Source organism: Sorex araneus, chromosome 3, assembly GCF_027595985.1.
Source record: "Sorex araneus isolate mSorAra2 chromosome 3, mSorAra2.pri, whole genome shotgun sequence".
Taxonomy (NCBI): domain Eukaryota; kingdom Metazoa; phylum Chordata; class Mammalia; order Eulipotyphla; family Soricidae; genus Sorex; species Sorex araneus.
The window spans coordinates 59,614,717-59,686,805 of NC_073304.1; the positions used below are offsets into that span (position 1 = coordinate 59,614,717).

At 38.7% G+C, this 72,089-nt stretch overlaps 1 protein-coding gene across 4 annotated transcripts; it reads right to left on the minus strand.

Annotated features, from left to right (window-relative positions):
* Nucleotides 1-17,170: 17,170 nt before the first annotated feature.
* On the minus strand, nt 17,171-22,744 carry SSTR1 (somatostatin receptor 1). 4 transcript variants are annotated; one of them, XM_055132681.1, is made up of 4 exons: nt 22,345-22,744; nt 22,036-22,221; nt 21,433-21,608; nt 17,171-21,003 (listed from the first exon to the last, which is right to left on the minus strand). In XM_055132681.1, exon 4 carries the CDS (start codon nt 20,703-20,705, stop codon nt 19,533-19,535), a length of 1,173 nt encoding a protein of 390 aa, XP_054988656.1. In that variant the 5' UTR covers nt 20,706-21,003; nt 21,433-21,608; nt 22,036-22,221; nt 22,345-22,744; the 3' UTR covers nt 17,171-19,532. The 4 variants fall into 4 exon arrangements, with proteins under 4 accessions (XP_054988656.1, XP_054988655.1, XP_054988657.1 ...); XM_055132680.1 differs by having other exon boundaries at nt 22,036-22,744; XM_055132682.1 differs by lacking the exons at nt 22,036-22,221; nt 22,345-22,744 and having other exon boundaries at nt 17,171-20,716; nt 21,433-21,983.
* Nucleotides 22,745-72,089: the final 49,345 nt, after the last annotated feature.

Genomic DNA, 72,089 nt, shown 5'->3' on the forward strand with positions numbered 1-72,089 from the left:
CATCGCTGGGTGTGATAAAAAAAAATATCCTTTATGTGGGCCAGTCATAATCTACAATCTATTATATTTAATGGTTACATGATTGCCTGTAATTTAATATACATTTAGCACCAAAGACCACTCCTTTTAATAGAAACACTTTACTCTCTTAATTTTTCTTATTTTTCACTAGCTACTCTTTTCTGCTCATCCATTTTGGCTCAAATCTCCAGTTTGTTACAGAAATATATCATTACCAGATTAGGTTCTCAGTTGGGAACAACCTTTGCCACTATCTTTCTACAACAGTTCCCTCAGGTCATTCAAGTCTTATTATAAACAACAGCCCTTTAAAAGGGCATTTTCAGACATCTCAATCTTAGTCTCCCAGAAAATCATTTCTTATCATTTGTTTTATCTTCACTAAAGCTCTTAATATTTCTCTTTATTGTATATGTGCTTTTTAGATCTCGTGAAGATAGGAGATGTGTTCCTCTTGTTCTAGGTATAAGTATGCAGTTAAACATATTTCTTGTGTGAATGAGAAAATTAACATCATTTTACATTGACAGCTATTATTTTTTAGCAACACCTGTAGCTCATTTTATATCTATGCTTATCAAAACATTTGATGCTATGTGAATGGAATCTTTTCTACTCAGGTAAAAAATAAGATTGATTTTATTTTAAATTTTAAAAAGGTCTAGAATTCAATAAAGCTTTGAAAACTGCACTTTCTTACATCTACAAACTTTCAAGTCTTTAGTCTTCAAAACTGCATTTACTTCAATCTTTATTCTTAGATACTAACCTAGGAACTATAATATGAATATTTTACATATAAAGATTCACTCTTATAGGACAGAGAAATAGTACAGTTGGGAAAGCACTTGCCTTGTATGATGTTGATCTGTGTTCAGTCCTTGGCATCAAATATGGTCCCCTGAGCCCCACTAGGAGAGATTTCTGAGCACAGAGTCCAGAGTAAGCCTTGAGTATCGCCAGGTGTGGCCCAACATCTGCCCCTCCCCCAAAATTCACTCTTAAATAAAAATTCTTCTAAAGGCACTTGAATAGCTTGGTTTTAACAGGGAGAGGGAATATAGTTAAATCATAGACATATATTACATGAAAAATTTTGTCTAACTAGGGTTAAAGATTAAAAGCTAAGATGTAAACAAATCAACTTGGATGGTGTTAAATGCAATTATAGATTATTTTCTAATTATCAGATATAAAAGTAATTATTTTTCATAACATGTGCTTATACTTTCTTTTATTTATATTTTTAATAAATTATTTTCTTTAACTCTGGATAGAAAACTGAGGTGAAACATAAATCATGAAAAAGGGAATCTAGAAAACTGGACAGGTTGTTTTTTTTTTTTTTCCCCAAAACAAAGGGTTTTTTGTTTGTTTTTTTGATTGGCTTTGTTTTGTTTGGGGAGCCACACACAGCAGTTCTCAGTGCTTACTCCTGGCTCTGCATTCAGGAATTACTCCAAGCGGGCTTGGTGGACATCTGGAGTTTTGGGAATTGCACTCAGGTCAGATGCATGCAAGGCAAATGTCCTACCACTGTACTATCACTCTGTTCCCAAAACAAAGTATTTTTAGTGTGCAACTGCAAGCATGTATTTACGCAACTCTCAAATCCCTCTTGCTAATGTTCCTTTTTCATTTGATTTATATATATATATAAATATATATAGTATATATATATATAGTAAGGAGCCTAGTCTGCAAAGATGCCCCTGCCTTTCATTTCCTTCCTTCCTTCCTTCCTTCCTTCCTTCCTTCCTTCCTTCCTTCCTTCCTTCCTTCCTTCCTTCCTTCCTTCCTTCCTTCCTTCCTTCCTTCTCTTCCTTTCATTCTTTCTTTCTTTCTTTTTTTCCCCATTCTTTCCTTCTTCCTTTCTTCCTCTTCCTTCCTTCTTCTTTCTTTCTTTCTTTCTTTCTTTCTTTCTTTCTTTCTTTCTTTCTTTCTTTCTTTCTTTCTTTCTTTCTTTCTTTCTTTCTTTCTTTCTTTCTTTCTTTCTTTCTCTCTCTCTCTTTCTTTCTTTCTTTCTTTCTTTCTTTCTTTCTTTCTTTCTTTCTTTCTTTCTTTCTTTCTCTCTTTCTTTTTCTTTCTTTCTTTCTCTCTTTCTTTCTTTCTTTCTTTCTTTCTTTCTTTCTTTCTTTCTTTCTTTCTTTCTTTCTTTCTTTCTTTCTTTCTTTCTTTCTTTCTTTCTTTCTTTCTTTCTTTCTTTCTTTCTTTCTTTCTTTCTTCTCTTTCTCTCTCTCCACCACAGTCAATGTACTGAGGAATGACAGAGTTGAAGCTACTACTCCTGATGGTATTGGGGTGCTCCTGTGATGCTGGGAGTCTGACCTGAGTCTTCCACAGGAAAACCAAATGTTCTACCTTTCTAGCCATGTCCTGGTCTCTGTCCTTGTTTGTGACAAGGCCTCTAACAAAAAGGCCTGACTAACTTGTGGGGATCAGTGACATTTTTAAGGCCTGCTGGAATCGGTGGACCTTACTTTAAGGATCACCTCTTCTTCCTTCTGTGTTCCCTGGAGTGAACAGGGCAAAGTTCTGGCACAATTCTCACAGACACCTACTCGCTATCCTCCTCAGGAGATACTGGTGTGAACAACCAGTCCAGACCAAGGTGTTATGCCAGAGAGTCCTGTGAGAAGTCTGGAGAGGAAAGGCACCTCATGGACTCCCTCAAATGCCAGCCATCCTTCCTCCACAGGGCCAAGGTAGCCCAGACCCTGTGACCCAACTGTTGCCTCAGCTATAGTGACACTGAGTTCCTAACAGCTAGTGAGATGTTCTCCACATCCTGTTTTCTCTTAAAAATTGTTCCTATTATTCATAACACAGAAGGTCAGTTCTCCCAAGCAGCCCAATATTTATTTTCCAATTCTAAGGACTGGTCAAGGTAAAGTTGAGGGAGTCCATCTAGTGTTTAAAACAGCTGCTGTAAATCTCAGGTTTCTAAAGCTTTTATGTATGTGTGAGTGTGTGTTTTTGTGTGTGTTTGTGTGTATTTGTGCGTGTATGTGCACAGAGGTTAACTATCTTTCAGGTTATTTCTCCAACCACAATTAGCAACACTCATTGCCTAGCCCCCAAATGGGTTTTCTAAGCATTTAAAGCTATATTCTGATGCTGAGACTCCGAACAGCTCTCATTTCTGACTGCTATAATTTCTCAGGACTGTGGAAGAAAAATTCCTATTCTTCCTGAAAGTGCAACAGGACTCATTGTAAGAGCACATGGTCCACCTGTGGGGGAGCAAACGTCTCTTTTGATACTAATCTCACTGTCCAAGGGGAAACATCTCATAAATGTAAAGACCTTTTTTCGAAGAGGAAATGAGCACACCAGGAAAGTGTGGATGCATGCTAGCACAGGGCCCTGCTTGTTTCCTGAGAAATCCTGTGCTCTAGAAGCACTTGAGCTCTGCTCAGAAGGCTCTTTCCAGGGGTTGTGAGATGTCCTACTTTACATAGCCACACATCTCCATGCCCATGCATGTGTCCATGTACACCTTGTGTCTGTGTACCAGAAATCCGCACATTCATGCATTCTCATGTCCATATGTCTATGTGCCTTTATGTCCAGTACTTTCACATATTACCATGTCTATGAATCTGGTATGTTTACACACCCCATGTTCATTATGTGTCTATTCAACCAGTCATCAGTGCATCTGTGTCCATATGTGCATGTGTCCACATCAACATACACATTCCCATGTCCATGTACCCACACACCCATGTGTCCACAGAGCTATGTGTCTGTGTCACCAGACAGTCACACACCCATGCATTATGTATATATTCATGAACTTACATGTTTATGTGATTATATATATGAATATATATATTGAATATATATTGAATATATATATGAACACACACACATATATATATATACATACATGGATCTGCCTCTCCAGACGCTTTGTCCATGCATCCATTCCACATGTCCATGAATTCAGGCTTCTATGTGATCATCTATCCATGCATATATGTCTATGTATCCACACATCCCTATTTTCACACAACAACCACATATCCATGTGTCTCCATAGTCATACAAACACACATGCATGCATCGATATATGTGTTTGCACACCCATACATCCACACATTATGCACTTATGTGTCCATTCATCCATGCATTCATGCACCCATGCCTGTTCTGTGCTGGATGCTAATACCTCCTTAACCTTCATGATTCTGTTTCTGTGTCTTTGAAGACTCCTTCTGTGGACATCTGGAAAGCAGCCTTATAAAACCAGCCTTATATTGAAGATGACTTAGACACATTCTAAGCACACTGGACCCAGCCTCAGAGGCTTGTGAGGAAATGGCTGGAGATTTAATGCTGCACTTTGCAGAGAAGAGGTGTGCTCAGCCAGTTTTGCATACGAAATGGAAAAATTAACTTTTACTCTGTAGGAAGTTTGGAAGATGTATCCATAGCATAACCAGCTTCTCTTACCCCGATGTTCTCCTTCAAACACAGGTACTGGACTTGATGCTTCACCGTGCTTTCCTTCAAGTCTCAGGCCTCCCTTGTCTTGTTGGATTTTATGCAGTGAATGCAGTGAAGGGTATATTTCTTCAGGGTGCTCTCAAGGTCATTGACTTGTTTCTGACTCTCTTGGTCCATCATTATCCGGACCCTGCTCCATCCACTCTGCCAGCTCTGAGCTCCTTTCCATTTCCACTGAGCAGCTCTTGGGCTTTTATTTCAATGTTTTCTGTGTTTTCACAAAATAGGGTAGTGGGGCTCTATCTCTCCTGCTGTCCATGTTTGGTAATCTCATGCCTCTTCCCCCACCCTGGGAAGGCTGATGAAGATGGGCAGGCAAAGGAAGGAACGAGTGCCAGGCTGGTCAGTATCAGTTGCAGATTATTCCAATCTCCGTTCCCTTTCTGCTTCTCTCTGTCCCTTCTGCTTCTCTCTCTCTCCCAAGCCCCTCTCACTCTCACTTCTTTTGCCTTGTGCTCTGCTTCTGTGTTTTCCCTGCTTCTGTGTCCTCTCTCGTGCTTTTGTGTGTTCTCCTGTGTTTCTGTGTGTTCCTCCGTGCTTCTGTGTGTTCTTCCCTACTTCTCCTACAGTCTTAATTTATATAGAAATCACATAGGGTGGTAACACAAAGGTGGGTCAGAACATTAACACATCAACAAAGAGAGGTAAGACCACTCCTCAAGGACAAAATCTCATCTAAGAAGATTACTAGGAGATCTGCTCAAGGGTGGGATCCAAACAAGGGTGTGTCGCTTTCTTCTTTCCTCAACTAGTAATCCACTTAAATAGTTGTAGTAAATCTACTTCTAATGTTTCTAGCAATGTCATTCTGTATGAGCACAGTAAGAGATATAAACTTAAAGTTTGGTTCTTCCTGAGGACATCTCACTCTACATTGCAGACCACAGTTCTCAGGCCAGGTTAGTCTTTCTAACCCCAGCAGGGTCCTAGTCTCATCATTACTTTTGGGACCCTGCCTTTAGGGTACTAGGAACTAAGGGCAACTGAGTTGAGAAGACAGATGCCCGGGAGTAAATAATATTGGAATCAATCAGCTCCCAGATTACAAAGCATAACATTAACTGTCTTCCTGTGTCCATACAGAAAGGACATTGTGTTGAGGTAAACTAAGTTCCTTCGTCAAGTCTGAAAGGACAAACCCCATGTTATCCTATAGTTATCCCCTCCTAGCCACAACAGAGAATTTAGGAGGCCTCAATATTCAGTTTGGGCAGGTTTTTTAATTTAATTATTTTCAACCAGAGTGAATCAGCTAAAAAGTTTGTCTATCAATAGTTTAAAAAATTATAGCAATTTTTCACAGTAATCCAAAGAACTCATACCCTTGTAAAATCAGATGCTGTAAGGAACTTGGATAATATCAGGTATTGCCAAATATATCTCTTAATATGTGAAATAAATGTATGTTTTGCAATCTCATTTTTATACCTCAAACTACTGATTGTGAAATTATTTATTTATACTACAAGCATCCTATAATGTATATTACATATATAAAATATATGCTATATTATAGACAGGTTAAAATTATTTTATACTCTAGAAAGCAAGGCTCCACCTTCTTGGAAAATATGGGTATATTATGCTGATTTTATAAAAAGGTTAGTTCCACAGTTAAAGAAAAGTACAATCTGGTTGAACTTTTTCTCTTAACAGTACTGTTACAAAAAGTATTCTAGTATTATTCTAAATAGCTAATATTATGTGTCTGCGGATACGAATTCATATAAAATACTTTAGTGACAAAGTAAATGAAGTCATTTCAAGCAATACACTCATTAATTTGAAGAATTCAAAATTGATCATTTGTTTTTAAAATTTGTCATTTTGTAGAAAAAATAAAGTATCAGTGTATCAGTGGGAGCAAAAATTGAAACAATGATTCCCAGCCAAGCTATTTATAGAAACAAATGTATTTTTAAGATTTTCTTTTGTTTTGGAGGCCACATCCAGTGGTGCTCAGGCTTACTCCTGGCTCTATGGTCAGGGGTCACTCTGGCAGACTCAAAGGACCATAGTAGATACCAGGTTGGCCAGGAATAAAAGGCTAGCATTCTACCTGATGTACTTTCATTCCAGCCCCATCAAAGAGTAGCAGTGTAGCACAATCATCCCATTTTTCATCAATTTGCTACAGCGGGCACCAGTAATGTCTCCATTGTGAGACTTGTTGTTATTTGTTTTTGGCATATTGAATATGCCATGGGTAGCTTGCCAGGCTCTGCCGTGTGGGAGGGATACTCTTGGTAGCTTGCTGGGGTCTCTGAGAGGGACGGAGGAATTGAACCCGTGTAAGCCGCATGTAAGGCAAACGCCCTACTCGCTGTGAGATCACTCCAGTCCTTTCAAAGAGTATCTTAACATTTTTTGTTTTTGTTTTTATAGGCAACAACACCCAACAGTGCTTAGGAATTACTCCTGACTATGCTCAGGAATTGAGCAAAAACTGGCAAGCTTCTGAGAGTTTCCTGCCTACATGGGACAGCCTTGCAAGCTTCCCATGGTGTATTCATATGCTAAATCCAATAACAAGCTGGATCTCATTCCCCTGACCCTGAAAGAGCCCCCAGTGCGACATCATTGGGAGGGCCAAGTTGAGAGAGACTTCTAAGATCTCAGGGAAAGGACGAATGGAGAAGTTACTGAGCCTGCTCGAGAAATTGACGATTAACGGGATTTCTTGATTGTCATCGTGATGCTCAGGAATTACTACTGATGATACTCAGGGAACATATGTGGTCCCAGGGATCAAACTAATGTCTACTGGTGCAAAATGAGCACCTGAACCCCTCTACTGCTCAATGATATTTGAACTTTAACTTTTAAATTACTTGATTTTTATTAAAATATATGTCTTATAACTCAGAAACAACTTCAACGTGGTAATTAATTTGATTTAATGTTGTAAAACTCAAAAAGCACCTGACACTAAAGAACTTACTATGTTTTACTAAAGACTACAGAAATAAATGAAATTGAAATTAATGCACTATTCTTCTCTAATATTTATGACCACCCCACACAAATATAGCTTTTCTATCCTTAGAGTTGTTTGTAAAATGTCTTGCATGCATATTATCAGTCATTGTTTATATTTTCTGCTTTATTCAAGTTATGGGAGTAAATAAAACTATATTTATTTGAGTTATTCTTGGAGGCTGAGATACTATACTTTTTAGTCAAAGTTACATATTATTCTGATATGTTAAACGTGAACTCCAGGACTGAATGATAGCATAGCAGTAGAGCAATTGTCTTTCACATGGTTGAACAGGTTAAATTTCTGGCACTCCATATGGTTTCCTCGGCCCACCAGAAGCCATCCCTGGATGCAGAGGTAGTACTGATCCCTGATAATTGCTGGGTATGTAAAAAAAAAAAAAAACAATTTTTGTTTTTAAATCATAGACCCTCCTTCCCCCTCAACCCTATAATCAAAACTGTCATTTGATTTTTTTCCAAGATTTTGGTCCTAAATTTCATTTGTTTTTCCATGACCATGAAGATCAGTGAGATCATCTGGTTTCTCAACTGAACTCTAATAAACTGCTTCTTTGAAGAGTCTGCAACTGCAGCTGCACAGCCAGAAGACCATAATAAAGGATAATGGAGATAATAGACCCATGCCATATTAACCCCATGGTCACAATAAGTGACTTTCACAGATTGTAACCTATTCTCGCCTCCTTTTAATGTTTGCCTTAGGAAAAAAAAGCATGAATTGAGTCTCAATCTATGTATATCCTGGGTTGATTTCCAACTTCCTATTGTTACTCACTGTATTTGCAAGGACTAGTTACTTGGTTTTCTATTGAGACTCTGTTGTTTAGTCAGAGAGACAATGAGGAAAATAAAATATATATATTCAGTTTAAAATAAAGTCAGATTTTATCTCACTTTAAAAATTATTTTTTGAATTAATATCAGTTTTTAAGAATATAAATGTTTTACATTTTAGAGTTACAGTGTTGCCACATGATACCATTGATTGTGGTGATTATAGACATTCCGACTTTGCAGAGATAGTGCCACGGGAGGGATAAACTCTTGCAGGAATTGATGCAGTCATCAATTTTATTCTTATAGATTCAGCCTTGGTTTATAGTCAAGATGAGAGATGCAGCTGTAGGTGAGACAACACTCATTTAAAAGAAATACTTGGCAGACACAGCTTTAAAGTGTCCACAGCTGTTTGAAATTGTGCTTTGCATATTTACTTCCTTGTTTTGCATGTGACTCCTTCTGCTGATGGATTCAATGAGATAATTTACAAAAAAATTTATAAGAAAATAACTTGTTTATACTTTTATAGTATTATTTTTCAATATTTTGGAAGGATGATTTTTTTCTGAGTTTCTCATCTTTTCTTAACCATACTCTATTCAACTGAATAATTCAGTGGATTCTGTTTAATTGCCATCATGAGATATCAATGACCCCTTAATTGAGAAAAGTGTAAAATAAAATGATTTAGTTTATGGCTTTCCAATTATTTTACACTACTATTATAGCAGAACAACTTACTACTTTTAATAGAGAAGTTAAAAACCCTCAACTTGATACTAATGTCCTTATGGGGCTGAATTAATGTTGCTCAGTTTGAATTCATTTTGAACTCCAAGGTTCTATTCTATTCATCATTAAATTTGTTCCATTTGGGGGCCATATTTGGCAGTGCTCTGGGACCCATACTGTTCTAGGGATAAAATACAAGGCTTCTGCAAAGCATGGGCTCCAGCCCTTCAGTTATCTCTCTGGCCCTCTAGGAGATAACATTTTTAAGTTTCTTATTTAATTCCAAAGAATTAGAATATTTTCACTGTATCTTCATAAACAGAATGAAAATTTGGGGATTTCAGGCTTCTTGAACTAATACTACTTTTGTTATATAAGTGAAAAGATATTAAAATATATAAAAGTGCTGAAAAGTTTTATGTGCTACATTTTGTAGCAGGTATTATTTTATCCTTGACTTTTGACTAAGAGGTACAAGGCCAGGGTAGAAAACTAACCTGCCCTTGATCACATAACATGTGCTTTCCCAAGTCAGGATTCCAAATAAACTTTCTAAATCCTATCCTACTACTAACACTCTGCTAGAGCATCTCCCTTTTCCAGAGAAATATTTATATGCAGTCTTGGATATATTAAACAAAGTTCTTGACTCAGGCACATTGATTTAGAGATGATAATGTTTCTCATAGTCAACTTCATTGTTTCTCAGGAACATATCATTTCTTTGGTACTTGACAATAATTCATTTTATTCACCTCTTTTGATCACAAAGAGTGTATATTTTTGTTACTGTAAATTATAAAACTTGAGGCTTTACTCAAGTGTTTCCCATATTTATGCAACTTAACATGCCATTTAAAAGAATTTTAACTGATAAGAAAGAAAGACAGTGTCAATGATCTGATGTTTAGTCCTGATTCTTTTATTTTTAGTTTAGTTTCACTTAAGGCACTGTTATTTACAATACTGTTAATGATAGGTCTCTCTTCCTTGTTCTCTCTCTCTCATAAAGATCTTGGTGGAACTCTAAATAAAATTGCATGTAATGCACATAGGAAAATTTATGAATTACAAGTAGGTGTTGGCGCTTATGTGAGGAGAAAGGGACTCTCCTTCACTGCCGGTGGGAATGCCAACTGGTTGAAACCTTTTGGAAAATGATATGGACGATTCTCAAAAAATTTGAAATTGAGCTCCCATTTGACCCAGAAATACCACTCATATCCCAGAGAGGCAAAAAGGTATAGTAGAAATGCCATGAAATTTGCATATAGGTAATTATTTTCATTTTAGAGATACAGAATCTAAGGCACAGATGACTAATTTTCATGTGGTCAAATGGATTCTGTCAGTTTCTAGATAAAATATTTGTGAGATATTTTAATTTCCTGAGTAATAGCATTGATGCTACTTATCACAAAATTGCATACATTAAAATATATTTTACACAAATTCAGGTGTGTTGCATGCTAAGAAATGGAAAAGTCTTGTTTTTATAAAGTCAACAACATCCACTTATTTACAAGAGTTGATTAATTAATAGTAATTTAAAATTGAACCATTTTAATTCTCTACTTTCACTTGCATATATGTCAATAGTTATTAATAATAATAGAATCAGTACTGGGGCCAGGAAACATCTGAAAGGGCTATGAAACATATGCCTTCCAGGTATGAGGTACCAAATTCTCTAACCAGATTATCTCTGGGAATGACTGAGAGATAACAGGTCCCCAAGAGCACCTGGGGAAGACCCCCGAAGGTAATTTAAAAACTCTGTATGTTTTAATAAAAAAGTGAATAATGTTAACAATAGCAGCAGCATAATATATATGTATTTATATATATACATATATATATATATATATGAGGATCTTTAAGTGAGCTTTGTTCAACTTTATTTTTGAAAGGGGTGGGGGTTGGGCCAACACCCAGTATTGCTCAAGAACCATTCCTAGTTCTGTGCTCATAATCCCGTGGTACTCAGAGGGCTATCTATGATGCCAGAGGTGGAGGAGGAGGTAGAGGAGAGGAGGAGAAGTGTTAAACCTCCTGTTTAACCTCTCTCTGGCCCCAAGCCTTATTCAGCTTTATTTTAGTCCCATTGCATACTACTCATTATCCACTTTGAATAATTGTGTGTTAGTTTTCTTTTGGGGATCCACCCAGCAGTTCCTCCCACCTTTGAGTGGAATTGACACTCCCAGTTCCTAAGGCCAAGTGGCTTATCCAAATCTAACCACCAGCATTCCCTAGATCTTTTAATTAGTTCAGTGATAGATAATAATTGCTAAAAATAGTATTAAAACAATTTAATACTGATTATTAAAAATCAGTGGTAGAAGTATACTGATTAGATAGACAGGGTTTGGAATTTGATTTTATTCAATTGACAAAATAACAAGTTAATCTGTATTTGCTGTCAGAAAACACAAAATTTCAGAGTAGGAAACAATGAACCTTACTGCCCATGATGCAGGCAGAAAAGAATACACAATTTGTAGCACCAAGGAGAAATAGTACAGGGCTTAAGATATGGGTCATGCGCATGGCTGATACCTATTCAGTCCATGGCTCTGGATATGGTCCCCCTGAGCATCACCAGGAGTGATTTCTGAGCACAGAACCAAGTGTTAACCCTAAGCACAGTGAGCACAGACTAGTGCAGCTCAAAAACAATTCTTTTAAAAATTCACACAGTTTTTATGACTTGTTTTTTCCCAGTCCTCAGGAGGCAGCATGACATGAACTCAGCTGGGTGCTGTGAAGCTCTAGGTTTTCTGTCACAGTTAAGGTATATGGATTTTAGGGAGAGCATTGCTTTATGGCAAGTGGCAATCAAGTCTTTTCTTTGTCCTTGAAAGAGTTATTATGTGGTGACTCAAGATTGCTGCTGCAAATACAGCCTCGAGAAATAATTCTGGAAAGTGTGTGGCTGCCCACTCTGGACATTTCTAGCAAGATGTATAGAGAGTAAGAGACCCCAAAGAGTACTTCCAAATAGATAAGTGATCTCAGATAATCCATGAAGGAGATTCAGGTATGTTTTCTTTCCCTTAAAATGTGCACCTGGAAAAAGTCATGTTTCAATCTCAATTTCTGTATCTTTTTTCATCAAGGAATAGCCCATCTGAGAATGGAACAAACGTGGTACAAGTCAGAAGTGAATAAAAAGAAACTAAAGAAATGATCATAAGTACATTCAGAAGCTAAATCTTCCTCTAGACTTTTCAGTGATGTAAATTAGTAGTTCGGTTTATATCCAAGAGTTCTTATTTGATTTGTAGTGTGTCTCATTACAGCAACCCTATAAAAAAGGAAATATTACCTTGAACATATAGATGAACAAAATATGCTTCAGAGAAATCACTGGCCCAGTATGACATGATACATAAAACAGATGTTTGTCCATGCATTTTTAAACCAATTGTTTGTAGACCTTAGTGTACTTTATAAATACTGAGACTCACCTTAGACCATTCTGGTGTAATTCTGGTTAAGAATAAACAATATGACTTTCAGAAATTCTTAGCTTATTCTAAGACTGGGCTTGTAGATCTCTCATTTAAAAATATTTGCTTTATATCGGGGAGATGGTATTAAAGACTAGAGCACATGACTGGTGTGAAGAGGCTTAAGGTTAAATTTCTAGCATCTCTTGGTCCCCTTAGCACTTCCAGGGTGGCCCTAGAAGTCCCCAGAACTGCTGGTCCTGAGTATCATTGGAACAAGTAGGAGTGGTCCTTGACCCCAGAACTCTAAGGACTTTGCAGATAAACTCCACAAAAATATTTAAGAGGAGACTGAAGATATAATTCAGGGGCTTAGGTAATAGCCTTTTGTGTCAAATGAATGAACAACTCATTTAATCCTCCCAACTTTATATGGTTTCCAAGCGCTGGCAGGAGTAACTACAGAGTCCAGAGACATGAGGAATATTTAGCTCTGCCAGGTGTCATCCCAACATTCCCCACCTCCAAACACACACCTGAAAGAAATACTCGCCTTAGAAGATGCAATTTCTAAGGATACTTTGCCAGATGTTCTAATACTCTGTCCTTATTGAAAAACTTTGCTTCTGATAGGATGACATAGAAGACTTCTCAGTGGTAAAAACTACAAACCAAAGAAATTCCTACCTAGATAAGCTCTATTGTGAAAAATGATTAAAAATGATAGAAGCCATAAAACAAAGGTTCTGAATCAGAAAAAAGACAGGGTAGGAACCGAGAGGTTAAAACAGCTTTAAAGTTCTATTTCACCAATTATTACTTTACAAGTTTCCTTTTCATTTACTTAACAAAGGTGTGTGTGTGTGTGTGTGTGTGTGTGTGTGTGTGTGAATTTGCATCCCAGAGTTTATACCTAGAGACACTTGAAATAGACATAGAGTCATCTCCTTGATTTACTAGTTACAGTGGCTTCTTGGATAAAAAGAATATTTAATTTAATTATTGACTTTGAATAGACATTTTGCCACTGCTAATAATATTAGCTAGGTTAATGACTTGTTCAAGGATAATAAAGCACACAGTGAGAACTATTGTTCATCAATATTTGGACAGCTCTTCCCAAAATAGTCATGTGAGTCACATGTGCTGTCAAAAAAATTTTCCTGATTGCCTAGAGTGGCTTGACTTAGTCTCTCTTTCTAAGGCAAAATGTAAATGGAGTGCTAATTTTCTTTTGATATAAGTATTATTGTTATAAAAGTCAGAAATTTTCCATATGAGATATTCTGCACGGTGGTTTTTATCACCATGTATTTGGGGATCTGAGGTGCAGGATAGACTTTGTACTACAACACTTTTTGTGTGTGTACTTACTGCTGTAATAATCATATAAGTGAACATTTATCTCTTATTTAAGTTGGTTTCTTAAGCTCTCAGATGTGGTAGATTGAAATAAAGAAGCTAGTAGAAAATTTTTCAAAATATAATCCTACTACTTGAGTGATAATTTTTCATTTTTCATAAGATTAATATGAATACTACTGTTCTATTAGTTGTTAAAAAATAGTATGTCATACAGAAATATGAGATTTTAAAAGCTTTTTTGCATATTTTCCAGAAGATTGTCTTGCTTTTTGTTGCTTAGGCCAAAACTATATATTCAGCATTTTGAACAATGGTTAGAAGAAGCATCCAAAGTTTTCAAATATAATATTTTTGTGAGTTTTCATGAGAAGATTAACTGAGAAGTTATGCTGTGGGCACACAAAAGTACTTATAAGAAAGAGAAATAGTTCATAGACACTAAATTAATACATTTTAACTTCCCTATAAATCATATTTCATTGAGTCTCTTATCCTGAGGTGATGTTCATCACCTTAGGAGCAAGGAGGGACCAGTCTTTAATTTTGAGTCATTGCAAAAAGGCTCAGATCAGGAAAGATAAAGGTAATTTTATTTTATTGTTATTGGGCTGTTTTGTTTTGTTTTGCTCTTGATTTGGGGGATGCACCTAACAGCATTTAGAATGACTTCTGGCTTTACACTTAGCGATCACACCTGATTTGCTTGGCAGAGGAGTTGGGGGACACCATATATGGTGCCAGGGACCAAAATAAGGTTGACTGATGCCCAGCATCTCATATGGTCCCCCGAGCACTGCCAGGAGTAACCCCTGAGCACAAAGCCAGGAGTAGTCCCTGAGCATTGCTGTACCATTGGGCATGACCCAAACACAAGTAAGAAAGGAAGAGAGGGAGGAGGGGAGTGAGGGAGGGAGGGAAGAAGGAAGGAAGGAAGGAAGAAAGGAAGGAAGGAAGGAAGGAAGGAAGGAAGGAAGGAAGGAAGGAAGGAAGGAAGGAAGGAAGGAAAGAAGGAAGGAGGGAGGGAGGGAGGGAGGGAGGGAGGGAGGGAGGGAGGAAGGAAGGTAATTGGGTTGGCTGCATGCAAGGTAAATGGCCTACCCTCTGTACTACTGCTCCAGCCCTTCTAAAACCATTTTAGTGTTGACAGAGAAGGAAAGAAAACCAGCTGAGAAACTTAAACTCACATGAAATTAGGAAAAGATTCTAAAAAGGACTATTTATTTATTTATTTATTGAAAAGGACTATTTAAAGGATCGGCTATGATCCAATCCTGGTCAGTTATGTTTCCCTGTAAAATTAACTCTCCATGAAATATCAATAAAATTATTAAATTATATTTAATATGGATTCACAAACGGATGAAATTCCAAACAAAATTAAATGCAGTAATATACTGAGATACAAGTCAAGTATCTCCCTCGCTTTTCAAAAAACAATGTAAATACTTTGAAAATTATAAGCACAAAGTGTGATAGCTATTAATTCTCTGCACATCGCCTATGAACTTCCCTGGAAAACAACCCAGTCCTCCTAGTAAAATATCTTGGATGCAAACAAATGCAGAGAATGGTGCCAATATTTTCTTTAATTCTCTTGAAGCCACTTTGCATTTCAGTTAGAAATAAGCCTGTGTGGGCAGAAACTCCTCACTTACTTTACTTTACTTTTCTCTTCTTTGAAGGGTGGTGGGTTTGGACAACATCTGGTGATGCTCAGGAGCTGTTCCTGGTTCTGTGCTGTGCACAGTGCACCATCTGGATTAAACCCAGGCCTCTCATATGCAAAGCATATGCTCTAGTCCTTTGAATAAACTCTCTGGCACATTCACCTTCCTTTTATTCAAGGTCCATTTTATCCTCTGTCAATAATATGCCTCTTCCGACACTCTGCAAAAGAAAACCTATTTTCTACCCATAATACGGAACTAAAATCCTATTTTACTCTATGAAATTGCTGTAGGTACCTGCAGCATCATCAAGGTGTCTTAGGAACTTCTTTAGAACTATGCGAAATACAAATACATAAGTAAATATAAAGAGTAGATATTACAAAATCTCGGTTGATAATAGTACGTCTGAGTTTCAGAAAGAAAATAAATAAATCACTTGATATGGGGAGGGGGTGGAAGCTACTCCAGGCAATTATATAAAACTGGTTAACTCTTACATTTATAAGAATAAAACATTTAATTGTATTAATGCAACATTTGAAATAAATTATTAACTCAACCGGATGCTTGAATATGCAATTTTTCTCCTAGCTCACCACTTGGAAGTTGCTTGAAATAATGGTTCAGATTATTTAAATCAAAAATAATAAAATATGTTTTCTCTGCATATTTTTAGGAGTTCAATTTATCACTTGCTATATCTTTAAAAATAACAGAAAGGCAAATATATACCCATAGTCTTATTAAGAACTATAAAGCAGCCTAGAATTATAAGGCATTCAAAGGCATCTGAAGTTTTTCTCCCACACACACCCCACTTAGATTTCTAAAATTATTGCTAGTATATGTTAGAAAACACTCATTTTCATTCATTTTGCTTTTAAAATGAACTGCTCTAAAATCTGCTAAAAGAGTTCTTTAAAAACTACCACCTAAATATTTTTAGATTTGAAAATGAACATCACCGAACATGAAATATGTCTTTTATATCTTATGTTTGAAATCTGATTTTTCTATATATCTATTGCTCTCTGGAACATCTTTAGTCTTCCTCACCCCAGGCCCCTCCCTATTCTTTATTATCATCCCCTGGGATATAAATCAGCAATTACTTAGCTCCCACAATAAAGCCTGAGGTCATAAATGGGGGCAGACAGTAATTTAATCTGTGAGAAACTGGGATACCATCTCATTAGCTTGGTGACAACAGAAAACCTTACAAAATACAACTCAGTAACTGCTTCTTATTGATAAAAACTCAAAGTTTATCTTTGTGTCTCTGAAAAAAACAGACTTTAGGAAAAACAGGCGCTAGATCAAACAGTGTGTGGGGCACTTGCCTTGCATGCTGCCAGCCATGGTTCAATACCTAGCACCCCATATGGTCAGGATCTGGACCTGCCAAGAGAGATCCCTGGGTTCAGAGTGAGGAGTAAGTCCTGAGTACCACCAGGTGTGGCCCAAATACAGAAATGAGAATCAAAGTATAATCTTAATGTTGGTAAAATATCTAAAAGTAATCTGATTTTTTTTTAAATCTAAGTAAGACATAAAGTCATCAAGTCAGTGTCTGGATATGTGTATTCTATAACAATCCACTCAAATATTGAAATTCAAATGACAAAGTCAAACAACTTGCAACAACATAATAACATTTGTTTATTTAGCTAACATGGCAAAGGTAATAGCACTATTTGTATCCTCATAAGAGGACAGATTATCAGGAATTTGATTAGCAAATTTTACTGTTCTTAACCATTTAACAAATATCAGGGACACTTTAACTCTTGGTTGCTGATTTTAGGAGAGCACAATGTTCTTGAAGCAGATATACACAAAACATGTTTTCCATAGTGATTTCAAGCATTGTATATCATGTCAATGAGAGGTCTGAGAACCCCAGATTTATTATCTCTAGATGGTTGCAATACACTCTGGCTTACTTTAACAATCAAACAACAAAAAGGCATTCAGTGCCTACTATGTACAAGCCAGCATACTAAAGCAATACAAGATATACAAAGAGTAAAAGTATTGATTCTTGCCCTGTTCAAGCATCCAATGTTGTCGGTAAAATCAAACACATATATAAAATACAATACTGACAATGATGATTGTGATGGTAACTAGATTGTATGATAGAATCACCACTCTTGGAATCTAAAGGAATACGGGGCATGAGCAGGGAAATCCTTAGAATAGTTACAGTGTGTTTAAATCAGATTTCTCATTTCCGATTTGAGAGTACTGCTGCTTGAACCCCTTTATGTGAAAATGGTCCAGTTAGTTCTTGAATCCTTGCACCTGTCAGTTACTAACTTCATTGGCGATTGTTTCATGGAGCAAGATAAATTTTATATACTGAATTTATGTATATTAAAATAATATAGAGAGAGTGATGTTGAAAGTAGGAGTTGAAGACTTTCCACACTGCTTGGTAAAGCTAATCCACATTATTATTATTATTATTTTATAAAACAAACAAGAAACGACCTAGGAAAAGCATGAAAAGAAATCTTTCAACATTACTGGATACGAGCAAAAAATAGAAAGTCCAGAATAAAGGGTAAGAACAGAAGACCCAGCAGAAGAAAGTTTTGTTGCAGGGGAGCCTGGAGAGAGAGAGAGCGAGCTTTCCTCCCATTACCACACCCCTACTCCCTGCACCTTCCTCCCACCCTCCCTCCCACCGCCCCCCTCCCCCCACGCACACACCTCCACTTCACAAGTCTTGAAGAAAAGGCGCTGGGACTAGGCAAAGAGGGAAAAGAACACAGAAACATAGCTTAAAACACCACAAATAAACAAATGTGTTTATCTAGAAAATAATGTGTTAGGCACCGCTTGAAAGGCAGCAAGCCTGGGGCAGGCAGGCCACGCACTCAGCCTGCAGGCGGCAGCGTTGACCCAAAGTACCTCAACAGGTCTCAGTCTAGTGCTGGGTTGTGGAAAAAAACCTCAGCAGGAAACTGAGTCAATTGTAACTCAAAAAGCGGGGAAGGACCTGGGTGTGTGTCTGCAGCCTTGCTCCTGGGCGGTGCAAGGGGCACGACGCCCCACCTTGAGTGGACTCCGGGACGAGTGCTCTGGATAGCCTAACGTTTGGTCTAATATTCACAAAGTGCCCCACCTGACCCGGGCTCGAGTCATTGCAAGCCGTCCCCGAAGCGCTGAACCTTTTTTCTTTTTTAATTATAAAGAAGAAGAAAACCCCAACAATAACACGAACACACCCCACAACAAAACAAAACAACTCGTGGCCGCTTGTTCTCAGTTCCCTTCCGCCCCCAACGCTGGGGGGCCAGGATGGGGACCGCGAGGAGGTTGGGATTTGAAGCGCGGACCGATTGTTCTAAGCACCTGGCTCCGCTCTGGGAGTAAGTGCAGTGTAAGGGCTCGGGAAAGGGCGGGTCTTGACGCACAGATAGGAAAAAGGACCAGCTACCCGCTTCTCCGTTCGACCCAAGTTTCCATAGAAGTGGTAGTGAGCGAAGGACGAGCAGAGGTTCTCGAAACTCCACTAGGGGCACAAGGCAGAACTTGGTGAACAGAGGGGCGCGGCGGGGCGGGGCTCCGAGAACGCCCCCGAGAAAACCTCGCAGGGTAATCCGGTCTCTGCCTAACCAAGCGCCCCGCGGCCAGTGGGGGCGGAGGAGAACCGGGTCGGGCTGAATCAGTTCACCAAGTGCACGAACAGAACCCGCGCCAGGAGAGGTCAGGGGAGCAGCCTGGAAGGAAGCAGAATGCAAGCTCAGGAGAGGGAGGAGCGAAAGTGGGAGACAGTGGGGGGAAAAGGGACTTTATCGAACTTTCCCACTTTTTATACTCAAAGCACTGGAGACCCGCTATCGTCGCGCGCTTTTCCGGGGCGTTAAGGGAAACGCATGTTGTCCTACTATTCTGCTCTACCGCAACCCAACCCGGCATCCCCAATGCTTCCCGCACCCAGCATCCGCGTTTTCTTTCTCCCCAACCCTGGCCCTTGCGCGGCCTGGACTCAGAGTGTGGTGATGCGGGACGTGCAGGTGCCGTTGCGGAAGACACCGCCCGATTCCAGGTTTTCGGGCTGGAAGTCCTCCACGCTGTAGGCGCGGCTCTTGAGTGCGGTGGCATAGTAGTCGACGGGCTCCTCAGCGGCGTTGTCCATCCAGCTGAGGCACAGGATGCGCTGAAAAGAGCGCTTGAAGTTGTCCGAGAGGAAGCCATAGAGGATGGGGTTGGCGCAGCTGTTGGCATAGCCCAGAATGACCGACAGCTGGCTCACCGTGGCGTCGTCCTGCTCGGCGAACACATTGACCAGCTGCACCACGTAGAAGGGCATCCAGCAGATGACGAACACCATCACCACCATCATCACCATCAGCGTGATTTTGCGCTCCGAGCGCTTGCGCTGCTGCCAGCCGGCCTTGAGGGCCACCATGCGCATCTTGGCGATGATGAGCACGTAGCACAGGCAGATGGCCCCGACGGGCAGCAGGAAGCCCATGAGGAAGGTGTAGAGCACGAAGCCCACCAGCCAGCGCTGCGCGGGCTCGGGCATGAGCATGTTGCAGGCGACGGTGCCGTCGCTGTTGGCCGCCGTGCGCGAGAAGACCACGATGGGCAAAATGACGAGCAGTGAGAGGACCCACACGCCCAGGTTCACCACCTTGGCGACCGTGGGTCGGCGGTAGCGGGCGGCCTTGATGGGGTGTACCACGGCCACGTAGCGGTCCACGCTGAGGACCGTGAGGCAGTAGATGCTGGTGAACATGTTGACGGCGTCTACGCTGAGCACGAGACGGCAGAGCAGCGAGCCGAAGGGCCAGTGGCGGAGCAGCGTGGAGGTGACCAGGAAGGGCACGCTGAGCATGAGCAGCTCGTCGGCGATGGCCAGGTTGAGGATGTAGATGTTGGTGGCCGTCTTCATCTTGGCGTAGCGCAGGATCACGTAGATGACCATGGAATTTCCGCACAGCCCCACCAGGCACACCACGGAGTAGATGAAGGAGATGAGGATGGCGCTGCCCTGGCCTTCGCTCAAGGTCCCATTCTGCGAGGCGTTCCGCCCGGGCTCCTCCATGCCGTCCGCTGCGCCGGCCCCGGGGCCCCTGCTGCCGCCGCCGGCGCCGCAACCTCCCGGGCAAGGGCTAGGAGAGGAGGGAGAGGAAGTGGTGGCGTTGGGAAACATCTCGGCGGAACCTGGACGGGGATGAGAGTCGGGGGTGGCCGGGGCTGGACAGCTCAGCCGACTCGCCAGCACCCGGCTCCACCGGCCGCCGCTCACAGCCCCCGGGCGCGGCTCGGACTAGCGCCCACCCGGCACATGCCCGGCGGCTGCCTGCGCGCCGCGCCCTGTCGCTCCGGGGCGCCGGGACACGCGGGTTTGGGGAGCGGGGAGGACCGGAGGCTAGAGCCCTGCGCCGCACAGCCATTAACTGCCGCGACTCTAGGCAGCTGATTAATAGGCACCGACAGAGCGTCAGCAGCTACGAACAGCGAGGGGGAGGGGAGAGAGAGAGAGAGGGAGGATGGTTTATCACCCCCGCTCCTGCATCCTCCCACCCCTCCTTTCCAGACCAACTCTTGGCAGCTGCTTCCAGGGTTCCTTCGCAACACCCATCCCTCCCAGTACCTGAAGAGTTTCTCCGCCTTCCTGCATTTGGGGTGGAAACCGAAGGTGTAAATTCCGCCCCATCCCACCTGGCTCCTCTCCAAAGCAGACCCCAGTGTAGATGTCTCGGAATACTTCTCATTTGTCTTGGTGGCAGCTTTGACCTGGGAGAATCCCAACTCTTTCCCCGTCCCAAGGTCCCGGGACCCTCCCATCCCCCCCCCCCCCCCCCCCCCCACACACACTCCCTGCCCTGCTGCTCCCGCTCGCCCTGTCTCTGACACCCCTGGCGGAAGCTCCTTACCTTAGCGTTTCACCTCTTGAGCCGCGCGCAGACGGTCAGTGCAAACTGCTGGTGCTGTCCAGCAGCCCAGTGACGTTCTCTGTGCGGGCCAACTCCTTTCTCCAGCCGGGACTCGGCACTGGCGCCCGCGCAGTTCTTCTTAGGAGTCGTTGAAACCAGCCTGCACCACCGGCTTTCTAAGGAGGAAGGCGCACGGCGGTGAGTGCGGGGCTTCTGCGTCCCAGCCCCGCAGTGAGCTTGTCCCGGGCGTGCGTGCTCAGACACCCGGGAAAAGCATCGCAAATCTTTTATCCCCGCACGAGTGGTGGCCGCCCGGAGCCCCCCGCGCCTCGCAGAGGAATACAGACTGCAGAAGGCAGGGCGAGCGGCTGCGAGCAGGGGAGGCCCCCCCGGAACGTGCCGGCGCGGTGTGGGCAATCCATCTCCGGGTTCGGTGGGAAACGACATACGCTGCGTCTCCTGGAAAGGCCCCTCCCGCGCCCCGGTGGTTACTTTGTGCCCGGGAGAGTTGAGGAACCCAATGTAGGAGAGGAGAACGATCTGGGGCTGGGGGATGCAGGCTTCCCTAAATCTGCCCGGGACCGGCCAGGCTGGTGAACAAACCTGTCACCAACTTCAGGAGCTTTAAGACAACCTTCGAGTCTTTCCATACAGTACCAGGATTTCCACTTTTCCTGAGGACCCTGTATACAAGTGACTCGGTGATTCGTACGCCCAAACCTTTGCTAAGCAATTCCATGTGGGCGCGCCTGAAGCTCGATGACTTCATTCAGGAATCGAAGGGGGTTTCTGTAAAACAAACAAAAACAGAATGAATGTTCTATAACCCTGATTGTGAGTGACCATTGGGACGCTTGCTGGCCTAGGTTCCCTAGGACTCAATAGTTCCCTTTAAAGGCAGAGCATATGCACCCTCTTCCCAGCTCTTTGTTCATATCCCTCTGAGTTCTTTTCGGAATCCTGCTGGTTCCCAGGAAGGCTGCTTTGCAGCTGCCAGTGCTGAGCCACTCCTCCTTGCTCTCAAGCAACCGGCACCTGGCATTTTGTGAGCTGCAATTTTGCCTTTCACCTAGTACAGTTCACGCTAAGGAGGCACAAACATCACCGGAAATTAAGCTCCTCACTGAGGCTGTTTGTACCAGATAGTCCAAAAGTCAAAAATGGATGCAAACAAAAAAAAAGTGTCAATCCTACTGCCCCCTTAACTTTATGTTGGTGACCATTTGTATTTATGTTATAGCACTCAAAATTAAAAGTGTCTGAAAGGGAAAGAGTAAAAGAGTTGATTTTAGCCATCAGAAGTTTTCAAAATGACAATAGACACCCCCCATAGGACATGAGAGTGTGCAATAAACGAATTTGAAATTTCATTAAGACTCAAGCTAGCCCATGACTTCATCTCCACAAATTATCTATAAAGGGATGTAGAATTAGAATTGGGGGAATAGTTGTGGTTAATTTTCCTTTAGGAGTATAGCATATATGTAGGGGAAGAAAAGAATGTCAAAGAATATCAGCAGAGATGGGGGGTTGTCCACAGGATTGGTAAATGTTGGGTCTTTTACTAGGAGCTGAAGTGATAGTCCAGTGGGTAGGGGCTTGCCTTGCACGTTGCTGAATTGAATTCTATCCCCAGGACCCTATACGGTTCCCCAAGTTCGCCAGAAGTAATCCCTGAGCACAGAGCCAGAAATAAGCCCTAAGTGCAGCCAAGTGTGGCACCAAAACAACAACAAAACCAAATAGAAAAGAAGAGCTTTTTTTTTTTACCAACCAAGCTTATAATGATTTAAATGCTTCTTTAGAAATCACAGACTAGAGCTGACTGGCTATTCCTCAGGGGGATGACATTTCAACGGTCATCATTCAGATGCTTTGGCACTGATTATGCATGCTCCAGGGAATAGATGATGGGGTTTGGTAAAGCATAGTTCTGTTGTTCAAAATTTCATATGTTCACTTTGCAGCTCATCTTAGAGAAATCTTTCAGTTTGGTGGTAGCATCAATTGACAAAAAAAAAAGGAAAGAAAATGTAAGGCCTAATAATTAGCTTACCTTTTGGTTTCAGAAGTCTTTCTGATAAATTATCCATAAAATGAGACTGACAATGAGATGGCACTTTGCACTCTCTTAGGGTGGCCATTCCAATTTTTAAAAATGAACATAGCAAATGTGGGAAAGCATGTGGAAAGTTTCTGGTAGAAATTTGTAAAAAGCATGAACATGTTCATGGCAGTACTATTTTTTTTAGCAAAAAAGCCAAGCAACCCAAATATCCTGATGGGTACATGGATAAACAAAATATGGTAGGCCCACACTGTAGCATATCATTCATCCATTAAAAGGAAGAAGACATTAATATGTGCTGCAACATGAATGAACCATGAAGACACTATGAAAAATGAAAGAAGTCAGACAAAACAGGTTCATGTAATTGAAGAAGGGAGTTTGGACACTAAGTGGTACTCAAGATTATCCCTGGTTTTGCACTCAAAAGTGTTGTTTAGGGCATCATATGCAGTACCAATATTCAAACCAGGGTCAGCCAAATGCAAGACAAAAGACATTCTCTGTACTGTCTTTCTGGACCCAACAGATCATCTATTGTCTGGTTCCATGTGTAAAAAATGTCCCAAACTATCAAATCCATAGAGACAAGGATTAACCAGATCATAGTTCGTAGTCAAGCACATGCCTTGCATTGTGGGGTACTGGTTTTGTGTTAGTATTAGTCCAACCACAACCCAAGGACAAAAATGATATAAACTATTCCAAGTCAAAGAAAATTAGAGTTGTCAGAAACTGAGGGGAGACATTCTGGGGGAATGACACTTAATGGTTAGGGGGGGTGCTCTACTTTTCTGAAAGGGTGATTGTGGCATCACATCATGAATGTAGCTAAAATTATATTTTTATATCATGATTTTTACTTCAAGAGAGATGAAGAGAAAACATGCAGTGTTACCAAAGCTCTTCAATTGTGTTTTGGTTGATATCACATCTGTGAACTAGTCCATAAATCAAGGAACCAAACAATGGAAAGGCAGCATTTCTAGGCAAAGCATGACTGAAATTGCATCCCTTTTAAAATTACTAAGATGGAGTAAAGCAGGAGGATATTTAGAATTTACCTTCTTCCCAGTCTTCAGTTTAATGTGAAGTTTTCCTCATGAAACAAGAAAACTAATGGATGTGTGGGGTTGTTGTAACAAGTGAAAAGCACAGACTCTCTATAGTCTGGCCTTCACAATCTTCTTTTCTTATTTGAGTTTTGTTCTCAATTTTATTACACAGTCCTTGAAAAGGCTTAGGCAAGATTTGTTTATTCCAAGACAGTTACCTGTCCTGAAACCTTTTTTTCTTGGGTTGCTTCAAATGCTTCAGTAGTGTGAAAATTCCTAGAGAATAAAGAAAACAAATGTGACTTTCAAGAAATGGAAAAGAAAAATCCTAATTTAGGAATTTGCAGGTTCACTAAGCAGCCTGGGTTTCTTCTCCTGTTGCAGTTTATCCTATAAGCTATACTCCCCTGTTGTCAACATACCAGGTACACACTTTGTTATGATGTTTATCACACCTGTGTAGTGGATTTTTTTTAGAATCATCTGCCCCACCTTTTATCTATAAATATTGAGATTATAGGACTATATTATATTTATATTTCTCTTCCCAGAAGCCAGTATATCTGGAATGCATCTAACACCTCATTAACTGATTTTTCAAACATATTCCATGGATACTAACATTTTTTTCTAACCCATACAATTGAAATGCAAAGCCATTTGAGATTTTTGAGAAAAATTTTGAGTTTTTGCAAAGAGTGCTTTAGTATCTGTATAATATCATTTGTAGTAATTCCTTATACATTTAAATCATCCTGAATAATCTCAATTGGAATGTCCTATATCAACAATTACCATGCTGATGATGACTTATTCATTCATCATTCTTGGCCTTAAACTTCTTGGCAGAAAAAGAGCTCTGGAAAATGGGTAGTACATACTATAGTAGGTAATGATGGCTATTTAATAGTATCATGCAGTGTGAAAGCCATTATATGTGGAATATCATTTCTTTTTAATTGCAATCCTGAGTCTCAGTTGGTTTGGTGGAATAGTAATTATCAGGAGCTCAAACTCTGCTTCTGTCAAAATTGTTACCAATGTGGTTTTTCCAATTGGAACTGATGGTGATCCTTATATGAGCTACTCTAATCCTTACCAGTAATAAAGGGCAGGCTGAAGCCAGGGATTAAAAGGAACACTTCTGGAACATACTCTGCACTGGTATCATCAGGATTGTGTTTACAAATACCTGTCTGAACAGATGGAATCACCCTGGATCTCAGGGACAAACACCACCCAGCAAAATGGCACACAGCAGAAGTATGTGTCGCATAAAAACCATCCACCACTAAGCAGCTAACATGATTACAGTCTAATATGGAAGTTACCAATGTACAAATGTGTTCACAGGGATGAGGAACATTTCTGGATTGCATTTCCCAGGGATGGTCCATCATTTCACAGCATCCCCAATGGCCTGTGGTTCTGTTCATCACAAATCTCAGCAAATTCTCTCTGGCCCACTGATTTTTCCTATTGCCTCTTCTGTGAAATAGCATGAGACCATTTGTTTTTTCTTTTAAGAATATAAAACAACAGAATAGGAGACTAACACCTAAGAACAGTAGTATATAATACAAGGAGGTTGGCTCCATGGCTTGGAAGCTGGTCTCACATGCTGGGGGAAAGGCAGCCCGGATAGAGAAGGGAATACCAAGTAAAATTTGGTTGGAGATCCCATGTGGAAAGGGAGATGCGTGCTGAAAGTAGACTAGAGACTGAACATGATGGCCGCTCAACACCCCTATCGCAAACCACAACACCCAAAAAGAGAGAGAGAACAAAATGAAATACCCTGCTACAGAGGCACTGTGGGGTGGTTGGGGACGGGATTGGAGGGTGGGAGGATTACTGGGTTCATTGGTGGTGGAGAATGGACACTGGTGGAGGGATGGGTTCTCGAACATTGTATGAGGGAAACACAAGCATAAAAATGGGTAAATTTGTAACTGTACCCTCACGGTGACTCACTAATTAAAAAAAAAAAGAAAAAATATACTTGGTGCATCAGCTTACAATTTCCCCTGTGGATTCTCTACTGGTATAGTATTTCTAAGAACTAGGATTCAACACAAACAGCAAAGTATTCATTATTATTAATGATGAAGTAAAAATAGGAAAAAAAGTTGCCACATGCTTTCTGTATTATTTTGAGCATTCCTCACCAGTAATACATCTTTTCTGAAGTATCTCTGTTAGTCAAGAATTTGAACATAGAATACATTAGTTTAAAAACAATTTTCTTGGAATATCTTTTTGACAATATTTTTAAAAATCAGAAACTACAAAATAAGTTTTGAAAGTCACAGATACACATTTTGTCTTCTAAAATCTATTTTTTGATATTTTACTTTGAGTAAAGCCTTTAAACATATTCATTTTTTAAGAGAAGGGTGTTCCTTCAGATTATGAAATGTTTGTCAATTAGCTACACTGGCTAAGGAACAACCAGAAGCCTACAAAGGGTGAGATGCAGGGAAGAAACTCAGTTTTATTCTTTTAAAAGGATGTAGCTTCTGTGTCTATTGAGATATAAAAGATTTTATTGTTATTTCAAAATTAAAGAGCATGTGGCTGGATACTGATTTTTATCTAGCCATCTGAACACCAGCTTCATGATATTGCTACTTCTTCCATTCCCATTTGCAGTGTGTGGAGACAGGATCCCAGGCATTTGCTATAAACACTGCTTTATTTAGAAGACATGAAACAACTTGAATGACTGATCTTTTCTACAGCGGAAGTGGAATAGGTCAATAGTGGTTCTGCTGGACAGGAGCTCTGCCTTTTTCTGAAGAGAGTAAGCTTTGCAAATAGTCTGTGTGAACCAAGGGTACACAAACACCAGGTGTGGTTCAGAAAGCAAGATCCTGGAAGAAATGAACTTTACGATAGAGAGCCTGACCATTCCTTTCCTGGAAAGTTGAAAGAAAGCACAATGCAGGTGATGTTACCTGACAAATTAAGTAGACTCTGTTCTTTGTTGACAGCCTGGGAAGCCCAAATTTCACTGTTGATGCAGTTACTCAAAGTACTGGTTACTGTGATTTAGAAGGCACATGAAAGTAGAACTCAAACTATTGTAGAGCTGATTTAACTACATAGCAGTATCTTGTCACCTTTCTACTTCAATTTCTTAGTGAGAAGGAATTGGGAATTAATAGCAGAAGAATTTTCCATCATTGATAATAGCCAAATACTTTATTTGACAATGTCTATTAAAAGTCAACTGGAAGGCAGGCACTGTTTTAGGCATGGCATATACAATGGCAAAGATGAACTAGTAGAGATAGAAAGAATGTAAATAACCTCTCAGGTAACGTACATATATTTAAGAATAAGTTCTAGGAAGAAAAGTAGGGATGTGTCTCCAGCATTGGAAAGTGCTAGTGAGGTGGGTGTATCTGACAGAGAGTCTGTGAAGCAGAAACAGGAAGAAGGCAATGCCTTGGCATGCCTGATGCAGGTGAAGGCAGAGAAGCACTGGGAGTTTTGTTTCTGTAGCAACTTATGTTGATCAGGGTCATTCTGCTTATATATATGCCAGGTATACCGAAATTTTTCTCTTTCAGGATACCTTATATTCTTTATTTCCTAAAGCCTTAATTTGGAGATCACTAGAGCTCATCTAGACCATCTCTTAAACCAGTGGAACTCACTATTTTGACACATGGGACAACATGAAGAGAACTGAAGGAGATTATGCTAAGTGAAATGAGGGATAAGGACAAAGATCCATTGTTCTCACTCATATGTGAAGTATAAGGAAGTCATAAGGTGACAAAACAAAACAGGAACATTCCCTTGAATTCTGACAACAGAACTGAGGTTTTCAGAGGGGAGGATGGGAATAAAAGGTGGGGGGGGGATAAAAGATAGACATGGTTATCACATCAAACATTTAATGAGGGGTGAACCTATTCTCTTAAAACATATACAATTTTGTAAACCAATGTTATTTTGAATAAAAATTTTAAATTAAAAGACAGAGAGACAGAGAGAGACAGAGAGACAGAGAGGAGAAAAGTGCCTGCCATGGGTAGAGGGGCAGGAAGGAAACTGGAGACATTGGTGGTGGGAAATGTACACTGGTGAAGGGATGGGTGTTGGAACACCATGTGACTGAAACCCAATCACGAACAGTTTTGTAACAGTGTATCACACTGTAATTCAATGAATATATACAAATTAAACAAAAAATTTTGAGATTCAGAAAGGTAGGTTAGGGAGACCTGAAAGGCTTCTCTCTAGCTGAGTTCTAGTGGGTTCTGTGAACATACAAGGAGGGGGATAGTAAGGAGTTATGTATGTAAATGCTAAACCTAAAATTAAGACAATTTTAGGGATTAAATTATTCTTTCCCTTCAATAATGGTAAAACTCCACTTCCTGCATGGTGGGGGAACTCTGGATAGCTTCGTTAGAGAAAAGCATAGAAACCCCTGAGCATATTCATGAAAATGGTGTTACTATGCTCCTGGTTTAGCCACTGCTGAGATTGAAAACAGTAACCCAAACAAATAAGGACAAGTATCAGTCTAGAAATGTGAGAAAAAGAGTAAATCTGATCATTGGCATTGAGAAAGGTAGACAGGGTTTCTGGGTAACAGGTAGTCCAAGTTCAGGCACTTTGTAGAACACAGGCACTTAGCATTGTCTTCCATATTCACACTTCAGGTGCAACTGAAAACTGTGATAGTTCTGGGTAGAAATAAAATGTTGGGGTTGGGTTTATATTACAGGCATATTCGATATGCCAAAAACAGTAACAACAAGTCTCACAATGGAGAAGTTACTGGTGCCTGCTAGAGCAAATCGATGAGCAACGGGATGACAGTGACAGTGACAGTGAATATAAGTATAAAGGTGCTTGCCTTGTATATGACCAACCTGGTCATCTTCAACATCTCAGACTAAGCAGTTCCAGGTGTGGTTCAGAAACAAAACACATGGTAATATATAAATATACACAGGAGAGAAGTGCTCACTTGTGTTTTAGTAATCAGATGTTCTCTTCACTGGAAGTTGTACAAAATTCCCACAAATTCATAACAAGTCAATTGTAGATAATTAATGGTTGGTTTTAACTGGTCAGCTCCCACAGAGCATACTGAAGACCTTGATCTAAACACTAGTCCCCCAAACATCTCACATTCTTGCCCACCAGGTAAGGCCTGATGGCAGATATTCACCAAAGCCTATATACCCCCATCTTGATGACACTCATAGTCTTTGAGACCTGATGATCCTTGACCCAGAAACCTAACCCACCTTCATGGCAGGTGGAAGCTGACTACAAGGCTAGTATGAAGCTCTCTTGGCTGGAGAGGAGGTGAAGAGGCACCTGTTTGAGGAAGGATAAGGTAGATGAAGCTTAAAATCTTAATTCTGGGTCGGGGGTACCGGTTCTCCTTCATGGATGAGGCTGCATACACTCCACATGCCAGAGCCAGTCAAAACTGAAGTGATTGCGTTGGGCTGGTGATAAAAGGCAGGTTCCAGCACAGACTCAGGAAAACTAGAGTCAAATTCAAGACCTTTCAGGTCCTGATAAACATAGGATATTAGTGCATATGCTATTTAACAGAGTTGATGATGGTTTATACTTTCAAGAACAAAACAAACAAACTAGGCAAAATGGTGTGTGTTTGAAAGAGCTTTACCCCAAAAGATGGATCCATTGAGCAGGAAAGAAGCTGCTCACCTGTCACTGTATACCTTTCTTCCCAGTCCCTTGAAGCTTCCCTATCCCAAAATGAAATCTTGCTCTTTTTATAATCAATGGCAAAATATTATGTAAATAGTAATTGGTACAAACAAGTGATGACACAAAATAACATTCAAGCTTTTAGAGAAGCAAGTGAGGGGAGGAAGTGTGGTTGGCCTGTATGTGATCTGGGTCAGTAAGCAACTGTCCCAACTTTAGCAGTGAAAAACTAGATGCGACAAAGGAAGTGTTAAATACATTATCTAATGTTTAATCATGATCACGATCATGAAATCCCGTTAATCATCGATTGCTCGAGCGGGCTCAGTAACCTCTCCATTCGTCCTTTCCCTGAGATCTTAAAAGTCTCTCTAGACTCGGCTCTCTCAATGATGTCACACTGGAGGCTGTTTCAGGGTCAGGGGAATGGGGTCCAGCTTGTTACTGGATTTAGCATATGAATACACCATGGGAAGCTTGCAAGGCTGTCCCATGTGGGCAGGAAATTCAGAAGCTTGCCAGTTTCTCCCAGAGGGAGAAGTAGGCTACAAGATATCAGAGAGTCTTTTGCCCACACGCCTGGCTGTCTTCCCTGAGGCCCCTCAGAGGGGATGGGCTCCAGCTTCCCTCCCCACCCTGAGCAGAGCTCCCGGCGGCCAAAGACCACCAGAACCTAGCTACAGCCATGCTTGAGGCCCCTCTCCACATGTTCAAAACGGGCCTCACACATGAAGGTACTGGCAGAGGAACCCAGGTTTGTGTAATCCCATCAACGGCCAACATCCAGAGACTTAAAAGCGAGCTCCCAGAAGTGCGCGGCTGCAAAGTGAGTCTCTTGCCCTAATATTTAATAAATGAAAATATTAATTAAATCCTAAAATGATGTCATAGGTCAATTTTTACTAACAACTAAAATTATTCAAAACATTAATACAAAAACTCTGTTTCAAAATGTTTCATCATTAGGCATTAGGTACAATGCAATAATATGTGTACAAAGGTCTGAAAGCAATAGTTACAAAGATTTGAAGAGTTATCATGAGAGCATTGGATTATGGATATGTTAATTTATTTTTGTACATAGAAAATTTTCTCATTTTTCAGTCATGAGTATGTGTTGTTAAATATAAAAAAAGCAATAAAAACTTTTTAAATTAAATAAAAGAAGACTCCAGGCCATAAAATATCTGCTCTATTTAATGGGCCATTCACTGATTTATTTCCGCCTTAATTATTTTTACTCGAAGAAAAGCACTAATAAGTTTATTCTAGAAATTAGCATATTATGATGCAAATTAAATAGCAAACAGAATGTACCCAACCAAAGGTGGTGGAAGGAGCTGAAGTTGGAGCTGGAGTACTAAATTGCTTCCAGGCAGCCCTTGTAGCCTCTGAGTCAATTGATTCCTGAAGATGCTCTAGCCTGCCAGGCCCACCCTTGGGGATGGCTGTAGTAACATGAACCATAGACTAGGGATTATGAAAGCACAGTGCCACATAGTCTGATGCCACACTTTTCACCTGCTTTGCCCATTTTCTAGGTATTTTGCCAGTATAGGCTATTTGACCAGGCTGTGCTTTGTGAAGTGAAGATAATACAGTACACACATCACAGTTTATTTAAAGGAGTAAATGTGTTCAAAGTGTTTCCAACAGTAGTAAATAGGTTTTTTTGTTTTGTTTTGCTTTTGTTCAAAGTCCCAGGGCTTCCTCATGAATCTGTTCTCAGGGATTATTCCTAATAAATGAATTTTAAGTATTTAACTGCTAAGAAATAATTTATAATAGATTATAATGTTTTTCATCAATCAAAACTAACTTTTGGTCATTGTTTAAGGACAATAATGTTAGTAGTTCTCACTACTATTCAAGTTAAGAAATATGAAAGTCAGAGAAAACACAGGGGTTAAAGCATTTACCACTATATTCCTTGACTCAAAGAAACCAACCAAGTTATTGAGTTATTTGGCTTGAATGTTACACAAGCATAGTCTGAATTTGCTTTAACTTTATGTCTTAGATACCAGTCAAGCTGATTATTATAGTTGGATCAAATGCAACCGCCTTCTGAAGGTTCACCTCGCTGGACCCACCACCCACTTCTAGTTTTAAAGCAGAGAGATTAGGAGGGATTATGTGCTTAGAGTTTTTAAGATGCCTGTACATTTCCTCATCCATAAGATATTAGAATGTTTGTCAGGGGTTCCCCTGGGCAGGGAGCAGAGAGGATTAAGACAGAGACTAACATCTGATATTATGTGAAAAATATAAAGGTGAGCAAAAGATCTGCTAGAACCCTTTAGGATGATAAACTCTGAAAAAGGCTGGTGGTAAAAGCTAATTCCTAGTGGAAATGGGTCAACACTGTGGTCCTCATGGAGGATTCATGCTGACAAGAGTACCATGATGGTCCCTCTCTGCCTGACGATGAAGGGCTCTTGGCAGGAGTTTGTATTTCTGGGGAAGGAGCTGAGTGGAGAAGATGGCTTACTGTTCAGAAAAGGGTGCATAGTGAGGTCCCAAGCAAGGGGTGAGGGAAGAAGGATGCTGAAAAAGTAAAGAACTAATATTGATACTGAAAGGTTATCAAGAATATCCCTTACTACTTTTAAATCTTAGATCTTGTCCAGAGTGATCATTCGCAGTGATCATTCCCAGTGATTATCATCATAGCGGTCTCTTCTCTGTCTTACAGTGCCCAAAAGGAGAGAGAGAGGGAGATAGAAGTAAAGAGCCTTCCATTGAGGCAGGTAATGGGTGGATGGTGGTGGGTGATGGGCAGGAACCTGGGGACATGGGTTCTAGGAAATGTGCACTCGTGGAGGGATGGATGTTGGAATACTGTAGCACTGTAGCACTCTCGCACAGTGGTCCAGTTGTTCATTGATTTTTCTTGAGCAGGCTCCAGTAACATCTCCATTGTGAGACTTATTACTGTTTTTGACATATTGAATACGCCACGGGTAGCTTGCCAGGCTCTGCCGTGTGGGTAGGATACTCTTTCTTGGTAGCTTGCCGGGCTCTCTGAGAGACCAAGGAATGGAACCTGGGTCGGCCCTGTGCAAGGCATCTATCCTACATGCTATCGCTCCAGTCCAATTGGAATACTGTATGACTGAAACCCAATCATGAATAGCTTTGTAATGGTCTGTCTCACAGTGGTACAATAAAAAAGTTAAAATATTTATGTATATATATATAATTTTTTTTAAATTAAAACATGTTGGTTTAAAAAAAAAGTAAAGAACAAAAGAGAAGAAAGATAACCTTCCCAGTGGGCACTGACATTAGATTATAACTGCACCCATACAGGAGAAACTTTCCTGTTTTTGAAAGCCAGAAAAAGGCATGAGGAATAAATTAGAACAAATGTAAAGAAATAAACAAGACTCCAACTACTTCTCTCTTTACTGTGAGATATAAGCAAGTGCAGACTAAAGGTGAGTACAAGAATTAGGAATTTTAAATTGGGAAATTAAGTGGAAACTTTTAAATGAGGAATTAAAGTTCCAATATAGGAAGGAATTGATCCTGTAATATCCAAATATGAGAGTTTTCATGTCTAAAAATGATCAAAATATCAAAATAGTCTTGAGAGCAACATGTATTAAGGCTTCTAAACTTTCTCAACTTTTCCTACCACGCTATAAGGAAGTTTCTCTCACTTTCTTAATTCCTCTTTCTTTCTTTCTTTCTTTCTTTCTTTCTTTCTTTCTTTCTTTCTTTCTTTCTTTCTTTCTTTCTTTCTTTCTTTCTTTCTTTCTTCCTTTCTCTCTCTCTCTTCCTTCCTTCCTTCCTTCCTTCCTTCCTTCCTTCCTTCCTTCCTTCCTTCCTTCCTTCCTTCCTTCCTTCCTTCCTTCCTTCCTTTCCTTCCTTCCTTCTTTCTTTCTTTCTTTCTTTCTTTCTTTCTTTCTTTCTTTCTTTCTTTCTTTCTTTCTTTCTTTCTTTCTTTCTTTCTTTCTTTCTTTCTTTCTTTCTTTCTTTCTTTCTTTCTCTTTCTTTCTTTCTTCCTTTCTTTCTGTGGGGGGGAAGGTCATACCCAGTAATGCTCAGGGGTTACTCCAGCTCTGCATTCAGGAAATACTCCTGGCTGTGCTTAGGGGATCATATGGAATGCCTAGGATTGATCCCTGGTCAACCACATGCAAGGCAAATGTCCTACCTGCTGTACTATATATAGCTCAAGCCCCTATAAGAAAGTTTCTATTTACTTCCTTCGTTTTTGAATTTAAAACAGGAAGGGAGGGAGGGATGAAGGAAGGAAGGAAGAAAGAAAGAAAAAAGAAGGAAGGAAGGAAATAAGGAAGGAAGGAAGGAAGGAAGGAAGGAAGGAAGGAAGGAAGGAAGGAAGGAAGGAAGGAAGGAAGGAAGGAAGGAAGGAAGGAAGGAAGGAAGGAAGGAGAAAAAGAAAGGCAGGCACAGAGAAGTAAATAGATCTCTTAAAAGACAACTGAAAAAAGCCAGATCTCAGATCTGTTTTAGCACGGGGTCTGTGAACTTTGCCATACTGTTGTAGTCTTATTCTAGAAACAGTAAGTCTGTCATTTTTGCATTCATTTTCCTCAATAAATACAATTCCTTGAATTTTCCCCTTTTTGTTGCTTACAAATAGCAAATTTCCCTTAATTAGAAAAATGCATTTGGGGAAAAAAGTCACCTTCACTGTATCACTGTCATCCCATTGCTCATGGATTTGCCTGAGCGGGCACCAGTAACATCTCCATTGTGAGACTTGTTGTTACTGTTTCTGGTATATCGAATATGCCACGGGTAGCTTGCCAGGCTCTGCCTCGAGGGCGGGATACTTTTGGTAGCTTGTTGGGCTCCCTGAGAGGGATGGAGGAATCAAACCCGGGTGCGCCATGTGCAAGGCAAATGCCCGACCCGCTATGCTATGGCTCCAGCTCAAAAGACACCTTAATAAAATATTGTTGCTAAGAATTAATGGCTGCTGAACTGCTGGTGTAGCTGTACCAAGAACTTGCATTTCCCATTAACCATTGGCCTCTATTTCTCAGCTCTGACATATGGCAATCAAACACTGTGGCACTTTAACATTTTATTTTCAAATATTTACTCAGCATTCTGTTTAATTTTTTTCCCTTTTTTAATTTAATTTTTGCATTTTTGTTGTGCCTCACTTTGGACTTTCCTCAGGCAATTTTGTACCAAGCTGTTGGTTCAGACCACCACCAGATCAAGGGTGAAGGATTAAGAACTGGTTTGAAATTGTTACAACTTTACAAAATTACAACCAAATATTTTCCCAGGAAAGGAAGAAGAATTACTGTTGAAACAAAATCAATTTAAAAGAAGCAAATTCCCCTTTTTTTAGAGCATGCACATTTCAAAGTGGTCTGGGGACTTTGCACTTGAATCTTAGATTTGACTGACAGCTGTATAAAGACAATAAGAATGTCAAATTCAGTCTGATGGGACATGTTCTTTTCTAATTGACACATTATGACTCTCTCCACTAAACAATTAACTAGGAAATTAGCAAATTAGCATATTTAGGCTATACAAATGCCTTATCTCACTTGAGAGTATTCACATAAAATGAAAAAATGGTCACTCAATATTCACACTTGAGATTGAGGTTAAAACCATACATTTCTTCTTTAGTATTAGATTTTTTCCAATGGTAAGTCTTTAAAGTATTGAAATAGCAAGACTGTTCTTTCTAAACTTAAAAAAGAAAATGAGTAGAGTTGATTTTTCACACCTGCAAAGTTTTAACATCTATTAATTTTCTGGGTAAAAAAAAAACAACCCTAATGTCTGTGAAAAAATGTTCTTTTAAAATCCACCAGGGGGAGATTTTAACATTGAGAACTTCAGTCAAGTAAGTTTTCAATATAGTTGTATTTTAGTTGACAGCTGGAACAACTTAAATTTTGAGCTAAGCCTTGATGATAAGGTTTACATCTTGATAAAGCTACCTAAGATATTCTAGCAATATTAAAACCAGGACTGAGTAGCTGGGGAGAACTGAGGAAATATTTTTCAGTCTTATCAGAGAATGTACAATTTCTGAGCATGTCTAGGAGAGGGAAGTAGGCCATGGATGAGATGATCCCTGGAGGGAGAATTTGATGACAGAGTAATCTCAGACCATTGTCACTCTGTACACTGCTGGTAATCCCTGGTTTCTACTGATGTAAAATACCTTGATTTAGTTCCTCAGGGCAGGCTTTGAGACCTAGAAAAACACTGAAATTCTCTGTAAGAATGATGAAAAAAGAAATTAAAAAAGTATATGAGGAATATTTTTGAGACATCTTGTTTTATTTGGAAAGATGTGGCATTATTGCAGTAATCTTTCAATAACCAATATACTGCTATAATTTATCAAGCTACATATTCTATCAAGGAATAAAAACCAGTACCACCAAAACCTCATTAGAGTTTTGAAGATATAATCTCTAGGAAAGGATCCAAAATATAAATTATAAGGATTGAAAATGCAATGTCCTCTCCAAAGATTGATAAGCTACTGTTAACATATAAAGATGCTCCCATGCTCAGCAGAACACTGTAATTTTGTGGACTGTTCCTAAAACTGGGAAAAATATAAAAGACTAATGGTCTGTTTCTACTACAGCCACTTCCCTTTCTACCATTTATGTAGGTTACTGTCTGCATACAACTGACTTTGTTGATTTTTTGCAAAAAAATCTTTGCATCATTAGATATTGCAGTTATAATTAAATGTAGCACAATATACAAACATAGCATATCCTTTAAGATACTACGTATGCATTATTTTTAATATTTGAACAAATGTGACATATGTCTACTTTTATTCACCAATTCAGGAGCAACAATTTGTTTCTGGCCTCACTATAGTATGTGACTGGCTTCTGGTCACTTATTATCCCTTATAAGTCTAAGTCCAATGAAGGAATATGACTGGAGACGAAATATTCCTCCAGAATTAAATGAGTTCTTCTCTTTTATTTCACTCAAAGTGAAGTGTTGGGTCAAGAGGGAGGTTAGTCAGTTCCAAGGACAGGGACAGGGAACTTTGTTTCCTGAAAGCACTCTGTGAGGATGGCAGAACCTTGACATTAGGAGGTAAATAAATGACCAGCTAACAAGGGTTAAATTTAAACACAGAGTGAGTTCTATACCTACAAGTAATGGAAACAAATAAGTTGTGAACCATAAAAATTGGAACTGTAACCAAAGGTAACAGATGACCAATGTCTAGAAGAGTCCCTAGATTTATTTCAGTACACAGTAATAAATTCCCTGGAGATAAGGTTGGCTAATTTCCTAGCATACATACATACATACATGCATACACACATACATGCATACACACACACACACACACACACACATACACACAAACTTCCACAGGAAACTACCTTAAATTTTCCCTTCCTTCTCCTCTATAGCTGGCTTCGCCATTCTGCTGGATTTTCTTTAGTACCAGCCAATATCTCATCAACTACCACTTATTTTTCTTATATACTTGGCACTAAGCCAACCAAGGATTTGTTCTTTAATTTCAATATTTTTGTTTAATTAAATGTTATAATTATATGAGGTAGGAGTAATAATATCTCATTTAACATATAAAATAAAAGGTATAGAAAGCTTTTGCAACTCACCAAACTTCTTTCAGCTAGTAAACAGCAGGTTTTAATTTATATGCCAGTTCCATTTGATGCAATATACAATTGCACAGACATACTTTCAAGCATGTGTCTTTTAAAGGTTGTTCTATTTAATTAAAAACCTCATTGATCCCATGTGCCCCTTTATTTATCACATCTCCTTCTTTCCATTCAAAGCCAACCTTCAACAAGATCAATCAATATTTCTCTCAGTTTCTATTATCAAATTTCTCTTGGTAATATCATTATTATGCTGTCACTGTCACTGTCACTGTCATCCCATTGCTCATCGATTTGTTCGAGTGGGCACCAGTAACGTCTCTCATTGAGAGACTTATTGTTACTGTTTTTGGTATATCCAATATGCACGGGTAACTTGCCAGGCTCTGCCATGCGGGCGGGATACTCTTGGTAGCTTGCCGGGCTCTCCAAGAGGGGCGGAGGAATCGAACATGGGTCTGCCTCGTGAAAGGCGAATGCCCAACCGCTGTGCTATCGCTCCAACTATTTTCACTAAATATATTGAAAAAAATTCAAGCCTTATATAGCATATTTTCAGGTTTTATGACAATGATGAGATTTTGTCTTTTTTAATTATATTTTCCTAACTTTGCTTCCCTAACATTCTATTGCCTAATATTTCTCAATGCCTCAGCACATCACCTAAGTTGATGTTCCCGAAGGTTCTCTCCTTAGTTATCCTCTCACTCTTTCCACCATCCAAGAGCAATCTCATTTTTTTTCAGCACCACAACTCCACCTGTAGGCCAATGAATCACCAATCTGAATCTTTACCTAGGCTTTTGCTGAGTATCAGCTACCTACCAGGCACCTCTACTTAGATAGTGTAAAGGCACATCCAGCTCAATATTTTCAAAATGGCATCACTACCTGCTCCTCAAATCTACTTCTTGTCATTTACACATTTATTCAACTAAGTGTTTTGGTCAGTCAGTAAATACTAGGCACTATCCGAGGGTCACAGTAGCAAACTATTTAAAAAAAAAAAGGAAATAAAAGAAGAAAACAATTATCTGCTATAATTTACATTTTATTTATTTTATTTTATTTCATTTTATTTATTTTTAACGTTTTTATTTTTTTATAATTCATTGATTTTTTAATTGGTGAGTCACAGTGAGGGTACAGTTACAGATTCACACATTTTCGTGCTTGTTTTACCCTCAAGCAATGTTCGAGAGCCCATCCCTCCACCAGTGTCCATTCTCCACCACCAATGAACCCAGTATCCCTCCCACCCCCCTATCCCATCCCCCCCACCCCACTCCGCTTCTGTAGCAGAACATTCCAATTTGTTCTCTCTCTCTCTCCTTTTGGGTGTTGTGGTTTACAATAGGGGTATTGAGTGGCCATCATGTACAGTCTCTAGTCTACTTTCAGCACGTATCTCCCTCCCCGCTCGGGATTTCCAATCACATTTTACTTGGTGTTCCCTTCTCTATCTGGGATGACTTTCCCCCAGCATGTGAGGCTAGCTTCCAAGCCATGGAGACAACCTCCTGGTATTATATACTACTATTCTTGGGTATTAGTCTCCTACTCTGCCATTTTATATTCCACAGATGAGCGCAATCTTTCTACGTCTGTCCCTCTCTTTCTGGCTCATTTTACTTAGCATGATACTTTCCATGTTGATCCACTTATATGCAAAGTTCATGACTTCATTTTTTTCTAACAGCTGCATAATATTCCATTGTATAGATGTACCAAAGTTTCTTTAACCAGTCATCTGTTCTTGGGCACTCGGTTTTTTCCAGATTCTGGCTATTGTAAACAGTGCCGCGATGAACATATAAGTGCAGATGTCATTTCGACTGTGATTTTTTGCCTCTCCAGGATATATTCCCAGAAGTGGTATTGCTGGATCAAATGGAAACTCAATTTCTAATTTTTTGAGAAGTGTCCATATTGTTTTTCAAAGGGGCTGGACCAGTTGGCATTCCCACCAGCAGTGTAGAAAGGTCCCTTTCTCTCCACATCCTCTCCAACAGCGGTTGCTTTTGTTCTTTAGGATGTGTGCCATTCTCTGTGGTGTGAGGTGGTATCTCATAGTTGTTTTGATCTGCATCTCCCTGATGATTAGTGATGCAGAGCATTTTTTCATGTACCTTTTAGCCATTCGTATCTCTTTCTTGGAAAAGTTTCTGTTCATTTCTTCAGCCCATTTTCTGATGGGGTTGGATGTTTTCTTCTTGTAGAGTTCAACTAGTGCTTTGTATACCCTTGATATCAATCCTTTATTGGATGGGTATTGGGTGAATATCCTTTGCGACTCTGTAGATTGCCTTTGTATTCTGGTCCCTATGTCTTTTGCGGTGCAGAAACTTATTAGTTTAATGTAGTCCCATTTGTTGATCTCTGTTTTTACTTGATTGCTTAGTTCCGTGTCATCTTTGAAGATACCTTTATCTTCAATATCGTGTAGGGTTTTGCCGACCTTGTCTTTGATGTACCTTATGGACTGTGGTCTGATGTTGAGGTCTTTAATCCATTTTGATCTGATTTTTGTGCATGGTGTCAAGTCGAGGTCTAAGCCCATTCTTTTGCATGTGGTTTTCCAGTTATGCCAGTACCATTTGTTGAAGAGGCTTTCCTTACTCCACTTCACTTTTCTTGCCCCTTATCAAAGACTAGATGATCATACATTTGGGGTTGTGTGTTGGGGTATTCCACTCTGTTCCATTGTTCTGTGGCTCTGCCTTTGTTCCAATACCATTAATTGTTACCATTTTGTAGTAAAGTTTAAGGTTGGGGAGGGTGATGCCTCCCATCATCTTTTTCCCCAGAATTATTTTAGTTATCCGTGGGCGTTTATTGTTTCATATAAATTTCAAGATTGCTTGATCCATTTCTTTGAAGAATGTCATGGGTATCCTTATAGGGATCACGTTGAATCTGTATAATTCTTTGGGGAGTATTGCCATTTTGACAATGTTGATTCTCCCTATCCATGAGCAGGGGATATGTTTCCATTTCCTCATGTCCTCTTTTATTTCATGGAGTAGCATTTTATAGTTTTCTTTGTAGAGGTCCTTTACTTCCTTGGTTAAGCTGTATAATTTACATTTTAGTAGAAAATGTTGTGTTTTTTTTTCTGTATTAGTCAAGATTTATTTGGGGAAATGGGGTTTTTATAACTGTTATGGACTAAAGGAGTTATTATGTCACTGTCACTGTCATCCCATTGCTCATTGATTTGCTCGAGCGGGCACTATTAATGTCTCCATTGTGAGACTTGTTACTGTTTTTGGCATATCGAATACGCTATTGGGTAGCTTGCGAGGCTCTGCACTGTGGGCAAGATACTCTTGGTAGCTTGTCAGGCTCTCCAAGAGGGGTGGAGGAATCAAATCCGGGTCTGACACGTGCAAGGCAAATGCCCTACCACTGTGATATTGTTCCAACCCAGGAGTTTATGGAATCACAAATTACGAAATCCCTGTTAATCGTCAATTTCTCGAGCGGGCTCAGTAACCTCTCTATTCGTCCTTTCCCTGAGATCTTAGAAGTTTCTCTGCTAGGCCCTCTCAAGATATCGCACTGGAGGCTCTTTCAGGGTCAGGGGAATGAGATCCAGCTTGTTACTGGATTTAGCATATGAATACACCATGGGAAGCTTGCAAGGCTGTCCCATGTGGGCAGGAAACTCTAAGAAGCTTGCCAGTTTCTCCCAGAGGGAGAAGTAGGCTACAAGATATCGCAAGGCCGCAATGTGGCCACGCACTTCTGGGAGCTCGCTTTTAAGTCTCTGGATGTTAGTAGTTGATGGAATTACACACACCTCGGTTCCTCTGCCAGTACCTCCATGCGTGAGGCCTGTCTGAACGTGTGGAGAGGGGCCTCCAGCATGGCTATAGCTAGATTCCTGTGGTCTTTGGCCGCCAGGAGCTCTGCTCGGGGTGGGGAGGGAAGCTGGAGCCCATCCCCTCCGAGGGGCCCCGGGGAAGACAGCCAGGCATGTTGGCAAGAGCCTCTCTGCATCACTCTCTTCTGGGAGTTTGCTTTTAAGTCTCTGGGTGCAGACCGTTGATGGAATTACACATACCTGGGTTCCTCTGCCGGTACCTTCATGCGTGAGGCTGTCCAAATATGTGGAGAGAGGCCTCGAGAATGGCTGTAGCTAGGTTCTGGTGGTCTTCGGCCGCCAGGAGCTCTGCTAGGGGTGGGGAGAGAAGCTGGAGCCCATCCCCTCCCAGGGGCCCCAGGGAAGACAGCTAAGCATGCAGGCAAGAGACTATCTGCCCAGGAGTTATTATAGTAATATTAATATTTTACAGAAGTGGGTAAACCAGGGATATAGAAATCTGAAAGAGAAAGATGGAGGGAGGTAGAAAAGTCATTTAGTGTAAAAAACTAAAGCACTCCGAGGGGTGTGTGCACTCGTGGGCTCTCCAGGCGGCTCTGTCTCACCGTGTTTGGTGCCCTGGAACCGCTGTGTGTGCTGTCAGTCAAGGGCAGGAGATGGAAAGAAGGCCAACCTGGTTGCTAGATCAGTTTATTTCATTCTCTCTCTTTGCTTCTCTCCCGGCTCTAGATCTCTCTCTGGATCTCTGGATCTGGGCCCCAACCCACTCTTATAGCCTAGTTAAATCCCCCCAGCATAAGGGGTTTGGGGTGTACACATAGGTGTGGTCACAATAAACAGGGTAAGGTTCCTTTCCCTCAGGGGATGCTTCTCCTAGGATTGACTCTCTTTCAACAGGAGGATCCACCTAAGGGTGGAGTCCCATGAGTGTGTTTCTCCTCTCCTCATTCAGCAAACATATAAGAATTCATAATATTAATCATTTTGTATGGACACAATAAGAAATGCATTAAAGCTTATAGAATTGCTCTCCTGGGGCCATCTCCATCTCAGACTACAGTGCTCAGGCCGGATTAGTCTTTCCTATCCCTAGCAGGGTCCTAGTCTCGTCATTACTTTTGGATCATGACAGCATTTGTCTATGATCAAGCTCTTAACTTACAGTTAAGAATTAGGCACTTTGGCCAGGCCCATCTCGATGCCAGGGTAGCATATAACTCACCACTTGCCCTGGATCTGTCTTGTGCCTTGTCAGGACCCTGCTTTTGGGCTGCTAGGAACTGAGGGCAACTGAGGCTTAAGTGGAGAAAGCAGATGCCCGGGAATGATTAATATTCGAAGCCAATTAAGTCCCAAGTTACAAAAGCATAATATTGTCTTCTTGTGCCTATATAAAAAGGACATTGATTTAAAGTAAATTATTCCAAAGGCATAAGGGGAGGAGAAAGGCAATATTAACTTATGATATAAGTTCAGTATCCTAGGAAGGTCTGACCTTACTAATTAGCAGAGTCAGATTAGGGGGAGAAGCTGATTAACTCTTTTTGGGGAAGAGAGCATAGAGAAGTGATTACAGCTAAATAAAGGAATGGGAGAGATTTGGGAACACTTTGATGGGTGAGACTGGGGTAAGCCTAAACTCTGGGAAAAATCAGGACAAGCTCCTCATGGCAAGGGGGGAGAGGACAAAGTAATGTTGTCCTACAATTAAGCAAAGTCCTATTCAATTGCCAGGGTAGGAACTTAAGGACTGGATATCTGTGTAGGGACAGTTGTTGTCTTTTTTCTACCTGTGAACAAACCCCTGAATTTCCAGACAGTCATTTTTGCTGCTTTAGTTTTTCATACTTTTACCCTCACAGCATACAGTTAACAGTACCTGTTTAGATCTATTGACATAGTACAGGAGTCATAACAAACATATTGATCTTTGGTGTTTTAAATATACTCTGTATATATCTGTTTTAAATTTGAAGAAGAAAAGGCCTGTCAGTTCCACTGTCTCTCATCCCTGATCCACAGATCATTCCCAGTCACACCATATCCAGATGTATGGGAGCATGGTAACTAAAGGACGTGACCCAACTTGAGGGCTGCAACTTAACAAACTGCTAATAGTGCAGCCAGGAGAACAAGCACAGAGAGCACCATAATGAAATGTGCAGCACCACAATCAAGTGTGTGTGTGACCTGTTGTCACAGGAGCAGCAACAGAAGAAAGGGAAAAGATGGGGAGGGGAGAACATTCTGTGTTAAGAGAATAGTGTTTCATCTATTTTAATACTTTTATTTTCTTCTTAGGCTAGTCAGAAGGACTGTATTATCAGCAGTCAGAACTGGGTAACCTGACAGAAGCAGAGCCCAGTAAACAGGGCATTGTTTGCAAGAAACTGTTTCATTCTTCATACCCATGCCATGTTAAAAAAGTAATACTCGAGTATGAACTAAAAACCTACGTACTCTATCTTACTTAACATTGACATTTTCTTCCACTGTACTAAAATAACCGTACATTTCAAATTTGATGATTGCATATGCTTTGTGTATATCAGAGAAAAATTGGCACAGGAAAGACAAGAAAGCTAAGTGTGTTCCCCCTGGAAGAGCTGTTTTCCCTAGTCTCATTTATTTCCTGGGTTGTGACATATAACAGTGCCAACAGAGGCATAAAGTATAGACCTCAGCAAGAGAAGATGCTTTAAAACTCATTTAGTCCAATCACCAAATGATTACTAGCTCTTCTTTACAACATCCCTAGAAAGACACGTCCAAACTGTCCCCACCCAATCTTCTCTGGTGACAGGACTCATTATCCCTGGAAGCAGCTGCATTTAAGACATCGTAATTGAAAGACCAACTTTTTACAAATGATTTGAAATCTTGTGCTTTTTGATAATTTCCAATTTTTTAGTCTGGGGCCACTAAGTGCTACATTTATCTTCCTGAATGACAGCATTTCTCACACTTGAACCCAACAATAATTTCCATTGCCAGTAGGCTTAAAGATTGTTTCATCTGGCATTATTTCATCCTCTGCTTTCAGTTAAATTCTTCTCCGCTACTTGGGCTCCAACGGATTTAGGCGAAGGTCCAAAGAACACAGGACAAAGTGTTCTCTTAATGCAGAAGGACATGCCCTTATCCTGCCCTGGTTTGCTATAGTGACTACTGCAGGATTTGGGGAACTCCACCACCAAGTGTTCCTATTAGAACTTGCTCCTTGTGTTCAGTAGATGTATAGCATGCTACAGTATATATTTAGTTCCTGCCCTGCTCCCCAAATTAACAGTGATTTTTCTAAGATTTTGGATTTTATTTTTTAATACTATATTAACAACTTCCTGGATCCATAGATGAATCTAATAATAACCATAAGCAACAGAATAGATGAATTACAAAGATTTTCAAAGTAATGTTTTTTTTTAAACCACTGATGTATGTCCTTAGATGACTAAAATGTCCAAAGCAATGTAAGATAAGATAAAACAAACCATCATCATATTTTATATTCAAAATATCTCAATGAATTTAATAAAAATTATATTAGATAACAAAGGACAGGTCTATAAAATGATAAATTCAGAAAGAAGATATCCTGGATTAGTGAAGAATCTGGATTCAGATTACATTTAGTTCATTATGTACTTCTTCACCAAGAATCAGATGAGACAATAAATGTGAGGAACAATGCACTAAAGCATGAGGAAGTAGGTGATAGCAAGAATGAAGTGGTTGTGAGGTAAGAAATATATCCTGGTATACTAAAGGGAAGAGATTCCTTTTTTTTTTTTTGCTTTTTGGGTTACTCCTGGCTCTGCACTCAGGATTTACCCCTGGCCGTGCTCAGGGGACCATATGGGATGCTGGGATTCGAACCCGGGTCAGCCGCGTGCAAGGCAAACGCCCTACCCGCTGTGCTATCGCTCCAGCCCCAGGGAAGAGATTCTTAAAGTTGGATTGATCCAGAATAACAATGAAGAAGATATAGAGTACCTGTAGAAACAGTACATCCATAGATGATAGGAAATTGGTAGAGAAATAATTGTTATTTGTAAAAGCCACCAGGAAAGACTTCTTACTGGAAAAAGTAAGGATGAGATAAGAGGCAGGTGAAGATCTGAAAAGATATGTAAGAGATATGGGAATTCAATGGTAGAGTAACCACAATATACAAGAACCACCCTTTCTTCTGAGACTGATCACAAGTTGACAACATTCTCAAAGCCTATTTTATTTGCTCTGTTTTGATAACTCAATAGAAAGATTCAGAGAGCCTAATAAGTATGGGTACCATAAAAGTTATGGCTTATTACAGGAAGAGTATTCAGATTATAATCAACCTATTGAAGAGTACTTAGGGTACAGTCTATGAAAGAATCAAACTCAGAGCTTCCAGTTGTCCTTTGCCTGAAAAGTCATAGACGGTTAACTTTTCCAGTGTTAATGAATGATAATGGAATAATGCCAGAAGGGACATTCACTTGAGTCTTGGTGTTCAGAGTTTTCATTGGAGCTCCATCACACAGGTATAGGTGAGTGACCATGTAGCTGATCTCCATCTCTACGCCCTTAGGGAATAAAGCAAACACTGTGTGATCCCAAACTTCCACCCCAAACCACACTGTTATTTATCTGACTCATCCAAAGTCAATAGACAAAAATACTCCTGAGAGGCATGACATTTCAGGGTTTCAGAAACACTCTAGAAGCCAATGGTAGAAATCAGTTCTTTCTTTGGGCAAAATTAAATTTACTTCATTCAAGTGGTGATTGGCTTTTCACATTGCAAACACAAATGTGTATACTTCATACAGTGGAGGTGAGCTCATTAAGGTCAGAGTTGAGGCTACAAGCAATACCTTCATACTTGTTCAGGAAAGAAGTAAATGAATCCTACAGGTATGCTTCTATTCAATACATGAGCCTCAGATGCCTTGATCTGGAAATGTGACTTTACTTATTTGTTTTGAAGAACATAAGTTTCCTGGTGCTCTTATTCTTACAATGAGCAAAAGTTTTCATTTTATGGGTTTGAAACTTCCTGGAAGATATTGTTCTGAGACATTCCTATATCATATCTTGGGTGACAAATTCACTCAAGGATTTATTGGTCTTCAGAAGGGCAAAGTTCTATAAAGTATTTGTGGTCTCTAAAGCAGTGCATATTTTAGTATGTAAGAAACTGAATGAATTAATGAAATATTTTATGACTTTAACAGGCTTCTGATTTACTTCAGAACAAAGGAAGATAAAAACAATTCTCAAAGTCAGTTGTCAGCTTATTTGCTTGCCTATCAGACTTAATTCTAATTATTCATTCCTCTTATTACCACTAGAAAAATGAAAGTATAACAATAAATTAAAACATGAAAAAATGTGTATAAAAGCCAACAGTTAAGTAGGAACATCAGAACATTTTTTGGTGTTACATGTTTTCTGATTTAAATCTTTTAGTGAAGATAATATTTCAGAAAAATTGCTATTATTAAAATATCTGAGGAATGTAAAGTCCCCTTAACCTCCCAATGTATAAAATATTTAAAGGTATTAGAAAAGTCACCATAGAAAAGAAAGGAATAACATTTCCCAAATTCTCCTAAGCTTAACAATTATGATAGTTTCATGCACCTGCCTGGAACATACCATTTAATCTATTTTAGTTCTCTAGAGTCTTTATGTGTATGTGTGTGTGTGTGTGTGTTTGTGTAGAGAGAGAGAAGAATGTAAGGATTAAAGAAATAGTTCATCTATAATTTTTTCTCTTTTTTATTTTCTTTAGAGAAAACCCCTGTAGGTATTATTCTAAGCTGTGGACATGGTTTTTATTATCAGGTAGGACAAAACATAGTAGAAACAATTAAGAAAGTTATAACTACTTTTGTATGGAGAAAAAGTCAAATCAACTTTGAGGACATGAACTTATATTCATGATAGAACATAACTATGGTGATGCCTGGAGTAGCTTGATCACTTCTTTGTATTCTTTCTCCACCTTACCCTCAAGACTTTCAAGACTACCTTGGTATAGATTTGTTAGTTTAAGATATGACTCTTAACAAAAATATTTGCATTGCTCACAACTTTCAGTCTTTCAGTTAGAAACTATAAAGGCAAAATTTGCCATGATATTGTTAGAGCTACTATTTTCCTATGTCATTAAATACAAGAGAGGGCTATCAGGATGAAATTCTACTTGTTTCATAATTTTTTGTGTGATGCTGCCATATATTTTATTTTCTCATACAATACAAACATGATCAAATGTTTTATTCTAAAACACTTAATAAACTTTTAAAAGAATTATGAGATACCCATTTATATTCACCCACATTTTTACCATTTTAGTGCTTTTTATTCCCTCTTATTAACTCATGATTCCATATGGAATCATTTTCCAGTATCCTTAACATTTCTTGTAATGCGGGTGTCCTTAAATGAATATTTGTTGCTTACAACTTGTCTTTTCAAAAATGTCTTAATTTTGCCTTCATTGTGTAAGACTAGTTCCACTTTACTTTTACTTCTCTTTTTCCCCCTTGATTTGTAAGCCTACCATTCTATTTTATTTTGACTTATGTTTCTCTGAGGAGAACTCAGTTATAACTTATACTTTTGCCTGTATGTAATCTGCATTTTTTTCCCTATAAACTGCTTGGACTCCACTTTCCTGAATGGTGATCTGGAAAATGTCCCAAACATATGATGTTCATCTTGTGTTATTTACTTGCTGATAGTAGTCCTGAACAATCTGTGTTGAATGCCTCAAAACAATTGCCTGAGATGCTTTATCCAGTTTTATAGTTTCTTGCAGTGGGAGGGAAATTTCATGCGCTTACCTTATCATGGTATGAGGCAGTATTTTAATTTTTTCTTAAGCATGCAGACATGTGTCAGGCAAAGTTCTAAGTTCCAAAATAGTTACACCATTGTCAAGAGTCTTTGTAACATCACTGTCACTGTCATCCCATTGCTCATCAATTTGCTTGAGTAGGCACCAGTAATGTTTCCATTGTGAGACTTGTTACTGTTTTTGGCATATCAAATATGCCACGGGTAGCTTGCCAGGCTCTGCCGAGTGGGCGAGATACTCTCAGTAGCTTGCCGAGCTCTCTGAGAGCAGTGGAGGAATCGAACCTGGGTTGGCCATGTGCAAGGCAAACGCCCTACAGGCTGTGCTATCACTCCAGCCCTTTGTAACATATTAAATACATAATGATTTGTGAGAGAATTTAAATACAATACTTTACATTACATTACAGTGGAGTCATTTGTTTTTATTGTTTAGTTTTTTTTTGTTTGTTTTGTTTTGCTTGGGGGCCATACCCAGCACTGCTGAGGGTTTACTCATGGCTCTGAGCTCAGAGATCACTCCTAATAGGGCTCAGAGGACCATATGAAGCGATTGAACTCAGGTCAATTGAATGCAAGGCAAGAACCTTACCCCACTGTACTATTTCTCTGGCCCCTTTCTTTTTAATTTAATTTATCGCTTTCTTTTCCTTCTCCTTTTGTCACACACATTAAGTGCAACACTCAGACGTTCTGCTGCAGTAGCTTAGAAGGAAGGAAAGAGGGAAAAGATGGAAGATTTTGGAAACAAGTGCTCTTAGAAGTATAAAGGTCTTGAGACAGAAATATACTGTGTTCCAAGTCATGGGGGCTGATGAAGTAAACATGGATGAAGGTACTATATGAGATGCATGAAGGGCTAATAAATGGGAAGATGGTGGAGAGCCCTACAAGTCACTATAAGAACTTGAGCTTTTACTCTGAGATAGGAAGACACTAAAGAGTTTTCAATAAAGTAGTGTGACTCTTTCAAAGAATCACTATGATTGTTATGGTCAAAATTGTCTTGAAAAAATAAAAAAAGAAGCAGAAAGACAAGTTAGGATGCTAGTTTAATAATTCAGGCAATGGATCACAGTGGTAGGAGCAGGGAAGGTGATCACATTCTAGATATGTTTTTAAGGAATGGATGCTAAGATTTGCTGGCAAATTAGAAGTAAGAGAGAAAAAGAAGAGTTGTCCTATGTCTGATGCCCAAAACATTTTAAAAGAGTTTCTATTAACTAAGATAGAAAAGACTCTAGGTTGAACAGCAGATTTAGTTGGAAGATCATCATCATCATCATCATTATCATCATCATGCCATTGATCATTGAATTTCTCTAGCGATCTCAGTAACGTCTCCATTCGTCCTAGCCCAGAGATTTTAGAAGCCTCTCTTTACTCATCCTTCTCAATGATGCTGCATTGGAGGCTCTTTCAGGGTAAGGAGAAAGAGACCCAGGTTGTTACTGGTTTTGACATATTAATATACCAGAGGGGACCTTGTGAGTCTCTCCCATGTGGGCAGGAAACTCCAGGTAGTTTGTCAGGTTCTCCCGGAGAAGAAGTAGGCTATAAGCTTCAGGGAGCTTGCTTTTAAGTCTCTGGATGCTGGCGGTGGATGGGATTACAGGGCGCTGGGGGCAGTCTCCGAGAGTGACTGCCTAGCTACTGGGAAATGGGAAATCTGGGCAGAGCAGGCCCAGTCCCAATCCTAGCCGCCTTGGAGTTCTCAGCTCCGGGTCCCACACACCTGGGTTCCTCTGCCGGTATCTTCATATGTGAGGCTCGTCCTAGTCTCTTGCCTGCTCGCCTGGCTATCTTCCCCAGGGCCCCTCAGTGGAGATGGGCTCCAGCTTCCCTTCCAGCCCCGAGCAGAGCTTCTGGTGGCCAAAGACCCTCGGAACCTAGCCACAGCCATGCTCAAGGGCCCTCTCCACATGTTCGGATAAGCCTCATGCATGAAGGTAGTTGGAAGATGAGAAATCTATTTTACATATGTAATTTTTGTGATTATATACAACAAGAATGTGCTGGTGTTCAGTGAAGAGAGACAGGGGCCATAGAAATACATTTGGATGTATTCCCCTTAAAAAAAAAGCACAAGAAAAACGGAACAGGTGAGAGGAACTTTATTGGCAAAAAACAACTTAAGTTGGGGAGGACTCCACCAGCACAGGCTGAATGCACCTTCAAAGAGAGAAAATAAGGAGTCTTGTTTTATACCCAGCAGAGGTAGAGTAAGTAATATAGCAACTTATACATATTCTAGTAGTTTTTCAGGAAGTGCATGCATTTTTTATGAGGGCAAACGAGAAGCTTGTACTATCTAGAAACATAAAAAGAACATATATCACATGTATAGAAAAGGGCAGTGAAATGTCACTGGAATGTGTAGTTTGGTGTATTAGTTAAGACCAAGGAAATTAGAGGTTGAAGTAGGTTCTACCATGCAGTCTTCATTGCCCGGCACTGTCCTAGCAGAGTCCTGGGATCGTTATCCACGCAAAGTATTTTAAAGGTCCCCCACTAGGCAGCTTCTGCTAGAGAGGGGTGCTAAGATCCTCCAAAACACAAGGCTCAGGATAGTCTAGTTCATTTTTTCCTAACCCCAGAAAGTCCTAAATTTTCTGTGGGAAAGAGAAGAGGCAAAGTTGCAAAAAAGCTGTGGCAGATATCATCAGCAAAAACTGATATTTAAATCACTAAGATTGGGTAAGTTTATAAAGGGAAAGAGACAGAATGATAAAAATGTTAAGAATGAGAGATAAAGAAGAGGGAAAAGAGACATAAAAGGAACAATATTACAGAAGGAAAACAAGAGAAGTGAACCAAATAAACTACCATGGGTTTTAAGGCAAATAAACAATGTGTTCCAAGGAAAATTCTATTGAAAAAGAAAATAAAGACCAAGAACTTTGCAGTTAGTACCCTGTAGACCACTGGTAACCCTGCTATTTTTCAGTAAAGAAAAATCCTCCTGCTGTGATTATTACATTGGAAACATAAAATTTGCACTAGTATTTCAATTTTTTTTCTGTAAAATGGAGCATAAAAGTGAGAAGGTAATTGGAGTAAAAAATAGAATCAAGAGAGGGTTATTCAATCAAGAGACAGGAAGTGGCAGCTTGTTTGCATGCTGATGAGAATAATCCTATAGAGAGGTAAAAAGAGAAAATGGACAATTGGAAAGACAATTTTCTTGAATAAGTCATCAGAGAATGCATGAAGTCTGGGCTTTAACAGGGAGCAAGAATAACTTATTCATAGTAATAAGAGTGAGAGTAAATGCTGCAAATGTTCGATGGATTGATATGTGGCAGCTGGTGAGAGTTCTCCTGTGATTACTAAAATTGTATTGGAAAATTGGTAATAAGGCCTTTAGTTAAGAGTGAGGAGGAGGGGTTTGAGAGATAGTACAGTGAATATGGTTCTTGCCTTGCCGGCAGCTAAGTTAGGTTTGATCCCCAACATGGGATAGAGCCTAGCCAGGAGTGATCCCTGAACAAGCGACAGAAGCAATCAATCCATAAGCATCCATAAGCATTGTTGAATGTGGACACCCCCTCCCACCCCCCACCACCACAAAAGATTGAGTGAGGCTAAGGGTGTCATTGGAGTTTTAGAAGTGATGAGAACTCATTATCCTAGAAGGTGGAACCATGAATGCCATGAGAACCCAATAGTGTGAAGAAACACTTCAAATTTAATTATTATAAACTTAAATTAATTTGTTTGAGGTTTTTTTTTTATTACAAATACATTTAACTGTGTGGCTGGGATCCTGGGATGGACAGTGAGATAGATTTAACTAGGATTATAGTTTAGTTAAATAAATAAAATTAAAAGGAAATAGAATGAGAGTTTACAAGAAAGGGCAAGGGTCAGGAAGAAACTAAGCATGTAGCACGGTAGCACTGTCATCCCATTGTTCATCAATTTGCTCATATCTATGCCCAACTCAATGAATAGCTGAGTTAAGCATTCTTCATTTGAACTATTGGATCTCCCCAATTCTGGGACTTTTAGGGCATTCAAGAAGAGCTATATTATAGATAGACTATTATATAGTGTAGCTTAGAAAAGAGAGATTCAGAACACTTGTAACATACAACTAATAGTTGAAGATATGGAAATCAATAACTTCACCCAGGGAAAAGTGATAGAATGGTTAGTCAAGAAGAGAGTTTCATTTTTAAAACTTTCATTTTCTTAGTGATGTCAGCTGAGACAAGGATTTAAATAAATTCAATAGCACTGTCAAAAAAAAAAGACCAAACCAATTTTCACAGTAATGGTGTAGACAGATGCATTTTGTTTGAGTTGAAGACTGAATGATAAATAAGGAAGTAGAGACAATAGATGTGGACAAATGTTAAGTAAGAGAGATTTTATAAAGGGATCTGACAATATTGAGATGCTAAAAAGAATAAACCAGTAGGAATATAAAAGACTTCTTATTATCCTGAGAATAAGAGCACAGTTACTAGCAATAACGGAAATATGACATGGATAAAAATTAATTTGTCAGTGGAATGCTAAGCTCTTAATTTGTTAATGAATTACATTATTTTGCATATGAAGCTTGAAACAATAAGTCCTGATGAAATTAAAAGGGAAATATGGAGTGGAGGAAATATCAAAGTTTTGGCACAGTTGTCAGAAGTTTAGATCAAGCAAGAATAATTGTGAAGCAAATTCACATACCGACCCAATGTGAAAGACATGTGATACAATCTATATTCTTATATGACTCATTTTTCAGAGCTATAAAGGTATTAAAATTGAATTGATCCTACATATGGCAGCACCAGACTGGAAAACAAACAAATAATTAGGAACTAAATGATTAGAGAGCAAATAGTTCTAGCAGCTAAAATATTCCAGTTATGGGTGAGGAGATCTTGACTTTTTCATATAAAGAGGAAGGTAATTAGTTGTAGGAAAAAGACCAGATACAAAGACAAATTCTTGGAGAGATTTAAGAAACAATGAGTGTGAGTAAGCGCAAAAGAGATTGAAGGATGAAAGATGACTGACAGAGAGAAGGATGTATGTTTGTAAGACTTCAAAATTAGAAGAGACCTGAAAAGAGCAATATAGTGAACTGGTATACAGACCGCAGTACACTGAAAGCAAAAGTCATTAGCAAGAACATGAGTGTTTCATCCATACCATTGGTAAAATTGTTTGAGTTGGGGAAAGATGAAGACTACTCTAAGTGCCCATCTTTCAGGTAATAGAGAATGGGCAAGTATACCCTAGAATTGCATCTTGAAGTTGAAGTCCTCTTTAAACTGGTCGTTAGTCATTTAAATTAGGGACAAATATATGAGTAAGATGTCACATGCTTTTCTTTTCTACTTAAAGAAACTTCGAAATAATTCTGAGGGGGAATTGACAAAATATTTTTTTCCCTTGGCCATTCTCTTAGCCTAGGAGTTATTTTAACCTGCCTAGCGTTTTCTTTCCTTTTTTTACTTTAAGTAAGCATTTCAAAACGGGCATTTTAAAAACTATTACTTGCCTACTAAATTACAGTCAATTTAGTAATTTGCAAGCAATATTAGCAAATTTTGAAAGCCATTTTTCAAAGTGACAGAAATATGTGCAACACTGTACATGCTATTAAAAAAGCATTGCTTTATTTTCATGTTCTCTCTGCATCAATTTGTTTCTGATTCACTAAACAAACATTCATTTTTGTTCTTGTACATAATTTTTGCCTTTATCATTCTCTCCTGTATCTTTGAAGTAAAGAAGTTGTATCAAAAAAGAGAAAGAGAAAAATCAATGTATTCAGGAGAGAATATGGGTTTCTTCAGATTGAGGAGAGAGCTCCAAGAATTAAAATAAAGGAATTAAACATTTCAATTCTTACTATTCTTTTCCATTTTATATAATGAATTTATAAGTTACTATAAATAGGCTCTTAAATTCAGAAAAAATATTTTGTAAAATTTTAAAATCTGACAAACAAGGAAAATGCTATATGAAGGCCAAGAAAAAAATTGAAATTGAACATTAAGCAAACTCAAATCTTCTGGTAACTCTTAATTAATGAGCGTTTTCTATAACTGGAAAATGCCCAGTTCTCTGGACACCTTCAATCATCATACCTAAGTTCTATGAGATAATGATATAGCAAATCAGCTCAAAAGAATGTACCCTAAAGGGGCTGGAGTGAAAGCACAGCAGGTAGGGTGTTTGCCTTGCACGCGGCCGACCGGGGTTCAAATCCCAGCATCCCATATGGTCCCTCGAGCACCGCCAGGGAGTAATTCCTGAGTGCATAAGCCAGGAGAAACCCTTGTGCATCTCCAGGTATGGCCCAAAAAGAAAAAAAAAAAAGAATGTACCCTAAATAAGGGCATAGGCAATCTAGAGTAGAATTCTGTAATGTAAAGGATAAAACACACATCCAGAGTAAGAGGTGCAGGCAACTCCAAAGTGGAGGGCCCAAGGCTTGTTTTGCAAAGCTGTTTGCACCAGCCTTTTCCAAACTGTCCTTGGAGTGTCCTATGAGGAACAGGCCTAGCTTGTTGTGTAGAAAAAAATAAAGAACTGAGTTCTGTAGGCCTTTTGCATTTATAGTCCTATCAGGCCCTTTGTTCCTGCTGAATCTCTCCTGCATATATCCAGTCTTCCTCTGGGCTGACTGCAGGAGCTTGCTTTCATACCATCTCTTGGTTTATGGCTTCTTGAAATTCATCACTTAAAGAACCCCCTACTTGATCACCGATTTCAATACCAGAAGTTACTATTTTTTTGTGCAAAAAAAGATGTATTCTATAATAAATTTGAAAACACAATGTACCATATTCCCTTTTGGGATGCAATTAGTTTATTCAATGAGGATTTGCATCATATTAAATGCTATGAGAAACATTTCCACTATAGTGAAAAAATCCTGTCAACCTTAAAAATTCAGTATTCCCTAAATTCCTTGCCCTTGGAAACCCTTCTGCATGTAACTCACATTTTCTGTAGACAAAACAGATTATCTAACAAGAGTCTATTTTAAAAAAAAGACTCGGGAAATTCTCCTTTTCTGATATTTCACACAAACATATTGTATTATTCACCTCTTGATGACTATGTAAGTTTATAAACTACTAAAAACTATTAAAGTTTATGTTAAATACAAACTATTAAAAGAGTTTTCCAGATATTTTAGGCTACTTTTGCTAACTGTCCATTGTATGTATAATTTTAAACATACAAACCCACAAAGCCATCAGTTACTAATGCTCTTCAAACAAAAGATATAGAAGGTTTAAGGTTGGTGTTATTTTCCAAAATATTTGAATAAGAGCTATCATCTGTAATGCAGTCATAAAATTCTTATTTTGCAGGGAGGCTGGTGCAAAACTATCTCAGCACAAATCACTCTAATAGTTTTTGACAAATGCACGAACAACTCTAAATTACTTACCACAAACTAAATGAAAGCATAACTAATGTCAGATTGTAGTTTCCATTACCACAGCTATTCTCTGCTGTCTTTAAACTCTACTCCTGCATTGGTAAACTACTCTCATCTTCTTGTCTAATTGCTCTCCTTCAGTTCGTTCAAAGGGGTAAAAGGAATAGGAGAGAGTGGTCAACATAGCACATTTTCATTTTGGCTTTGTTCCTAAAATGTAACAACAAACAAAATTTTCTGTTATTGTTAGAGATGTCATGCCTCTGAGTAACTGCTGGTACAATGTTCGGCATGATTTTTATTCCCATTAGAGACTTTTCTATACATAAAGAATCAATGATTACAAAATCAGTCATTCTAACATTTTGGCAAATATTTACCATGTATTCATTGGAAGCAAGTCAAATATTTTTCATATAACATCCCTCTCAATATGTCTTCATAACATAAGAGTCTTGGTTATTATAAAAGGCAGTTTGATAAGTTAATTGACAAAATGTTCCTTCTTAAAGCAAAAGATAATTTATTTAACACATTTAAAGATAATTATTTTTTCCTGCTCTTGTGGCATATCAGGGACAAGCATTGATTCATACTGATACAATGATTGCATTGAATTTCATACAACAGTGAAGTCAACAAAGACACAATCTTCTTTTTATATTACCACATATAACAAAAATTAAGTGTTATTTGTGATAAATATTCCACAGTGAAAAAATATTAGTCTAATTTATGTCTAAACAATTAGAATTATTATTGAATTTGTTATTATAACTCTAAAGTTAAAATAAGATATGTATTATCATTTTAAAACTACATTTTAGGGCTATATAGAAAATTCAAGAGTTAAGGTGCTTGCATGGCAGGTTGTCTACCTAGGTTCTATACCTTTCTATACCTGGCATCACATATGATCTCCTGAGCACCTCTAGGAGTGACCCCTTAGAACTTCTAGGTGTGGGCCCCAAACCAAAATAATAGCAACAGCAAAAAGAGAAAAATCACAACTAACTACATTTTGCCTAAAAGTTAATTCAGAGGATTCCCACTGATGGGCATTCCTCCAAGATGCAGCCATACATTTTCAATACAAGAATTAAGGGTGTTTTATTTTATTTTATTAGGAATCAGAATTATTTAAACTTGCTTCAGGTTCAGTTCATATTTCTAACCCAAGTGGTGCTGCATATCTCTGCCTTTAAGCAGTCAATTGGGAAAAAGAAATGCTATTACAGTTCATAATGATTATAAGATTGAGTAAATAGAACATGTGATTTTCTAATACTGCATTACATGTGCAAATCATTCTCTTAACCATGCAGCTCGTTTGGAAATATTTGTTTCCTGCTTCTCTCATTTTCTCTCTCAAAAAAAGACTAATGCAATTAGCTAGAAATAATTGACCACTATTTGGACTCACTTCTATTCTGGCCATTTTTATTATTTGTTTTCATTATACAATTATTGCTGAAATTTGTTTTGCCATTTAGATAAGATTTTTGGTTGCTGTTTTTAACAAAGGATCTTCTCTGACTCAAATATGCAAAGTATGTGATTTTATTTGGAGGGTTTTATTAATCAGTATGTCATTTTAGACAGGGGATGGATAATATGCTTCTAATGATTCATATAACTAGTCTTTTCAGACTAAGCCTCATGGGTATAATGCCAGGAATAGGATGTTGGAGTTATATACACGTTTTCTTGCAGAAACATGATATTTGATGTGTTCTTGTTTTCACTTTTTGGGAGGTTGTGATTTAAACCACACCTGGTGATGCTCAGGGGTTAGTCCTGGCTTTGGACTCAGAAAACACTTCTGGCTGGCTCTGGGGATCATGTGCAATGCTGGTGACTAAACCTGGTGAGTCCAGAGCAAGGCACATACTTTAACCACTGTTCTATCTCTCTGGCCACCTGTTTTCACTTTGGATCTAAGGGTTTTGTGAGAACTCAGAAAAAGTTTTAGATGTGTCAATGGAAGGATTTAGAAGCCCGTTTTTTAAACACCAGATGATAACATTACCAGGTAGGCCACTCTAGACAAAGGTATGAAAAATACACCTATCTCCCTGAAGAATAGAGTTCAGAAATAGAAAGCAAAGCATGGAAGATGAAAAAAATCATTCAAGGAGTTAAGCACAGGCTTTGCATGAGGGAGATCCAGATTTCTTTCCCAGCATTCTAAGTTCTCACATGCACCACCAGTGTTCCCTCAGTAGAGAGGCACAAATAGCCCTTGGGAACCACTGGCTCCAGGGTAGCTCCAAACAGGAGGTCTGGGGCTGGGGGGAAAGAAAAGAAAGAAAGTGAACATGGGAAGAAAAGCACAGAGATCCAAGGAAATCTGTGTATCTAAACTTCTAAAACAGAAAAGGAAAATTTTTTATAAGATCATCTGGAACAACGGTGCTCAGTCTTTATAAGTTAAAAACATTATTTCAGATACTGGTGAAAGTTTTGAATGTCTCTTTGAAATGTCAAATATGTTTGTAGAAAGTGTACATAAACATTAACATTTCTCATATAACATCTGGAATTTCACATATTCCATCTTTGCAGATCTTCATTTATTGAACCCTGATCAAGTGCAAAGTTAGCAAAGTAAACCATGCTACTTTAACATTTACTGAATAATATGCTGATAAATATTTATGAAAACAAAATTTGACAATTAATGTTAAATATAGAAATAATTCATGTGGTTGCTAATTGTTAGTTGCTTTGCTTTTATCTTAACCTTTTATATCCTGTTCACATATACTACTCATAAAATTTCAGATTGTGGATAAGCACTGGATAAGTGTTTATCTTTTGGGGAAGTCTTTGAGTCACACACTCTTTAATCAGGATAATGATGCTTGAAGATAATTATTTAATATATCATAGTATATTCTCAGTAAGTACTATTGCTACTACTATCAGGTATCATTATCATCTAAGGAACAGAAATAGTCTACCATATTCACAAAAAATTTTTTTTCTGTCTTTTCTGGGAATGTTTTTTGTATTCTTTGAATTGTCTTATTGTGATATTTTTATAACTAGCTCACCTGTTGATACACTGTTTGTACTCAATTCTCTAGCAATTTTTGGTGGGAGGACTGTTTAAAATATTGAGGTAACAACAAAACTATTTACAGATAAACTTGCATAACAACTAAGCAAGAAAAGTTTATATAAATGTATGTTTTAAGAGTGTAAGTCTGCTCATGCTGCTGGAAGTATAGTAAGCTACATCACAACCCCCACCAGAATGGCAATATCGCTTCACCACAGGCTATCGGGGGTCTCCTTTTACACTCTTAGCCATAGCTCTGCACTCTGAGTCCAGGATATTGTTTCCCTTGGTCTGTCCATTGTCATGCTCTTCTTTTAATCATCTGAATTTGTTTTTACCCTGCTGACTCATTAATTTAGCATAACCCCCACCAGTTCCATTCCATTCATATTTCAGAACAAGGCAAGATAATTTTTCTTCTTATCTCTAAGTCCAGAGTCCAGGGAGGGCAGAGGAACCACTGCCTTCGCTGTTATTAACTAGAACTGCTGCTTTCCCAGAACCCCGAGAGCCATGGACTTTTCTGACTTCTGATTGAGCAGTGAGAGCCTCAAAACAGGGTGAGGATATAGGAAAGAACAGGGAGAGCCTTAAGACTTTAATATTGCTACAGATCATGAAGGTGCTGTAGTGAAGTAGCAGAATTGTGCAATAAAGAGTGTTGGGTCCTTCACCATTCCTTCCTTCACTCTGACTGCTCTGACTTCAACTCAGAATTCCCAAAAGAACCGATGGGTGGGCGGCTCCATGCCCTGCTGCCTCACACTCACAGGGAAGCGGAGGGTCCCAAATTTCCCTTCAATTCAAACTAGAGAGTCTACCTTCACCTGAACCATCCCCAAATCAGCCATTATCATCAGTTACAAGTTGGTCCAAAAGGGTAAAAAGGTATGGAAACCCAATTGCAGTTTAAAGGGTTGAGCTTTGAACATACAAGCTTCGAACAATGTATGTTCATTGCAGTACTATTGACAACAGCCAGAATTTGGAAACAATCCAAGTGCTGCACAACAGATGACTCATTAAAGAAACTTTGGTACATTTGCACAATGGAATACTGTGCAGTTGTTAGAAAAGATGAAGTCATGAAATTTGCATATAAGTGGATCAATATGGAGAGTATCATGTTAAGTGAAATGAGTGAGAGAGGGACAGACATAAAAAGATTGCACTGATTTGTGTAATATAAAGTAACAGAATGGGAGACTAATATCCAAGAAGAGTAAAGATAAGAACCAGGAGGATTGGGGCTGGAGCGATAGCACAGCGGGTAGGGCATTTGCCTTGCACGCGGCCAACCTGGGTTCGATTCCCAGCATCCCATGTGGTCCCCTGAGCATCGCCAGGCGTAATTCCTGAGTGCAGAGCCAGGAGTGACCCCTGTGCATCGCCAGGTGTGACCCAAAAAAAAGCTAAAAAACAAAAACAAGAACCAGGAGGATTGCTCCACGGCTTGGATGCTGGCCTCACATGCTGGGGGAAAAGGCAGATCAGATAGAGAAGGGACCACCAAGTAAAGGGTGCTTGGAGACCCCACTTAGGATGGAAGATGTGTACTGAAAGTAGACTATAGACCAAACCTTATGGTCACTTAATGCCTGTATTGCAAACCACAACACCCAAAAGGAGAGAGAGAGCAGAAGGGAATGTTCCTTGCCACAGAGGCCAGGGAGTGGGGGAATTGAAGGGGGGATACTTGAATCACTGGTGGTGGGAAATGGCACTGATAGAAGGATGGGTACTCGATCATTATATTACTGAAACCTAAGCATGAAAGTTTGTAAGTCTGTAACTGTACCTCATGGTGATACATTAAAAAATAAATAAATAAATAAATAAATAAATAAATAAATAAATAAATAAATAAATAATAAAGGTTGAGCGTCTTCAGAGAAAGACCATCTATAATCCACCTTTTCAGTCAATTATTCTTCCCCATCATACAAAATGGAATAAAACTATCACCCCATGCTTACTTAATACAAGCTTCTCTCTGTCTTCAAACTACTTGAGCAGTTATGAGCTTTATTCCAATAAGCACACCCAGTGTTTGAGAGGTCTGGAGCATTTGTATAATTTTTTTTTTTGCACCTCACTCTAACATCCTGTTCCTATTTCAAGAGATCTACAAATGGTAATTAAGAAATATTTGTCTTCATATTCAAAATAATTATGGAGACTCAAACTCCCCTGACATACTATATTGACTTTTAAAATAAAACAAACTAACTAGGCTCAGCTCCTCCACCCCAAACCTCCAACACCTAACCCAGCCCATGTTTATGATTCCCACCCCAAAACTTCTGGAAAAAAAAGCCATCAGGATGAAGTAAAAGGATTAGAACTTTCTGTAAAATGTGTCTGGCACATGTTTTCTCTACTTCATTAATGTTTCATCTGAATAAAATTAGGCTAATACCAATTTCTAGAATTGCCTATAATGAGGAAAATCCATCTTTACAATTGAGACTCAAGCTACATGAAGAGGCAAATTGGATCCAACTTCCTTCTTTAGACTGAGGAAATGTCAAGGTGGAAGAAACAGAGAGAAGAGAATGAGAAAAGAAGAGAAAGAGATTTTCAAGTCTACTCCAGCAGCCACAAAAGAAACAAAATTCTTTTCTACAAGGTTCCTAGAACAAGTGCCATTTCTATAGCTCAGTTTCTGAGTTAGGTTTGATCAACACATGTGTATGAATGAATGGACTTAGAATAAAATGCAGCCAACAAAAGTAGCAACCTTGATTTAGTGATTGGAGAAAACAAAGTTTTAGCAGGCTCTTTTTTTCTGTTGGATAATGCTTTTTAATTCAATATGCTTGTTATCCTCATAAATATCAAAGGTCCTTTTTTTCACCCAGGTGTTTTCTCTTCAACGTATTTGAAGAACTAGAGAAGTTTTCTTTTTTTTTTTTTTGAACTCTAATGCACTACACCATGGGAAAAAATAACATTTGTGCTTTTGAGTTTTTATGCTGTCACAGATGGGCTAAGATTTTCTATGCTTGGTTAATACTTAAACACAAGTTAACTGGCTTATTGTTAATCCAAACAAAACAATGCAAACATTTAATATACACATGTTATCTAATAAGTGCTCAACATATTAATTAATGAATGATTAAATGAAAGAAATCCTGGGCAAGCTACTCAAATTTAAACTTGATAGAGATTCAATTTAATATTGTGTTTCTCAAATTATCATTTTATTTACAAATACTCAAAGGAAATGGGTAATGCTTGTTTAAAAACTGAAATTTCCTCTTTAAAATTGAAGTTCTAAATTTTATATTTTATGCATAGAATTGATAGAAATTCAATTTAATATTGTGTTTGTCAAGTTATCATTTTATTTACAGATACTCAAAGAAAATGGGTAATGCTTGTTTGAAAACTGAAATTTCCTCCTCAAAATTGAAGTTCTAAATTCTATATATTATGCATAGAATTATAAGGAAATGAAAAATGAAAACAAAATCAATGTAAACATTTGTTCTACTACAGATGTGATACTGTAACCTACCAGGTTATATTTTCATGGTTATAGCTTATTTTTTTATCACAGTGTGCAAATCATGAAGGAAGAGTTTTTCCCTTATTAGTTTAACTGGTTTTTCCCTTACATGTGTAATATTGATGTTTTAACATCAATGCACAGCCTCCTGCTGGGTAGGAGTTGTACATGCTTCTAATTCTTCCTTGTGCATTACTTTTCCCATTATATTTTAAGCCCAACACCCGTAAAAAGATTGTTTAATTGGCTAGATATTGTGCATAAAGTCTTAGGGACTGATCAGCCACCACAATTCCCTATGTAAAACTCTACTTTTATTTTCAAATAGCTGAACAAATGATTTTTGTGTAATAAGCAGTTTTTTGTCATTCCTCCTTGATAATGATGATACAGACATTTAATTATTTTTCTGCTTTAAGGGTTATAAAAGATTCAGCCTTCGACTTATCACCAGACAACCAGTCGACAGTCAATGGTAATATAAATTGTCCTTTATTAATTTTATGCATAATTAAAATTTCATTTAAAAGTATCAAATTATAGAGATGAAGAAAATCGAAGCTAGACAAATTTGAAAGTGGTAATAATTAAACTACCATTTTCATCTGAAATGCTTTAGAAAACTAACTACCCTTTTAAAGATTTCATTAAATCAAGCTGTAGATCTGAAAAGGGAACAAAGCTAAAGAGTCGTCTATTATAATAGTTTACAGTAAGGACAGAGGAGAACTCAATGCAATGCTAATGATTGCATTGTATGTACACATACACACACACACACACACACACACACACTCAATAGGAAATGAGCGTGGTATAGGCCAGAGGAATCACATATTCACAGAAAATTTTTATCCCATACTTCTTGGAATCTATTTTTTCGGGGTGCAGAGGCAGTCACACTGGTGATGCTTAGGGTTTACTCCTGGATCTGCACTCAGAAATTACTCCTGACTGTGCTCAGGGTAATTTATGGGTTGTTGGGGATTGAACCTAGGTTGGCCGATTGCAAGGCAACTATCATACCAACTGTACTGTCTCTCAAGTCCTCTTGGAATTTTCTTAAATATGGCAATAGCAATCCAAGAATATGTTTGTGCCTTTGCTACTAGTACTACACTATGTAGACTCAGGTTAGGAGTTTTAATATTAAATGGATTATATAAGAAGAAATCAATAACATTTTATAATAAAAATATTTGCTAAAGTCATTATGGACATTTACTTTGAGATGTGTTACTAGAGTATATAATTTATTAATCAATAATTAGCCTAATTTTAATACTTAGTATGTATATATAAATAGGTTATACAAAGATAAATTTTATTTGTTTATCTAGACTTGAATGAAAGACTTGCAAACTCAGGTTATTAATTCCTGGTAAAGAGTTGGGTGCTTTCAGAAGATACACAGACATTTTTTAAAAAATGGGAGGGGTCTCATTCAGTGGTGTTCAGGGCTTACTCCTGGTGGCCTCTACACTAATGCTAACATTTGAAGATTAATGGGGTAATTAGAAAGTTACAGTAGGGTTCATTGTAGAATTTTAGATTAACAGAGAGGTCACACCCTTGCTTTTCGGAATACTCAAGTCTTCAGTTATCATCATTTAAATTGATTTGGAGAAATGCATGCATTTGTTTTCCATTTTATACACTAGGTAGAAATTAAAAAAATAAGAGCTAGGACTCCAGGCTCCCGCAGGCTTTTAGTGTTAGGTCACATTCTTTCCTTGACTGTGCTCAACTCAGGTTAGAGTTCTAGCACCACTTGGCCAGAGCACTGCTTGCTAACCCTGGTTGACCTTGGCAGCACTGCATCCTCCTGCCTTTGCACTGAACAGCTAGTCTGGGAATAGATCCTCAGTGCCCTGAATGTTGCTCAGAAGGCAAATGAAGAAAAGAAAAGAACTAGAACTCAAATTATTGAGGACATTTCTTCATCTTCAAGTGAACTTTCACTTATCCTTATTTTAAGTTATCCTGGCCTTTCTGTTCACCTGCACAATGAATAAATTGCTGTTCTTCCTGAGTTGCAGTAATATTTTCAGGTCAACAAGGTGACATTTCCAAAGCTACAACTTCAATTTATTTAATGGCACCCTGTCTGCTAAAAAATGTCCATCTATATTATGTTTTTGTCTTCCCTTTAACAGAATCTGGCATGATATCATTGTGATTTAGTTCATTCTGAAATAAGAAATTCCTGACAATTTGTCACAAGGAGGTATTACAATTAGCATCAGAATATTTTTATTAAAACAAATTTTAATCAGGTATGTGTGAAAATAATTATAAATCATTTTGAAAGTGACACTAAATGCATATTAGAATGTACAGAAGGATTCTGAAACTTAATATATATTCATCATTATTGCAATATATTATAAAATAAACTAAAATTAAATACATCAAAAAATAAAACCAATTTTAAAGCTTGGAGAAATAGCAGTGAGCCTGTTCATGTCAAATCATAATTCTAACAGTCAGGTGTTATGTGTGTTTGGAATCACCTCTTGGTAATGCCAAATAGTGATAACGTTAAGGGGACTGGAAAGATAGTACAGGTTGCCTTGCATGTGACCTGGGTTTGATATGTGGCATCCCTTATGGTTGTCTGAGCCCTCCAGATGTGATCCCTAGCGCAGGGCCCGGAGGAAGCCCTGAGCACAATCAGGTGTGATCCTCAAATAAAAACAAATAGAGCAAAAAACAATATTCACAATAGTAATAGGCAGTGCAGGTATAGAAGCTATAGTAGGTACAGAAGGTAGGGTACCCACTGTTTCACATGTGGCTGACCTGGGAGTGATTCCTGAACCCCAAATGGTCCTCCAAGTTCTATCAGGAGTGATCCTCAAGCACAGAGGCAGGAGAAAATCCTGAGCATCAATAGGTATGCCCCCACAAGTAAAAGAAAAATACTGATGATAAGTTTTATAAGTTTTGCCTATAGTTATCAACATAAAAAATAGGGCGCAGTTTCACCAGAATAGAAAGGCAGGTAAAGTGGCCTCATTTAAATTTAATTAAAAAACTAAAGTGGGGGGAAAAAACAGGGGGAAAAATATCAGAGAATAAATGAAGTAAAAAGAAATATCTTGAGGGGTTGCAGAGAGATAATGTAGGGGTATGGGATTTGCCTTGGATGAAGTATCCCTAAGTTCAATCCTATGGACTACATATGGTCCCCTGAGCACTGCCAGGAATGATCTCTGAGCACAGAACACCAAGAGTTCTCCCTGATCACTGGCAGTTGTGGCCTAAATACCCCCCCCTCCAAAAAAGAAAACTCTTTTCATAGCTCTGCACATTTTATTTTATTTTATTTTTTTGCTTTTTGGGTAACACCCAGGGATGCACAGAGGTTACTCCTGGCTCATGCACTCAGGAATGACTCCTGGCGGTGCTCACGGGACCATATGGGATGCTGGGAATGGAACCCGGGTTGGCCACATGCAAGGCAAGTGCCCTACCCGCTGTGCTATCACTCCAGTCCCAGATCTGCACATTTTATAGTTGTATCTAGAATCACAGAATTTATATCATCATGTTACTTGACTTTTTTTTTTAAGACAACTGAAAATGAAACAAAAGATACTTCCAAGTCATAAGAGGGACAGTGGTTGGATTTCCTGGCTAGCTTTCTTCTCACATCTACTCTTTTGCTAATCATTCTGTGCAAGCTTTGTCCTGGTAAGCATGGCTAAGAGAGAGATGTCCATCTACTCTAAGGAACTCCAAACACGGGATGGTCAATACATGAAAAGATTAGTAGATAGATTTTACCCACAGATCCAGGCTTTCTTTTTCTAGCAGTCAGTTGATACAAATTTGTATAAATAAAATTTTCCAGTAGTTTCTTACTGTGAAAACATTGACTTTTATTATTAGAGCAATTTCTTTTGATTTTTCTATATATATATGTAAAATGCCATAAAGTTTATTCATGAATGAACTAATAAAAATGAGAGAAATGTACTGTAAAATCTTAAAGGAGAAAGAACAAGGGCATGTAAAGGAGAAAGGGAGTCAGCCCAGAGGCAGATCAATGCAATCTGAGCCAAAAGTTTCAGCTTAACTATATAAGAAACAGCTGCCTTATTAAATGCTCTCACACACACACACACACACACACACATAAACACACACACACACACACAGAAGCATATGCCCATGCACACACATTATGCCATGACGTAGAATTTTAAACAGGCATACGACTCCACATCAATCTTATTTCTGTATGCTTGACAATCCCCAATCTTCACCAGAGAGATCTCTACAGCAATCTAATAAAAGAAGTAATTAATTTTTTTAATGATGGCGACTTTCATTATTAAAAAGTACCACTAAGTTGTGTGTATGTGTGTGTATTTAATCAAGTCAATGTGATTTCTATTTGAAAACAAGAGGAAATATCACATCCAAGTAAAAAGTACAAAGTAGTTTATATTGTTAAGACCAGAGAAATGAATATTTTTAATTTTAGAAATATATTTTTTAATTTTATTGAATCACCATGAGATAGTTACAAGCTTTCATGTTTGGGTTACAATCACAATGATCAAACACCCACCCCTCCACCAGTGCACATTCCCCACCACCGATATCCCCGTATACCTCCCCCTTTCCCACCCTCCCCCTGCCTCCAAGGCAAATAATATAATAATATTCCCCATACTATCTCTACTTTTGGGCAATTATGGCTTTCAATACAGACACTGAGAGGTCATCATATTTGGTCTGTTATCTACTTTCAGTACACATCTCCCATCCCGACTGATTCCTCCAGCCATCATTTTCTTAGTAATCCCTTCTCTATTCCATCTGCCTTCTTCCCTACACTCATGAAGCAGGCTTCCATCTATGGGGCAATCCTCCTGGCCCTTATATCTACTGTCCTTGGGTTTCAGCCTCATGTGATGTTATTCTATATTCCACAAATGAGTGCAGTCCTTCTATGTCTGTCCCTCTCTTTCTGACTCATTTCACTTAGCACGATACTCTCCATGTCTATCCATTTATAAGCAAATTACATGACTTCATCTCTCCTAACAGCTGCATAGTATTCCATTGTGTAGATATAGCAAATTTTTTTTAGACGGTCATCTGTTTTAGGGCACTTAGGTTGTTTCCAGATTTTGGCTATTGTGAATAGTGCTGTAATGAACATATAGGTACAGATGTCATGTCTATTGTGCTTTTTGCAAACTCAGGATATATTTCCAGAAGTGATATTGCAGGGTCATAGAAAAGCTCAATTTCTAGTTTTTGAAGGACTTTCTGTATTGTTTTCCAGAAAGGCTGGACCAGTCCGCATTCCCACCAACAGTGAAAGAGCATCTCTTTTTACCCACATCCATGCCAGCACTGGTTGCTTTTGTTCTTTAGAATGTGTGCCAGTCTCTGTGGTGTGAGATGATATCTCATTGTTTTGATTTGCATCTCCCTGGTGACTAGGGATGTGGAGCATTTTTTCATGTGTCTTTTGGTCATTTGTATTTCTTTTTTGAGGAAACTTCTTTTCTTCTCCCATTTTTTGATGGGGTTGGAGGGTTTTTTTTTTATATATAATTCTACTAGTGGCTTGTATATCCTGGATATTAATCTCTTATCAAATGGGTATCGGGTAAATAATCTTTCCCATTCTGTGGGCTCTTTCTGTATTTTGGTCACTGTTTCTTTTGAAGTACAGAAGCTTCTTAGTTTGATGTGGTCCCATTTGTTTATGTTTGCTTCCACTTGCATGGTCAGTGCTGTTTCATCCTTAAAGATGCTTTTAGCTTCAATGTCATGGAGAGTTCTGCCTATATTTTTCTCTATGTACCTTATAGGTTGATGTCTGATATTGAGGTCTTTAATCCACTTTGATCTGACTTTTGTGCCTGGCATTCAATAGAGGTCAGAGTTCATTTTTTTTGCAGGTAGCTATCCAGTTTTCCCAGCACCACTTGTTGAAGAGGCTTTCCTTGTTCTACTTCACATTTCTTGCTCCTTTATCAAATTTTAGAAATATTTCTTCCTAAAAAAACAGGCAATACATTTTTCAAAAGCTGCTAGCACTTCTAGGCATGAAAAATACAATTATTAAAATAAAATACTTAATTATGCTTTAACAGGAGAATTGACACAAGTAGAGTCTAGTAAACTAAAATGGACCCCTGAAGAAACTGTCCAGAATGCAATACAAAAGAGAGAGAGAAACATGTCTAGAAACATGGAGAATAGAGTGAAAATAAACATTTAATTAAAGTTTCTAAGAAGGAGACAATATTAAATGAAGATATCTGAGAGTCTTCCAAAAGTAATTAAAATTACCAATCCACAACATTAGCTTTATATTGCTGCTGTGCAAACTTCCTCCTATACTTTAGAGAACTAAAAGAAAACAAATGCATTATCTCATTGTTGTTATGGGTCAGGAATCTGGACACCTTATCTGTTCCTTTTTAATAGAACAACAAAATTTCAGAAACTGTTAGGATATAGCACTGTCATCCTGTTATTCATTGATTTGCTCTAGCGGGCATCAGTAACGTCTCCATTGTGATACTTGTTGTTACTGTTTTTGGCATATCAAAATATGTGGGGTCCAGCAAGTTTCCAAGAGTATCCCACCCACACGGCAGAGCCTGGCAAGCTACCCATAGCGTATTTGATATGCCAAAAACAGTAACAACAAGTCTCACTATGGAGACATTACTGGGGCTCGCTCAAGCAAATCGATGAACAACAGGATGACAGTGACAGTGACAGTTACAGTTAAGATACAGTCAATATTAAATAAAGCAGTGATATATGATCAGTGAAAATGTATTTCAAATATTAGATTAAAATAAAGGCTTTTTTATAAAACTAAAAGAAAGTATGAGGACCTGGACTATGGCCAGTAGTTGAGTACATTCCTTGCATTTGTAAGGCCCTGATTTTTATCTCTTCCATTGTAACACAAATAAACAAATAAACAACCAACTATATTCTACCAGCAGGCCCGCACTAAAAAAGAAAATTTTAAGGAAAAACAATTTCATGCTATGCTAGATGGAAAACTAAGAATGAAGAAAAAGGACAGTAGTAGTTATGTAAATAAATCTAAACAAATATTAAGCTTGGGAGTAGCGAACAGTTTTTGGAGTACAAAACATCAATCTGCATACTGAAAACATATAATTCATGGGGAAATATAAAAATGTTTTTAAGGGGGGTAAAGATGTTACTTTTATTCCATAGTTTGACTGATTAGTGTATATTAAATGTATAAGGTCACTGTCACTGTCATCCCGTTGCTCATTGATTTGCTTAAGCGGGCACCGGTAACATCTCTCATTGTGAGACTTATTGTTACTGTTTTTGGCATATTTAATACACCAAGGGGTAGTTTGCCAGGCTCTGCCGTATGGATGCAATACTCTTGGTAGCTTGATGGGCTCTCCGAGAGGGGTGAGCAATCAAACACGGGTTTGTTGCATGCAAGGCGAATGCCCTACTGCTATGCTATCGATCCAGCCAAATGTATAAGGTAGACATGGAAAAAATATAATATACAGTCTATAAAGTAGAAGAGGGAAAAAAATGTTTGCAAATATTTATCCAACCCCCCCAAATAGTAGAGAGCAGAAAGAAAATTAACATTGTCCAAAAGTTATATTTTAAAACCAAATATGTCAGTAATGTTACATTAGATATAAGTGAACTATCTCAGCTAAAAACATATTACTAAACAATGATGAAATAAAACCTAGCTACAATTTGTTTACAAAAAATATCTAAAATCACCAGAAACAAATAAAAATAACAAATCAGGCCAATAGTAATGAAAAGAAAATGTGTAGATATTTATTAATATGTGACTTAAGAAAAACCATGCAGCAAGAAGCAAACTAATATTACATCATAATTGAAAAAAACAGCTACCAAAAATGCAAACATTTTCATTTACATTTACTTAGTAACACATAAAAATCACAAAATTTAAGTCTATTTCTCTCGGGAAATGAGAATAAACAGGCAAAAAATCAGACTCAATATAAATGGTTTCAGCAATATATTAATAAAAATTACCTAACTGTCATGTGTAGAAAAATGTCCTTTCCAATTACAAAACAACTGCAAATTCTTTCTTAAATAGGTATATTTAAAAATATGTAAGTGGTTATTTCACAGGCAAAACAATTAAGGGTTAAAATTTTAAAAATTATTCTAAAACACTGTTTTCTTGGATAAAATGCAATTAAAGTAGAAATAAATTATAAGATAATCAGAAAAGTTTTATGGGTTTGGATATTAAAAAATATCTAATAATTCAAATAAATGACCATATAGAAATTGTGAAAAAATTTTAAAGGAAAATATTGTATGTCTTTTTTAAAAGTAAAGTATTACAAAATTACAAAATAGATTTCTGTTTATTGGACCAGAGTGATAGTACAGCAGAGAGGACACAGCCTTGCATACCTGAATTTGATCACAGGCATCCCATATGGTCCAATTCCAGTCAGGAGTGGTCCCTGAGCATAGAGCCAAGAGAAAGCCCTGAGCATCACTTGGTGTGGCACATGAAAAAAAAAATGAAAAGTTTAAAAGGATGTTTATCATAGATCTAAATTTATTTATGATTCGTTTATCACTGACTATACTATAGGACTTCAGGTGTAAAGTGTCACACCTCTCTATGTGTATCACTTGTATCACTTGTAGTCCCATTGATCTTCGATTTGCTCAAGCAGGCACCAGTAACGTCTCCATTTATCCCTGTCGCGTGCTAGTGCAGCCCAATGATATCTGCTTGCTCCAGGAACAGGAAGAGCCTCAAATTGTTCATTCAGAGATTTGATGAAGAAATCTGGCCATCTAGTTGGTGGGCGGCCACAAGGTCTTCTGACGTCCCGTGGAATCCAGTCAGTAACAGCTCTAGTCCAGCAGTCATCTCTGAATCACATTACATGACAGGCCCATCTGATTCTTGATGCCTCGGCAAATGAGACAGTGTCCCTGAATCTTGACCATCGACAGAGGTCAGAACTCTGGATTCCTTCTCTCACTTGAGTGAGACGTGATACTCCTGGCATAGCTCTTTTGATTCCTCTTTGGGATACCCGAATAGCGTTCTCATCCTGTTTGTGTAGGGCCCAGGTCTCTGAGGCATATGTCAGTGCAGGAAGAACGGTAGAATCGAAAAGATGTGTCCGGAGTCGGAGGTTCTTCATTCTCTTAACCACTTCTTCAATACTCTTGAATGCATTCCACGCTGCTCTCATCCTCCTGCGCAGTTCTGGCACCAAGTTGTTCCTCATGTTGATTTCTCGACCCAGGTACACATAGCTGCTGCATTTGGAGATGTTTGTTCCATTGAGAGCAAATGGAGCTTCAGGGACCAGTTCGTTTTTCATAAACATCGTCTTGTTGAGATTCAGCTGCAATCTGACCTTTCCACAGTTGTGGTCGAAGTCGGCCAGCATTTGTGCTGCTTGGTTAATGTTTGGTGTTATGAGAACAATGTCATCAGCGAAGTAGATGTGGTGTAATTGCCGACTGTC

Excerpts from the sequence above, each read along its gene's own strand:
- SSTR1 (XM_055132681.1), bottom strand. The coding sequence starts at position 20,705 with ATGTTTCCCAACGCCACCACTTCCTCTCCCTCCTCTCCTAGCCCTTGC.